The sequence below is a fragment of a genome, unplaced genomic scaffold (genome assembly GCF_019419815.1).
Source record: "Pyrus x bretschneideri cultivar Hongxiangsu unplaced genomic scaffold, Pyrus_bretschneideri_v1 Contig42, whole genome shotgun sequence".
NCBI lineage: Eukaryota > Viridiplantae > Streptophyta > Magnoliopsida > Rosales > Rosaceae > Pyrus > Pyrus x bretschneideri.
The window spans coordinates 3278222-3350310 of record NW_025999746.1 but is presented as its reverse complement, the minus strand read 5'-3'; the positions used below and the strand labels follow the sequence as shown (position 1 = coordinate 3350310).

General features: G+C 35.9%; 3 protein-coding genes and 1 long non-coding RNA gene across 7 annotated transcripts; 3 read left to right on the top strand and 1 right to left on the bottom strand.

Moving 5' to 3' along the window:
* The first annotated feature begins 2990 nt into the window (after window positions 1-2990).
* Window positions 2991-7063, top strand: LOC125469385 (NAC domain-containing protein 14-like). The gene is made up of 8 exons (XM_048566659.1): window positions 2991-3333; window positions 3783-4084; window positions 4233-4538; window positions 4653-5033; window positions 5224-5685; window positions 5766-6080; window positions 6165-6479; window positions 6574-7063. Exons 1-8 carry the CDS (start codon window positions 3168-3170, stop codon window positions 6904-6906), a joined length of 2580 nt encoding a protein of 859 aa, XP_048422616.1. The 5' UTR covers window positions 2991-3167; the 3' UTR covers window positions 6907-7063.
* Window positions 7064-36948: 29885 nt separating this feature from the next.
* LOC125469395 (heavy metal-associated isoprenylated plant protein 30-like) lies at window positions 36949-38759 on the top strand. Of its 2 annotated transcripts, none has more exons than XM_048566705.1 (3): window positions 36949-37416; window positions 38021-38096; window positions 38226-38759. In XM_048566705.1, the coding sequence occupies exons 1-3, from the start codon at window positions 37249-37251 to the stop codon at window positions 38525-38527; spliced, it is 546 nt and encodes a 181-aa protein (XP_048422662.1). In that variant the 5' UTR covers window positions 36949-37248; the 3' UTR covers window positions 38528-38759. The 2 variants fall into 2 exon arrangements, with proteins under 2 accessions (XP_048422662.1, XP_048422661.1); XM_048566704.1 differs by having other exon boundaries at window positions 36955-37416; window positions 38205-38759.
* Window positions 38760-40400: 1641 nt separating this feature from the next.
* LOC125469359 lies at window positions 40401-44383 on the top strand. Of its 3 annotated transcripts, none has more exons than XR_007251685.1 (5): window positions 40401-41305; window positions 41601-43110; window positions 43316-43465; window positions 43559-43719; window positions 43750-44383. It is a non-coding gene; the product is annotated as an uncharacterized LOC125469359 (long non-coding RNA). The 3 variants fall into 3 exon arrangements; XR_007251684.1 differs by having other exon boundaries at window positions 40402-41305; window positions 41601-41740; window positions 41923-43465; XR_007251683.1 differs by having other exon boundaries at window positions 41601-43465.
* Window positions 44384-61541: 17158 nt separating this feature from the next.
* On the bottom strand, window positions 61542-63933 carry LOC125467799 (B3 domain-containing protein Os03g0120900-like). Its single transcript, XM_048566754.1, has one exon. It carries the CDS (start codon window positions 63476-63478, stop codon window positions 62060-62062), a length of 1419 nt encoding a protein of 472 aa, XP_048422711.1. The 5' UTR covers window positions 63479-63933; the 3' UTR covers window positions 61542-62059.
* Window positions 63934-72089: the final 8156 nt, after the last annotated feature.

Below are 72089 nucleotides of genomic sequence, written 5' to 3'. Positions count from 1 at the left end.
AATTAATAACTTAAAAAATAAAAATTTCCATTACTTTTATAAAAACACGTAATGTATCATTCGTATTCTGATCAGAATAAAAAAAAATTTGTACAAACCCTACTAACACATAAGGTATAATTATGTGGCGCAGTGCGGAGAATATAGCTTTTCATTAAAGGCGGTAACAAGTGCCTGCATTTTTATTTGGGACCAGGATTTTTTTTTCGGGCTTTTCTGCAAATGTCGCAAGCGTTGGCGTTAGAGTTCGTAATTTTATTTTGGGATGTGATATTCACCCACCTCATTTTATTTCTCACACATCTTTTTAATTTTCAGTCGTCGAATCGGATGAATTGAAGAATATCAACGGATAGAAATTATCAAGAAGTATGTAAAAAGTAAAATGAGGTGTATGAATAGCACATCTTTTTTATTTTTATTTTTTACCGAAGACTGCGGTAAAATAATTGGCAAACCGAAGTCTGTTTTTTCTATCAATAATTTATATAGGCTAATATAACGGAAATTGATTGTAACAGTCAGTTAATTGACAGAATAGCTCCTAGAAAGGAAGTATTTTTCGTCTACGTTTGGCCTATTTTAGCTTGTAATGCTATAAGAATGATGTACTAGAGTTCATAAGATGGTTCTCCCGCTCAGGCCCAAGGGGAAAAACGTTCACACTTATGTAAGATGGAAAAATAATCTCTGGGAGTTTTATTTTTAAACAATGATATTTACGGTGGGAATACCACAAGCTACACAATAATTATTCATAATTAGTTATCGAACTTGTCATTCATGAGAGCCAAACTTGAGACCTTTTGATTACAAACGAAGAAGAATGATACCATATTGTAGTGCTAGTAACAATAATCTATGACATCTAAGCCCTAGTTTGATACTAAGATGCTTCTGAAAAAAAAAAAAATGGATAGGGAGCTTTTTTATGTTTGGTAAACATTCAACTTCAATTTTTTTTTTCTTCACAGTTTTGGGTGAAAAAAGCCAAAAACACAAAACTGCAAAACCCAGCTTTGAAAAATCAACTTTTTTTGCTTGCCCAACTTTTGCGCAAACCGATTTCGCAAGAGGTGCTGAGGCAATTAATGAAATTTCCAATACCCAAAATGACCTTTAGCAATTAAATAAATTATACATTATACCCATTGACTTCGTCGCCGACCCTACCGCGTCTCTCTTCCATCCTCTCTGACTTTGAGCTTTTTCGAATTTCTGGGACAAGAATGGCGAGAGGTTCACCGAATTTCTGGGTTTTGTCGAAATTCAGGGCATTTTCGTCGGATTTCTGGGCTTTGTCAAAATTTGGGTTGCACAAAGAACGCTAGATTTGTACCCTTTTGCTTGACACCCAAAATCTCAACGGGGAAAGCCTCGACGCCTTCGTCGCTAACACCGACGGTGAGTCCTGAAATCGAAGTTCATCCATCTTCCATGAATTGGTTGATGCAACCCAACCTTCCCTTCCCCATGACCTAGCCTTCCTTAGGATCAGGCAAGGAGTGACAGAGAGAGAAGGGGGAGAGAGGGAGTTAGCGACGGAAGATAGAATATACAAAGGTTCTGCAAAAATAAAATAGGAAAAAGGTAAAGAAGAAACGACTCTTAGAGAAAAGAATAGAAGAAAAAAAGCGAAATGTTATTGCACTTCAAAAATCTCATTTTACGCTCTTAACAAGTATTTTTTTGTTTCCTAATATAGAAACTTTGGAGTATGGAATGAGATTTTTGGAGTGCTAATAACAATTCCCTAAAAAAATTATAAATATCTTCATAAAAAAAGGTAAAAGTACATTCTTCGAAGCTCACAACTGTTTATAAATAGTTTATATAAATCTTATAAATGTCATAATAAAAGAAAAGATAAAAAAATTATTATATAATATTCAACATCATATCTGTTTTTAATCATTTTACACAGTCGCAGCGGTTTTACATAAAAATTTACCAAACACTTTAACATTGCTTTATTTGCTAAAAACACTTTTACAAAAAAATTTACCAAACACAGACTACTTTATTTCACAGCTTTTTTTCTTGTAGCAAAAACAGTTTTTTTTTTAAAGTACAGCAATATCAAACCAGCCCTAATTCAAATGGTAATAATTTGACTTCTCGGAACAATTTTAAAAACTCTAGCCTGTAAGACAAAATGGAGAAGGAAGCCATGTGACATGTCTTACTTGCCATTCTTGCTTGCTTTTTTTGGTGATCACTTCAAGTACTTATTTTAGTTTGCTTTTAAGTACACAAAACATGTTCATAGTACAACGCCAAAGTAATCAGTTTACATAAGGACTCGTTTAGAAAGTACTTTTTGATAACTAAAAGCAATTTTAGGTTCTAAAAGTACTTAAAGTGCTTCTTTCAAGAAACATCAATTATGTGATTCTTGAAGGAAGCACTTTAAGTGCTTTTTGAAGATTAATTTGCATTTTCACTTACAATTGATTTCAAAAATATTACTATTTTAGGTACAATTTTTACTGCAGAATAAAAAAGGGTAAAAACTCAAAAGTCAAAAGTAAAAAAACAGTACGGAATAATTCGTAGAGTAATGCTATTCATAACACGTTTTTATACCATATTTCTATACCACCTTAGATGGCATCTGATGTGGACAACCATATCATTTAAAAAATTTGCAAAACCCAAGGAAATGAAGGAGGAAGACTCCATGTATATCACAATTATCATTTAATTAACTAATTTTTCTTAATTATTAGTTTATTAAATAATGAACTAAATTTAAAAATATGATTAATTTAAATGATGTGGCTATCCACATCAAATGCCACGTAATGTAGTATAAAAATATGATACAAAAGTATAATATGAATAGCAAGGGACGAGCCGACACATGGCGCCTCCTTTCTCTGCCACTTAAGCAGCGGGGTCAAACAACAAAGATCCTCTACGACGCATGCACGTACAAACCGCTCTCAGTCAGAACCCGGAGGCGCGTGGTAAACTCAGTCCACGAATCCGGAGCTTAGTAAATCGACATAAAAGCGAGTGACAGAGGAGAAAGCACAAAATTTCCGAACATAATTTATTCGACTTTACTCTAAACAAACAGCAGGGTTCGGGAGTAATTTAATTTTTCTGCGAGCTAGGGTTTTGAAAAGTTGGGAAAGTTGAGGAAGATCAGTGATAGGAGATATATGGCGGAGCTGTCGACGGAATCGCTGCCGTTGGGGTTTCGGTTCAGGCCGACGGACGAGGAGCTCATCAACCACTTCCTCCGGCTGAAGATCAACGGCCGTGATTCCGAGGTCCAAGTCATCCCGGAAATCGATGTCTGCAGATGGGAGCCCTGGGATTTGCCAAGTAATTGTTTTTTTTTTCTGTCTCCCTCTGTCTCCCTCTCTCTCTTCCCCTCTCTCCATTTTGGGGTTTGAATTTATAGTCGTTGTTTGTTTATTTCTGAATAAGAATATTTGGTTGGCTGGATTGAGAATTTTTCCTTTATTCCATACATCACCAATGAATAAATCCTCCTTATTTTTATGTGGATTCCTTGCGTAATTCCACTGTAATTGTGATAATTATAAATAATAATTCAATCTTTTAATTACCCACCTCGGATATTGTTGTAAGGTTGAAGCTTTTAGCTGTAAGTAGTGCATATTTAATCTGCCTGAGCTGAGCTATGAATGGTAATTTTAAACAATATTACGAAATTTGGATTACCCAACTCGAATATAGTAGTAAAGCTTGAAGCTTGAAGCTTGTAGCCTGTAGCTGTCCATAATGTCAATTGCGTTGTGCTTGCGCAGAACTATCGGTGATAAAGTCAGATGATCAAGAGTGGTTCTTCTTCTGCCCCCGCGATAGGAAGTACCCAAATGGCCATCGGTCCAATAGAGCAACTGATGCTGGATACTGGAAGGCTACGGGGAAGGACCGGACCATCAAGTCCCGCCAGTGCAAGTTTGCCACTAACAGCAATGGCCAAGTTGGGATGAAGAAGACCTTGGTTTTCCACAGAGGCCGTGCCCCCAAGGGCGAGCGTACCAGCTGGATCATGCACGAGTATCGTGCCACTCAGAAGGAACTCGATGGCACTGCTCCCGGCCAGGTACTCCCTCAGCTTAATGCTTTGCCGTATTCACCCCTTCTCATATATATACTTCGAGATGATGCACATTTTGAAACTTACCTGTCCTGGAACTGGTAAATAAATCCGTACTTGTTCTGAATAATGTTTAAATGACTCTCTGATACAGGGTGCCTTTGTTCTCTGTCGCTTGTTCCATAAACCAGAAGAGAAGGCTGATGAACCAAAGTATGACGAAGTTGAACAAACTGGTCTATCTCCTACCACAACTAAGTCTTCTCCTGATGAGTCCTCAGATATAGTTCAGGAAACAGCTACATCAGAGATGCAAGGTGAAAAGCAGTCGGAAGGTATCATGAGGTGGTTGACTGATAAGTCTGACAAAGTGACCCCTGATGCTTTTTGTCAGCTACCTGTTAACAGTTTTATGGCCTCTGATATGGAAGATCATGGAGCAGTAGAAACAGGAATCCAGGTAAGATGTCCATGATATGTTTTGTTTTTGTCACGTTCAGTATTGTACTCCTAAATTTATACAAAAGTTTACAAATATTAACAACTAGTGACGAAACATGGTTCTCAACTGTAGGGCCATCTGACAATGGAAGAAAATCCGGCGTTCTATGAGTCTTTGGGCGGCCCGGTTGATTGCAAAGTCTTCTCGCTGTCGCATTCGCAGATTAATGCAGAGCTGGAACATTATGTGGGTTCACCTTTTACCAGTGACTTTGGCAATTATGATAATGTATTGCATTTTCAGGACGGCACATGTGAACGGGATGTATCCCTCAAGGAGTTATTTGATGAGTTCAGCAATAGCCATTATGAGAGCTCCTATGAGGAGTCAACTAGTCAGAAGAACTTGGTCGTTGGAAATGAGACTTATCTATCTGGTCATGCATGCACCACGCCACCAGGAAACTCATGTTTCAATGGTGTATGGGGTAACACAGACGCCAAAATCGCCCAGGTATGGGTAAAATAAATAATTTCTTGCTTCTTGTAACCCCAATTTTGGTACTTCTTGGTTGTTTTCCTGTCTAGCATGCTTAGTGTACTTCATGAAATTGAAATTCTAGAATTAATCTTTTGAAAATAATTCGTAGTATATTTAGAAATGAGGTCTAACTGTAACCTTTTGCTTTGTCCTTGTGCACCAGAATGATTTGCAAAGGAGAGCATCTGGCTTGTACAATGAGCAATTTGGCTCCGAGGTTCTGCAGAACACCTCATTTGGTTATTGGCAAGCTAAAGCTCAAGCATCATTTGATGACCGAAAACCTAGAATGGGAAATATGACAGACATTTATTTATCTCAATGCTCATTTGCTGAGCAGTTTCCTGTGATTTCAGTCAATGATGTGTCCAATAGTTTGGATGGATCTACCAGTTGGAAGAATCTTGATAACCACAGTGGTGATGATGTTGGTGGAACTGGAATCAAGATTAGGGATCGACATCCTCAACTACAACCAAATATAGATAACTTTGTAGATCAGGGCTCTGCTGCAAGAAGACTTCATTTATTAGTTGACCGTTCAGTTGGGTCAATTACCAATGGCAATGAGAGCGATGAAAACTACAGCAGGGAAGAAGATGAAGTCCAATCAATTATTACAGAGGTAAGGGTGTCCTTGTGAAGCTAACTTAATAATTCTTGTCGAATGCATTTATCTAATTTTACACCGACTGTTTCATGCAGACTAGAGAGGATATACAGCAGAGTCCTACTTCAGATGAACAGGAGGAAGAGCATGCGATATTCAGCAACAAAGAAGAATGGTCCAGTACGAATAATTCTATTAACCATGGCTTTGATCCTGATGGTAGAAGTAGAATCAAGATTAGGCCTCACCAGCCTCAACAACAACCAAATTCAGACAGTTCTGTAACTCAGGACACTGCTCATAGAAGAATCCGTTTGCAGATGAATTTTTCATCTGGGCCCATTGCAAATAGTAACGTGAGAGAGATAGATTACGGAGGAGAAGATGAAGTAGAATCTGCTAATACTGAGGTAAGGGTCCTTGGGACACTACCTTAATATCTCTGTTGTTGCTTCTTATGCATTTTCAAACTTAACTCTATTTGTTCCATACAGGCTAGAGAAGCTATACAGCAGAGTCTGACCTCTGATGAACATGAGAAAGAGCATGCGGAAATCAACGATAAGGAAGACTTGGCCACTATGAAGAATTCCGTCAACTATGATTCCAATGTTGTAGGTAGATCCGGAATCAAGATGAAGGCCCCCAAGCCTCAACAACCATTAAGTTCAGGTGATTCTGCAACTCAGGCCCCTGGTTCTAGAAGAATCCGTTTGCAGATGAGTACTTCACCTCGGTCAGTTGTTGATAGCAATGTGAGAGCTACAACCCCTGCTGAAGAAGATAATGTGCAGTCAACTATTTATGAGGTAAGGATGATTAACGAAGCCAACATAAGCATTGTATATACATCTGTTTTGTGTTCCCATAAAATTCTAAACGAGCAATATTGTCTCCTTACAGGTCAAAGAAGCCACGAAGAAGATTTCTAATTTCGATGAGCAGGAAGCAGAGTCCCGTCTTTTGAAGTCAGACATGGGCAGGAAAATTAGCGATGGCTCACCAACAGAACTGGTTGATGAGAAGAGGGCTGCTGAAGAAGCCCCAAGAAAGTTGAGGTTAAGGACGGGAAGGGACGGTGCATCACCCAGCAGCCATATGGGGCTGTCAGTGTCTTCGAAGGAACTGCCCAAACACCACGGCCTGAGTCCTACGTTTGTTATTTTGGTTGGTATTCCTTTAGCCGTAACCCTGGTCATAGCATTTAGTGGGATTTGGATGACATTTAGATCTTGACGTTGCACGGTGGAAGCCATAGATGATAGGCATAGGCGCTTCATTCCACGATGTGTTTCAGTTGAAACGGGTTTTAGGCTTGTAAATTGCGTTCTCATATGAGCGTGCGGATGTAACCTTAGATGAGATAAATAATGACAGTTTGTAGTTTGATTTAGTCTGTGTTTCCGTACAACTCTGTTTTTCTAGAGTTTAGTTGTCTTTGTTTTCAATGGGAACATAACGTATGGGAAAATTAGGGTCCTCCTCTTGCAAGTAGCCGCTCCTACTTACCCGCCAATATCAGTTTGACAGTGGCAGAAATTTTTTCATGTTTTTAATATGTTATGTTTGCACATGTCTAATTGTGATTTACATAAAGTAGAAAATACTATTCGTTTCCGAGAAACGTGCCAAGCTGTGACCTAACTTATATTAGTGAAGATGTACGGTGTTGTTCGTTACTTACTTCACAAACACGGTAAAGTGCTTGGGACAATCGTCTACATGAGCTTTTTGTTGTCAGTCAAACTATATTACGTACATATTATCAATTAGCAACATTTGCCGAAGCACTTTGATAAGTTATGTCAAGAGCCTTTGTCAAGTGATGCCTAAATATACATAGTAGACTAATCAATCACTTAATCGACACAAAAGAAATTTGTAACAAACATTCAAATGTTCCTGAAGAACATTCACATTTATTTCTCAACTTTCAATTGATTCTAATACCACCTTAGTCTCAACGTACATTAGTTCATAATTGCTTACAGGTGCCATGTAAGTGACTTATTAAAGCAATGTCTGTAAATGACATAACATTCAGTTATTGTGACCTTTTGTTTAGTAATATAATGATATAAAATTCTATCTGCATAACATTATATTATTAACTTTGCACAATATAACAGTGAATTCATGTGTGCAAATTGCAGGGCGTGGCAAGGAGGACACGTAAGAGCAACTCTAGCGTATCAAAGGCCCCTTAAGGCAACTTACTATTAAATCCCCCCAGTGAACAGTAACTGCCTTTTGCATCTCCACTTCTAAATTGAATAGTCATGGCAATAGGCAATAATATATTAGTATTTTTTATTTTATAAAATAATAAAAAATAATTATATTTGTAATTTCGGATAAGATTTTTAATCGGTCTCATTGTACCACGTATCATTAAATAAGAAATTACAACCCAAAGTATTTGAGAAAATATAAAATTGTGGTGTAAGTTGAAAGATAATGATAATACATTTATAGAAAAATTAAATCAATTTTTTTTTTAATTTTTAATTTTTTTTCTGATTTTTTATTAATTTTTTACATTTTTATTAATTTTTTACTTTTTTTTTTAATAATATTTTATATATTTTATTAATTTTATAACGTGGTTGATGTCACCATGACGTCAGCTTTGCATCAGCTAGCCTTCAAGCTCTCGGGCTGTGGATCCCCGCCTAACCTGTCCACCGAGCCTTCCCCGAGCCCTATCACCCGCATGGGCTGGAAGAAGGGGAAGATGGCTATTGGGTTTTTGGGGTTGCCTGTCCATCGGCCTATAGCTTTCGGTGGAGTTACTCTAACAAAGGATAAAGAATGAGAAAAGGCAAGGACCAGTGAGTGACCTCCATGTTTTGTTCTCTTCTTTCGTCCTTTTTCTTTAAAAATTGGGTTAAAAAATAGTCCAGATAAATCCGAACCCTGAACCTCCAACGAGTCACCTCGTGTCAACGTCCACGTGGCAGCCAAGCACACTGAGAAAACTAGAAGGTTCTTTGGATATGGATAGATTTTTCAATATGATCAGAATATAAGATAGTACATTACGTGTCATTATATAAATAATGAGATATATGTATTAAAAAGTTAATAATTTAAAAAATAAAATTTCCTACTATTTATATAAAAATAGGTAATGTACTATTTATAATTCCATCTTAATGAAAAATCTCTCAATATAGTGGGGGGACCGTGAGGGGCGCCGTTGTTAATGCTAAATCCCAAAACCCCAAAACCGAACCATATGAGATCACATTTCCTTCCACATAAGTCCACTTCCCACCACCTGCTTTCACGTGGTTATGTATTTCTATAAATATACAAAACCCTAAAATCTAGAGAGAGAAAGAGAAGGGATAAGGTGAGGAATTTCTACTGTCAAAAGCTTGTGTCTTTGATTTGTCTTTGATGCTATAGTTATTGGGTTTTTGGAGTTATTAATTGGGTAAGCGAGAAAATTCCAAAAAGATGATTATGGTGGCAGTGCTGGCGGAGCTGATGGAGGAGTACACGGTGTTGCTGGCGAGGGTTTTGGAGCATTTGTTTCATTCCGCGCCTTTTCCGAGGAGGGTTCGGTTTCTGATCCTCAGGAATCTTCCCTTTGCTTCTTCCTACCCGCATCATCCTCCTCCACCTCTGGTTGGAGCCCCTGCTGCTTAAACCATTCAAGAACAAGGCTTCTTTTTTTCTTGGTTAATTTTCTTTTGCTTTTTCTAATGTTCTTTACGGAAATCTGATTTTGTGTAAATATTTGGAGTTATTTTAACAACGTTGGCGTAAATTTGATTGCTCGTTGATGGATGAATGGCAACTGTACTTTGTTCTGTATTCTTTGAAGTTCATAACTTCGGATTGTTCTGTAAGGTATGCCAACGTATGAGATGCACTGATATTTGAACAGTTGGATTTGAACTGTTAAAATCTTGTTGGGTTTTGAGAAAATTGTGGTTAACCCACTAAATTGATCAGTGATGACTGGTGTGTGGAAAAGAAGTGCGTAGAAGGCCACCTAATTTTTAGGTAGAGAAATGCGAAGTAGAATTTCTCGAAAAATGGGGCTCTCGTTGAATTCTTTATTACCTTAGGTATTTCAGTAAAATTATTTATAATATGAATATAAAAATTGATATTAAATTGTGAAATGAGAGAGTTTATGAAAAAGACTTTTGTTTCATTTTTAGGGGTGCTTCTTCCATTATTATCATTGTCAACCTAGTCACATCACATCATTATAACCCTTGTACTTATCCTATCATATTTTGTTTTAGGGAATTCATGGATAATCATCATAAAAAATTACAAGCCCATTAAGTTATCCTTCAAAAGAGTTCAAGTATTCAACTCAAGTCCACTACTAACTGGGACACAGCCCTTTGACCAAGCAACCACAAGGTAAACTACCTTTCAACTTGGGCCACGAAAATAGTTTAGAGTCCAGTAACCCTAGTCCAGCTGCACACGACTTGGGCACCAAGTTAGGTTTGAACCCTTGTGTTTCTAGTAGGGGTGGTTCGGTATGGGATCCCATACCGAAACCATTGTCCCGATTCCCAAACCGAAATTTTTGGGAATCCCAAATTCAATCCCAATCCCAAACCAAATTTTCGGGAATCCCAATTTTCGGGAATCCCGAAATAATTTCGGGATTTCGGGACAAATCGGGAATCCCAAAATGCTTTTGGGCTTTTGGACTAAAATTTGACATATTATGTTTTTGGGCTAAAATTTGACATATTATAAAGTAATAAATAAAGTAACAAACTCAAAAGTAAAAATAGTAGTTACAAGCCAAGGTTTATAAATAAAGTAACAAACCCAAAATCAAAAAAATTAGTTATGAGCCAAAATTGTGTTGTATTCTCCTCACCTCCCAAATTAGCCGTGTCTAAAACAATAAACCACAAATCATTTACATTGAATTATAATCTAATAGATAATAAATACTAAGAAAATAAAAGAGGAAATTAAATTGTTTACAACTAATAAATAATGAATAATTCAAATACAAACTTTTCATATCACTAACTATTAGTACTAGTTAGAACTTAAACTACATCAAATATTAAGGTGCATCAATTATAACTATCAGTATACCCTTTATTAACCTCCCTATAGTGAATTACACCACATCAGTTATATTAATTAGTTTTATTAATGTACTAGTTTATCAATTAACAATATGCTTGCACAATATTAAGGTACTAGTATAATATATGTATACTGATATATATAATCAAACTTTTCTGATGAACTTAAACTAATATCCAAAGATTAATCACATTAGTTGAGACAACTGGAATATAGAAACAAACAAAAGATTAATCATATTTATTTCAATTCGGTATGGGAATACCGAAAAAATGGAGATGGAATACCGAATCCCATACCGAAAATTTCAGTTTGGTTCGGGATTACATACCGAAAATTTCGGGAATTTTGGTTTGGGATTTTTTTGGTTTGGGATCGGGATTTTTTCGGTTTGGTTTGGGATTTTTGGGATTTTTTTCCAGCCCTAGTTTCTAGTGAGGTTTTCACTTTTCTGTATTAACAGTTGACCTCAGAGCATGCATAATTTTGCTAGGGAGCGGTTTTCTCTTTTCTGTATTAATAGTTTGGAAAACAGTAGTTAGTGTTTTTTTTTTTCTTGAACAAAGGATATTAAGGAGAGGGGGTGGGCTTAACTTCGGCTAATAATAATGTGGTTCAAATTCGTCTTTAGTGAGAATCGAACTTAAGACCTCTCACTTACAAGTGAAGACGAATACCACTAGATTGTAGTACTAAGTGGCAAAATAGTAGTTAGTGTTAAAACAAAACATTTCCTTCCCATTTAGTGAATTTCAGAAGGTACAATGTCCTATATTTTCGGCAAATGTTTTTTTTTTTTGTTAACTGATAGATCTTGTCAAATTAGATGTTAAATATTCTTGGCAATGTTAGAGATACTGTTTTTTTAGACTACAATTATAAATCATCTTATGTTGTTAAACTTTGAGTCGGTGCAATGGCACTAATCAAAATTGACACTCTCTCTAAATTTTTTTTTAACCAAACAATCTTCTATATTATATATATTATTAAGAAAACACACCTTGTCAACCTTTTTGCCCACTTTTTCTTTAGCCCCTCGCTTTTGAATACACAATGTTGAGATGAGGATGGCAAAATATTAATTTTTTTGTACCTTTTTTTCTATTTTGTCCTCACTTTTGATACATAATATTTACATAAGAAGGGAAAAATAGTAATTTTGTATCAAAATATTTAATAAGATAAAAATATGTACTTATTAAGAAAAATTGTCCCACCATCATTTTTTCATACAGGTAAGTGAAATCATGATGTTTTTTGGATTGTTTGAATGAACTGAAGCGGTTGCACTTGAGGAGAACATGGGAAGAGATAGACGGTTGTTCACACACACAAAGTGTGTGCTCTCTGGTAGTGTTATCTATACTGAGAGGGTGGTGGTATTGGTTAAGCCTCACAATGAGCTCATAATAATATGGTCTAACTTCATCTTTGACGAGAATTGAACATAAATCATCTCACTTACAAGTAAAAAGAAATGCTACTAAGCCATAGGTACATGTCTAATTCAATAAATGATCGTTTGAGGTTTTATCGTAAAACGCATTGATACTTAACTTTTGATCTAACAAACATCATCATGATCTTACTTCTTAAAGTAACATAGTTTCCTTCAACAAATCCAAAATATTCCAATGTAAATTGCCTGTCAATAATAGATCAAGCTCGGTCTACATCAGCATACCTCAACGAACAAACATCGTCTCATAGAGGAATATGTTTTGAAAACATCAGTCTTTCTCCATACAAGAGTTCAAGGTTTAAATGTGATAGGAAGTCAATAAAAAAATGTGTTTGGAAATAATACACAACAAAGATTAAGGTGCCAATGAAGACTTGACATATGTATGCATAATTGTTGACTAATTAAATTGATTCTTAACAGTCGGCGCAGAAGATCTTGGTATAGTTAATTGGATTTGGATCCTCGCCTAAGCAAAGGAGACGGAGTCTCTTGACCCAAATACATAGGCCATTGGATTTTGATCTAACGGTTACAATTATTATAACTTTTAGAGAAGCTTTTTGTTTATAGTCGTTGGATCAAAATCCAACGGTCCGTATGTTTGGATCAGGAGGATTGATAGGAGCATATTTATGCGCCTTAGTTAGCTAGTTCTTATGCATTTTTGTTATGTTTTCTTCGTTAAAGTAGTCTTTTAAGCTACGTTCATGTGTTTTCAGGTTTAAAGGACATATTACATGAAATGATGCAATTTGGAGCAAAACTGAGCTGGAATGTGGTGTATGCAAATAGAGCACGAGGAATAGACGTCCAAAACAATGCATCACACAATCTTCCTCCTAAGCCGTGCATCCCACCATGCCTATCTATCATCCATGAACCCTAATATATAATCAGCCCATTATCTCATTCTTTGGCCTTTAGCCGTGGCATCCATTCTTTCCCATTATTAAAACCCTAATAATCCATTTCATCCGTAGCTTCCCATTCCATTTTTTTTTACTTCCATATCCCATATTTTCCAATCTGTTCGCAGAAATTCCTCCAACCTTTCCTACCATACCAACCTTCCTCCATCACCTTACACACCTTCCTACACCACTAATCCTCCCTAAATCCATCCCCAACCCAAAATAACATCCAAATCATCCATTTAACCAATCTGCCACAGAAGGAGAAGAGGAAAGAGGAGCTTCGACGCGCACCAATTCACGTGAATTCGTTGGGCGTTCTAGGTGTAATCAATCCTTTGTGCTTTATGTTTAAATTCATTTGTAATTCTCTTTTTGTGAACATGAGAGGCTAAATCCCCCTAGTTAGCTAGGGGGTGATTCGAAACCATGGTTATACTTGCAATATGAATTGATTACTTTTGGTTGGGATTTCATGAATGTTGGATTCAATTTGTTTAACCGTTTGATTGATAACTTATTTATGAATGTTATTAAGAATGCGCGCTTAATTTTCATGCATAAATATGACGCTAGAATATAAGTGAATTTCACCTAATTGTTATAAACTTATATTCACAAGTAGTGGAGGTTGCTTATAAACAATCGCGTTAAATGAATTCTTGGCACGAGTATCATGCTTTTCATAGTTACAAATGCCTTGTCGATGCTTATAATTTCCAAAGAACGTAATGATTCTAACTTGTATCTTTATCATGTTGTTCATATAGAGAACTTGTTAGGAATAATTTGTTTGCGATGCATATTCATCCAATTCAATGATTCTAGGGAAATTTGAAGGTTAATTTAAGCGGACCTAATTAACTTGGAGTGTCGAGTTCCATAATTCATCGAAAGACCAACTGAAAATCAAAGTGTATGCAAGTATAACATGTGTGGAGATGAACCCCTTGGCTATTCCATCATCCATATTTTCATCTCATTCATATTTACGTTTTGCCTTTAATTACAATTTGTCCATTTAATTTAATATCGTCCAAACACAATCCCCCCTTTACTTTATTGTCAAATTAGTTAGAAATCAATTTAGTTTGTGTTTTTATAGAATTTTGAGTCTTTTGGTTTGTCTTAATGATTTAACGTTTAGTTTTGCATTCTTTGAGTCTAGTTTAGTGTTTTATATTGTTTTTACGTTTTTGAGTCAAAAATCCAAGTGATTAACAATCCCTCCTAATCCCCGGTCCAGAACGATCCCTACTTATACTTACTACAATTGTCAAAAAGAGGGTTTAATTTGAGTGTCAAGTAAATCTCGCACCAAATTTTGGCGCCGTTGCCGGGGATTAGCAACTTTGCTAATCCCTTGGATTGTTTTATTTTCGTTTGTTTTTATTTTTCCAGATTCTTAAATTTGTTTTGTTTCTTGTTTTAGGTACTAGTTCATGACTCGGAGTTCTCATCCGATTCGTGAACATATCATGGAGTGATTGGGTTCATCGTCCGGCTGTACGACGTAAAAGAAAGCGCTACTTGGGAGGCAACCCAATACAGTGAATAAAGCTTGTTTATTGATTTCCGAGTGATGAAAAAAAAAAAAAAAAAAAAAAAAAAAAGGCAGAAAGATGGAGCCTTTACAAAGGTTGTGTACGTGAGGCCCCACTACGTGGCAACACTCTCGGAGCAGGAGGCATCGGAACAGGAGGTCTCGGAGCAGAAGGCATTGGAGCAAGAGGCATCGGAGCGGAAGGCATAGGAGCGGGAGGTACCAAAGATAGATCATTCAAGGCCTCAAACCTTGGTGGAACGCTGGATGACCCAGGAAAGAGGTGCCTCTGGAAGAAAGCTGCAAACCGTTGACGGTCATCAAGCTCATCAAGCTTCCTCTTCATGCCTGTTGAATAATTGTTGGCAAGCACGTGCAAACTTCGGTTCTCGTACTTAAGCTGTTTGATCTCCTGCTTAAGACTCTCCACCTCCGCCATCAAGGATTCAACCTGACGGGAGCGAGCAAGAAGGCGTTGGCCCATGTTGGACACAGAGCTAGCGCACTGAACACTCAGAGCCAGGGATTCTTGAACGGCCAACTCATCGGACCGTCCTGAAAGCAGCTGACTGTCTTTGGGAGTGAGGAGGTTCCGAGCCACTATCGTAGCCGTTGTGGGATCCGTCATCACAGAGTCCTCATCTGTAAGAGGGCCATGGGAAGATAAGAAAGACGGGCACCATACCTTACCCTGACGAGACGCGACCGGATCACTGCTTAGACTCAAATCTAAGCAAAGGTTCGATGGGTTGGATGAGCTAGCCATTGTTCACGAAGTTAAAAGAGAAGGGGTGGACGGAGTAGATTTTCAAAAGGGCCGGAGACGAGTTTCAAGAATGGAAAATCTTCAGAGTGTGTAAGTTGACGGTGATCGATAGCTCTATAAAAAGCCAAGGCAACGTGTCCACCAATTCAAAAAGCCTCGGCTTTTCAGAAATCGCGTTCAACACGTGGAGGCCATCATCGCAACTACACGTCTTTAGCCGACAAGCGCAAAGTTCGGCGACGCTTTATCTGCTTTTCAGAAAACGCGTGCAGCTTTATCGAAGAGGCGTCTTCAAAGATCGAAGAGTCGTCACTATTCCAAAAAGCCGGATTTGCGGGATCAAAGTGTTTGTCGACAACGGTAAAAGAACAGTATCACCACTTGCTATTGAATTCCCTATATATGTCGACCTTCATTTTTTTTGGCAAGACAGAACTGAAGAAAATGCCCAACTCTTTTTCACCTCTGAGGGTGCACTCCCAGCAAAGCCTTACAAAATACTCCATTCTTTCTTCTTCCCCAAAGATGATACCAGATGCCTGGAGTACAGATGACCCAGGAGGAAACAGCACCACAAATACATGTGCTGATTCATTCACCGCTTCTTCAAAAGCAAAGGTATCTCATATCATCAAGGGCAAAAGCAAAGGTATATCATATCATGCTCTTTCCCTGTCTTTTCCTTTGTCCTTGATATTACTTGCATGGCAAAGTGAAAGAAGCAATCAGCCGGCACTTGGAGTCTATCTGGACTCTATTCCCTGGTTGCTTACCTAGCTTTGCTGAGCTATCCTCTAACCCTCTTCAATACGAATTGGAGAGATTGAACAAAGAAACAGATAAAAGGAGGAAGCTCAGACCCTCGGGGGAGACCAAAGGAAGCCTACTACCCAGTTCAAGAGTAGCACAAAGGAAAATCAACGATGGGAGTAGCGCAGTTCAAGAGTAAGCCAGTGGAATTATTCAAGATGAAGCCTCACTGCAATCACCAAGGAGAAGATGGAATTTACACTCCATAACCAGATTTGCATCTCTAAAACTCTTCTCTTTGATAGATACATTCTGCCATGTTTAGTATGTTTAGTTGTTGTTTTTATATGTTTTCTTTTGTTTGGTGTGTTTTAAGTTTAAAACATTGAGGACAATGTTTGATTTAAGTGTGGGGGGGGGGGGGGGTAACTAAGTATGTTGATGCAAATTTGTTGGATTTTATCACCCATAACTTCAAGTGTTGTTCCTTGCTGTTTTAAAATGTTTTTAAACTGTTTTAGTGTGTTTTGACTTAAAAATTCGAAAATCTCATAAAAATTTGAAAAATTGTTTTGAAAAACCCAAAAAAAAAAAAAAAAGTTGTTTTAAAGTTGTTTTTGTGTGTTTGTGTCGTAGGTCACCTTCCAACGCAATGATGAGGATTTGGTTTTTAATTGCATGATGGTTAAAGAAAGTTACAAACATGGATGGACGTTTGATATACTCTTTGGTTTATGCTTGGTTGTCGTTATAGTTTACGAATTCACATGTAATCACAAATAATAAAAATTAGTTTTTGTAACATGCTTGAAGGAATGAACTTAAACAAACGCTACATCCCTGTGAGACTTGAGCTTAAACGTTTATTTGGAGAGTTAAAATCTGTGCATTCTTTGTTTTCTAAAGTCGTTGCATGATTTCATTATTCTTTGCTTGGTTGCTACTTAGAAGGCGTTTTATCACTTAGTTCCAAATGCTAGAACTCATACCCATTTCATTCAAAGCATGTCATTGATTTGCATACCACATATTCAAGATAAAGTTGTGTAGTGACCACCACCATAGCCAAATTGCCATATTTCCCTTTTTCATTTGTTTTGTAGGATTTAACCCTGTTGAGCCTTGTTTAGCCTACTTTCTTTGTTAACCCGCATTATCCTCACCTAGCCTAGATTAGGACCATCCTTACCCTTGTTCTTGAAGCATAGTAAGCAAGGAATTCCTTTTGATTAATGTGTTGCAGGAAATAAGTGTGGGGGGATTTTTATTAATGTGAGTTGATGTGCCATAGGCACGGCTAGAAAAAAAAAAAAAAAATTTGAAAAAGAGTTCCAAAGTATTGTTTGTTGAAGTAAGGGCCCAAAACAATGAATTAGGCCCTACGAGTTGTTTGAATCTCCCCTAATTGTTTAAAAGTTGATTTCTGCATTCTAAGGGAATTATAGGTCTTAATTTCATTACTTTACTTATTATTGCTGAAAGAACTTTTGTTTATCCCTATCTTTCCTTGTTAGCCAACATCCCAAGCCCCGTTACAACCCTCTACTTCTATCTTGAGTGTTGTGCATTTCAATTGTGGAGTTTGAATTTGGTATGAGCATATGGTGTCACTGGTTCTCGCATCTAAGTAGTAGCATTCCATTCATGAGATCATATCCAAACACGTTTAATTACTCTAGAAATTGCTTTCTTTGTTATAACATATGTGAGTACTAGTCTTTCATGTTACATCAATCTGCTCACATATAACTAGTGTAGGGTGTGTAGTCAGAAAATTTGAGTGAAAATTGAGTGCATAACGAGTGAGGAATTGAGGGAATTCTCTAAGGCATGTTATTACATTCAAAATATGTTTTAATTGATTAAATGCGAACTAGTGAATGGTGACTATGATTAAGTATGTGCTTGAGGGAAAGGAAGACTAAAAGCCATGTGAGTAATGAATTTTGACATGTCATGTTTCATTGGAAATCCCTGAGGCGAACGTTGGAAGGTTTAGTTTTTGGTTTTGGTTAGTTTGTTTCGTTTTGTTTTCTTTCTTTTGTTTGTTTTGCTCGAGGACTAGCAAAAGCTAAGTGTGGGGGAATTTGATAGGAGCATATTTATGCGCCTTAGTTAGCTAGTTCTTATGCATTTTTGTTATGTTTTCTTCGTTAAAGTAGTCTTTTAAGCTACGTTCATGTGTTTTCAGGTTTAAAGGACATATTACATGAAATGATGCAATTTGGAGCAAAACTGAGCTGGAATGTGGTGTATGCAAATAGAGCACGAGGAATAGACGTCCAAAACAATGCATCACACAATCTTCCTCCTAAGCCGTGCATCCCACCATGCCTATCTATCATCCATGAACCCTAATATATAATCAGCCCATTATCTCATTCTTTGGCCTTTAGCCGTGGCATCCATTCTTTCCCATTATTAAAACCCTAATAATCCATTTCATCCGTAGCTTCCCATTCCATTTTTTTTTACTTCCATATCCCATATTTTCCAATCTGTCCGCAGAAATTCCTCCAACCTTTCCTACCATACCAACCTTCCTCCATCACCTTACACACCTTCCTACACCACTAATCCTCCCTAAATCCATCCCCAACCCAAAATAACATCCAAATCATCCATTTAACCAATCTGCCGCAGAAGGAGAAGAGGAAAGAGGAGCTTCGACGCGCACCAATTCACGTGAATTCGTTGGGCGTTCTAGGTGTAATCAATCCTTTGTGCTTTATGTTTAAATTCATTTGTAATTCTCTTTTTGTGAACATGAGAGGCTAAATCCCCCTAGTTAGCTAGGGGGTGATTCGAAACCATGGTTATACTTGCAATATGAATTGATTACTTTTGGTTGGGATTTCATGAATGTTGGATTCAATTTGTTTAACCGTTTGATTGATAACTTATTTATGAATGTTTATTAAGAATGCGCGGTTAACATTCATGCATAAATCTGACGCTAGAATATAAGTGAATTTCACCTAATCGTTATGAACTTATATTCACAAGTAGTGGAGGTTGCTTATAAACAATCGCGTTAAATGAATTCTTGGCACGAGTATCATGCTTTTCATAGTTACAAATGCCTTGTCGATGCTTATAATTTCCAAAGAACGTAATGATTCTAACTTGTATCTTTATCATGCTGTTCATATAGAGAACTTGTTAGGAATAATTTGTTTGCGATGCATATTCATCCAATTCAATGATTCTAGGGAAATTTGAAGGTTAATTTAAGCGTACCTAATTAACTTGGAGTATCGAGTTCCATAATTCATCGAAAGACCAACTGAAAATCAAAGTGTATGCAAGTATAACATGTGTGGAGATGAACCCCTTGGCTATTCCATCATCCATATTTTCATCTCATTCATATTTACGTTTTGCCTTTAATTACAATTTGTCCATTTAATTTAATATCGTCCAAACACAATCCCCCCTTTACTTTATTGTCAAATTAGTTAGAAATCAATTTAGTTTGTGTTTTTATAGAATTTTGAGTCTTTTGGTTTGTCTTAATGATTTAACGTTTAGTTTTGCATTCTTTGAGTCTAGTTTAGTGTTTTATATTGTTTTTACGTTTTTGAGTCAAAAATCCAAGTGATTAACAATCCCTCCTAATCCCCGGTCCAGAACGATCCCTACTTATACTTACTACAATTGTCAAAAAGAGGGTTTAATTTGAGTGTCAAGTAAATCTCGCACCAAATTTTGGCGCCGTTGCCGGGGATTAGCAACTTTGCCTCTGGAAGAAAGCTGCAAACCGTTGACGGTCATCAAGCTCATCAAGCTTCCTCTTCATGCCTGACGAATAATTGTTGGCAAGCACGTGCAAACTTCGGTTCTCGTACTTAAGCTGTTTGATCTCCTGCTTAAGACTCTCCACCTCCGCCATCAAGGATTCAACCTGACGGGAGCGAGCAAGAAGGCGTTGGCCCATGTTGGACACAGAGCCAGCGCACTGAACGCTAAGAGCCAAGGACTCTTGAACGGCCAACTCATCGGACCGTCCAGAAAGCAGCTGACTGTCTTTGGGAGTGAGGAGGTTCCGAGCCACTATCGTAGCCGTTGTGGGATCCGTCATCACAGAGTCCTCATCTGTAAGAGGGCCATGGGAAGATAAGAAAGACGGGCACCATACCTTACCCTGACGAGACGCGACCGGATCACTGCTTAGACTCAAATCTAAGCAAATGTTCGATGGGTTGGATGAGCTAGCCATTGTTCACGAAGTTAAAAGAGAAGGGGTGGACGGAGTAGATTTTCAAACGGGCCGGAGAAGATTTCTGGGCAATTTTCAAGTGTGCATGTTAGAAGGTGATCAATCACCTCTATTAAAGGAGAGGCGTTCACCAATTCAGAATGAAGAGACACCACTCTTCTCGTCAGACGCAATCCCAGCTTTTCAGAAGACGCGTGGAAGGCGAGAAATCAGCTGCACACTTTAGCTGACAAATGTGGGAGACAAAGCCGAAAGCTCCCGGCTTTCCAGAAAGCGTGTGCATATTTGTCGAAAACTCCCGGCTTTGCAGAAAACGCGTGCCACTTGTCAAAAGATCTCAGACAGAGCCGCATCCGCGCTGCTACGTGTCGTTCAGAAAACGAAGGGCATCGTTCAGAAATCGAAGGGGCGACTGCTCAGAAATCGAAGAGGCAAATTCAAAGATCGAAGAGTCATCACTATTTCAAAAAGCCGGATTTGCGGGATCAAAACGTTTGTTGACAACGGTAAAAGAACAGTACCACCACTTGCTATTGAATTTCCTATATATGTCGACCTTCATTTTTTGGCAAAGCAGAACTGAAGAAAATGCCCAACTCTTTCTCACCTCTGAGGGTGCACTCCCAGCAAAGCCTTACAAAATACTCCATTCTTTCTTCTTCCCCAAAGATGATACCAGATGCCTGGAGTACAGATGACCCAGGAGGAAACAGCACCACAAATACATGTGCTGATTCATTCACCGCTTCTTCAAAAGCAAAGGTATCTCATATCATCAAGGGCAAAAGCAAAGGTATATCATATCATGCTCTTTCCCTGTCTTTTCCTTTGTCCTTGATATTACTTGCATGGCAAAGTGAAAGAAGCAATCAGCCGGCACTTGGAGTCTATCTGGACTCTATTCCCTGGTTGCTTACCTAGCTTTGCTGAGCTATCCTCTAACCCTCTTCAATATGAATTGGAGAGATTGAACAAAGAAACAGATAAAAGGAGGAAGCTCAGACCCTCGGGGGAGACCAAAGGAAGCCTACTACCCAGTTCAAGAGTAGCACAAAGGAAAATCAACGATGGGAGTAGCGCAGTTCAAGAGTAAGCCAGTGGAATTATTCAAGATGAAGCCTCACTGCAATCACCAAGGAGAAGATGGAATTTACACTCCATAACCAGATTTGCATCTCTAAAACTCTTCTCTTTGATAGATACATTCTGCCATGTTTAGTATGTTTAGTTGTTGTTTTTATATGTTTTCTTTTGTTTGGTGTGTTTTAAGTTTAAAACATTGAGGACAATGTTTGATTTAAGTGTGGGGGGGGTAACTAAGTATGTTGATGCAAATTTGTTGGATTTTATCACCCATAACTTCAAGTGTTGTTCCTTGTTGACTAATTAAATTGATTCTTAACAGTCGGCACAGAAGATCTTGGTATAGTTAATTGGATTTGGATCCTCGCCTAAGCAAAGGAGACGGAGTCTCTTGACCCAAATACATAGGCCATTGGATTTTGATCTAACGGTTACAATTATTATAACTTTTAGAGAAGCTTTTTGTTTATAGTCGTTGGATCAAAATCCAACGGTCCGTATGTTTGGATCAGGAGGATCCGTCTCCCTTGCTCAGGAGAGGATCCAAATCCTAGTTAACCTAGTCTACATATTGTTTGCTCATACATAAAACTCAAGATATTGTTTCACATTGTGGTTAGGTTTTTTTTTTTTTTTTTTTTTTTGGGTCAAACAATAGATTTGTTAGATTATATATTAGATTAGGGAGCCGACGGGATATGAAGATACCATGTGATGCAAGAGCAACACTCTTATCCGCTACTGTGGTAGAGAGCCACTTACCACATTGTGGTTAGTTGGTCCTATCACCTTTATATTAATTAATTTTATAAATATGGTGATATTACGACTTCATCTAGGGGTTTGGGAAAGTTTATTCTCTGGATGAATCCGATGCTGTTTTGCCAATAAATTACAATATGATAGAAAAGAAAAAGAAGGGACTGAGGGATTGATGGTCTTACAAATGGCACAGATTAATTCCAATATGGGAGAATGGAAGGAAAAGCATGTCGAAACCACAAAAGGAAAACATGGAGTGAACAAAATTTTCTGTGGGCAGGAGGAACTTAAGTGGTTGCTGCAGAATATGTTCCAACTTTTATTTTATGGACCACGCAAGCCCGGGCAAGCTTTCTGAGTTCCCATGTGTTTGGAAGTACAATATGGCCCAGCGAAGCACAAAAGTTGCATGATTTTGTGTGAATTTCCCACTAGATTGTCAGGGACAAATCTAGTTTTTGTATGATTTTATGCGAAATTTAAACAGCAATCGACCACGTATTGGAACTTCAAGGGCTTTCTCTTTAGCGATTTAAAATTGTTACATTATCATCTAAGGGAAAATATCTTTCTGGTGAAGCTAACCAAGAAGCAGGTGGTGGATTCACTTCAGCAAGTAGCTAGAATCAATTTGTTAATAGATATCGAGGAGCAAAAACTTATCCGGTATGTTAGTGTAACAGTATCTCTATGATTGTGCATTATTACTTCCGAGTACTGCTTCAGATGGACATCATAGTGTATGCAAGTCTTTCTCTCGCATAGGCTCAAAGACATCATTGAATTGGCCTTTGGGATCAGCTCAATTGGTAAGATTGGGTGGGGAAATGACCATCTTAGGGCTGCTCTCCTATACAGACGTTTGGCATGACGTGATAAGTAAATCTGGTAATTTCTTATACGACCTGTTAACACGACATGAAAATAACAGGTTTCGGATCAACATGATAACTAATCGGGTTGTTATTGGGTCACACGATAAGAACCTGTTAATAACGGGTCATTAACAGATTCACACAAAGGTGACACGCGGGTAACTTGTTTTAACACGTTAAGAAAAAAATTATTTTGATGATTTTAATTTTTTAAACTGCTAAAAAAACTTACTATAAAATACAATACCCATTTTGTATATGTATATATTGTATCTATATAAATTTTGAAAATTTAAGTTTTATTTATTTATTTATTTTTATAGTTTACTATAGGCAAAGAGAGATTAAAAAATTATAAAACACATTAAAAATAAAAGTATCAAGTAATTTAAAAATACCAAACACATTAAGAAAAATTATAATAATTAATTTACAAGTGCGAAAAATGTGAAAAAAAAAATGCAAAGGCTTGTGATCGCACCCTCTAAGCTTTGAGTATGGGTATATTATCGTTTGAATTTTTAAAACCATACAATACGTCATGAATAATATTTTTAAGGGAGTTCAAAATAAATAAAATTCATAATCATTAATGTACAAGTCTAAAAAATGTGAAAGCATATATAAATGTCCAAGGTTCATCAACCTTGAAATGCAACTCCCTTCATTTTGCATATCCTTGAATATTTGGTATTTTATAGTAATGTACTAATACTTTTTCATTAGGCTCTTATTTTGGAGTATGTAATATTTGAAAGACAAATGTTTTTTATTTTATTTTTTATTTATTTATTTTTATTTTTATGTTTTGAAGTAATATTTATGTGACAATGTGGTATGCATATACTAATTTAGTATTATGTTTTTTTATTTTTTTATGTCAATTATGTTTTTCATTTTCATTATTTATTGATTTAAAATATATTTTCTTTAACGGGTAATGGGTTGGGTCATATTACCTGATAATTTTAATGGGTTGATTTTAGGTCGGGTCATATTGTCGGTTTACTTTAATAGGTGTTACACGACACAACCCGTTAAGATATCAGGTATGACATGAACACGAAAAATGACACACCCCAACCGAGAATGTCCATCTGGACTCTGAAATGAGTTGTGATGGCCGACACTTGAAAGGTGACGAAGCTATAAAGTGTAGTGAGATGGAAAATGTGAATAAATTTAAACCTAAAAGTGACTAAATGGAAGAGTGCGCATGTGAATGGGATTGAACCCAATTCACACGTGATGTCAGAGCATAAGTAAAGTACAATAAATTTGATATCTCGACCCCAAAATTAGTATTTTATTTTATTTTTGGCGTATTTTGAAGATTTAATTGAAACTAGCTCGTTAAATTCTCCGGTTTCGAGAAAGTGAAGTGAAGGGTATTTTTGTCATTTTGAATCTCGACCTTTTCGATCAACTCTTAAGTTGTTTAGGTAGAGCTTAATTCCACGAGTGCGTAGGCGCAAACAGATTTCAAGTTAGAACGAAGAACTTAGAGATGTTTGAAGTTTGAGGGCATTTTGGTAATTTGGCCAAAATGCTATAAATGGAGGGGCAGCTCCTAAAATGTTCTACAAGGTTTCCAAAAATTGGGCGCCAGATTGCTTTTGCGTGTGATCAGGTTGCTGACCCGCCAACTTGACTTGCTTGTTTCTCCTCCGTCTAACCTCCGTTTTAGGTGATCTTGGTGTCCATGGAAAGCTCTTGATGAGCCCTACATCTATGTAGTGTTAGATTTCCCATTTTCTTTTCCATTTTCCCATTAGAGGCAGCAAAGTCCCATGGGTTTCGTGATTCTGGCAACCATTTCCTTCGAGTGAGGTATGAAACTTCATTTACTCTTTATAATCTTCAAGTTAGTATGCTTGGTTATTGCTTTTGTAGTCGTTTTAGTGTTCGATGTTTAGAACCCTAGAAATCCAGTTTTCTCTGGTGAAATTGGATAATTTATGGCTTGAATTTGTCATTGGCTTAGTTGTGAAAAGTGTTTCCCTTGTTAAGCTCTAGCTACCTTGTAAATTTGAGCCTTTTTGGTTAAGGTTGAAAATTCGGGTTTACAAACCCTCCACCTTGGCTACCATCGTCTGTGGCGATGCATAGGACCCATCCATAAGTGTTATCTAAGTACCAAATACCTTTTAATGACCTTGTGAACCTATGTCTAGCTCGGTTTCTCGAAATTCAATTGTTTGGTGTTGTAATCAAATTGGACTACCACTCGCTTGTATGATTGGTAGACATCTAGCTGTTGTATTTTTGTCAATTTGTAGATTTTTGTTGGGCTTGATGGAGCTTAGTTGACTCATCACGATGACGTGTCGTTCTCGATTAATGTGCGCCTCGATTTATGTACAAATGGCACTTGGCCTTGGTTTGTGTGCTGGTTTTGTTAAGTTTCCTAAGTGGGGTATTGTGTGGCGTATTAGGTTCCTTGGAAGTGGAGTTGGTGAATCTAGAAGCGTAAATAATGTTAAATCCCACATCGCCCAGGGGAGTGATCCTTATATATATTCCCATCCTTACCTAGCACGAGGCCTTTTGGGAGATCACTGGCTTCGGGTTCCATGGGAACTCGGAAGTTAAGTGAGTAGCGCGCTAGAGTACTCCCATGATGGGTGACCTACTAGGAAGTTCTTGTGAGAGTTCCCAGAAACAAAACCGTGAGGGCGTGGTCGGGGCCCAAAAAGGACAATATCGTGCTACGGTGGAGTCGAGCCCAGGATGTGGTCGGGGCCCGGGCCAGGGTGTGACGAATAACCTAGGTGAGTGACATGAATATTTTGTAATATGATTATTACCCATTAAATTTCTTGTTATATACTATGTGGATATAACATGGATTTACAAATAATTTTATGGGAATGTGTGCTACTATGCTATGTTTACTAGACGATGCCTCAAAACTATATTTATGATGTGCTTGGTTAATCTGCACCATGTAGCAGTGGTACATAGATGGTCTTACTTGGTTAATCCGCAATTGGGGACCATACTACTTTGGGATCGTACTTGGGCTATGGGCGATCCTTATTATTTGGTATGGCCATACGTACTTGGGGGTGATCATGCTTGGTTAATCTACGTTGAGTGATCACTACCTATAGTATTCATATGAGTGACTTTGCTTGGTTAATCTGTTGTGGGGGTCACTACCTACATGATATTCTCAGGAGTGGTTCTGCTTGGTTAATCTGCAATGGGGGACCATATCCTGATCGGTTGCTTAGTGTAGGCTTCGGCTGAATTGTGTCTCTCTATAGCCCTAGATTATTGTTTATTACATATATGAAAGATGAGATTGAAGCCCTGTGTAGCTCAATCTAGAAAATGGTGATTGAATCAAATAGTTTACATGAAGATATTGCCTAAAAGTGAATGATTTTGGTAGTGACTCATTCTTACTCGTAACAAAGAGAGGCAATGAGGAAAAAGATACCAATCTCATTCCTACACATGATTATATTATTGATGGTGTGTCATTCCTACACAACTTCGAGTTGTATGATGACTGAATGTTATCTCGATAGACGTGTGGTGAGATTCGAAATTGAATAGCCATTCTTATACATATTAATGAGGCGTATGGTGGTTAAATTATAATATATATGGAAATTGGACCCTTGTCATTGTCGGAAAATGATGAAAGGCGAGTGATGTGTCACAATCCGAAGAGAATGACAGAATAATATTGACGGTGATCATATTGAATGTTGATACGGTATACAAAAGAAGTGTCATGTGTGGGCGTATCACTACTTTGACATATAATCATTTGCTATTATTTATATTCACATATGTTATATTATTGTCACTCACACAAGCTTTGCAAATTATTCGAGTTTTGCTTTGCCCGGTTCGTCATTCCATTGGCGTACGGTTATTTTGCAGGGTAATGGGTAGTGGTTAAAGAAGAAGATTGCATGTTATGTAGTTGTGTGGGTATCGCACTAGAGAGTAGGTATTGCCACCCTTTGTTGTGAGTTATTCCGTTGATGCTCTGATGTATATTATATGTATGAGTAAGTGACTATATATTATATTGTACCACTACAGTCCTCCATCACGTGACGATTTCGGGGTGTATCTCGGGATCGGGGCGCGTGATAGTAAAGGTAGGATAAGAATTATACCATTGAAGGTAATCACCTATACCAAGATTTGCCAAGAATCCTCGTCAGCACGAAAGCTCTGTTACTAAAACTTGGAAGGGTGAAAAACAAAGGTGAGTGGGCCTAAAAATAAATTTTTGTAAAAACCTTTTCGAAAACATAATAACCCCACACCATAAAACAAGTATAGTTTCCACATATAACATACTACGTGTGGTATGAAAATACTTACCGTAACCAGCAATATCTTAATAATGCAATATGTCACGACATTTCGTAAATAAACACGTGGTAATCACATCATTTCGCATAAACAAACATATCATATCAAGTGCTTATTGACATATGTTAACACCTCAGTTAATGCAGAGATATTCTAACATAAACAAGACGAGGTGTAACAATGATATACACTATAGTACTACAATCACGTGAAGACTGGCTCTATGTGCATCACATACGAGTCCTAATTGCCTATAGCAATCTAGGATATGATTGTCACCTATAATGGATCCAAAGTGAGTGTATGGTGCGATGTGAACATACACATGAAAGATTGGCCTTGGCCCCAAACGAGTACTAACACAAGTGCAACACACAATGAGCAGATAATGTAAATATGATCATGCAACAGTAAATCGATAATTCTAGTCAACATAACACTATTCACGTCCGCAAATATAATTAAGGCATCCCACAGTAGTACGCATATATGTGCATCTTGCAGGATTCATAATTCTCAACCTTACGATCTTTCTTATAAACGTTAATTTAATTATGGCAATCACGTAGAAACTTATTATTAAATATATGTGAAAACTAAACAAATATATATACTATATAAAAGAAAAGACTCATTCACAGATACTTGCGAGGTCGCAGTCGCTCGAACTAAGAAAGACGGAGTCTACGATAATAATCGCACCTAAGCATAATACTGAGACTCGTTAGTAAAACTCAACTAGAACGATTCAATTTGAAAAAAAACGAAGTGCGGATTTAGAATCAGGGAATCGAAATGCACTAAGAATGGTCCCGGACAATTTTCATAAAAAGTTAACAGTTGGTCAACCTCGAAAAGTCAATTGAGCAGCCCTTATGGTCAACTATGTTAAAACTTTAGAATTTCACTAAATGGATGCCAAAAATGGACTAAGGATGTCGAAATTAGCCTTGGAAGGTTTTCGAGAAAATTTCGAAAAAGTCAACTAACAGTTAACTAGGAGTTAATGAACTATTTCAAGGAATATTCCCTCTAAATTCTAAATGGATTTGGGTTGGATCTTTTTTTTTTTTTTTTTCGGGTTGGGCCAACTTGATTGCCGGTTTTTGGAAAATTTGGGCGGATAACAAAATGAGGTCCGATTAGCTTGGTTTCTCAACTATTCTTCACATTCTACCTACCAAAACGAAGCTTAAGAGGAGAGGAAGGAAAATATACCATAACTAGGTCCTGCCATCACCAGAAAAACCTGCAAAACTTAGGTTCCTTGTTGGAAAACTTAGGAAAAACATCTCCCTCGTTGTTTCTGCATTCAAACATTATCATTCTTCTCAAAACTACTCCAAAGGTACACCAAAACACGATCTACTAGGTTATAAAGGGTTTTCAAACGTTACCTTCACTGAAATCGATGAGATCTTCATCAGGAAACCACCGCTCCTAGCTGGAGCTCCTTGGCTCGACGATAGTAGCTGGGTTCTCGGGATGGTTACCCATACAAGGTGTTTGCAAGGGTTTACCCTCGTGGTGGGTTGACGATGAGGAAGGATGGTGGTCTGGGTCGTTCACCGGAGGAAGAACGGCAATGGTGTGGTCGTTGTTGTCGAGGAGAGATATGGGAGAGGTGAGGGAGAGAAAGTAGAGAGTTGAGTGAGATGAGAGTTAAAGATAGAAAGTGAGAAGGAAGAGGACACAAGGACAAAAGGGAGAGGACACAAGGGCCCCACGGACACAAATATCCCAGAAAAAATAATAAAATAATAAGGATGAATATCTAGAATATTGAATTTACTAAAATACCTTTCTACTTTGCAGTTTCGTAAAATCTTCATCGTGGTTCCAAATTCGATTCCGCTTGTACCCACGCGTTTATAGTGATGAGTACTATGGGAGTACGAGAAAATAATAGTTCATACGTGTCACAAAATGACGGTCAATAAAAGTGAACGTTCTCGCCTCTAAGGGCATTTTCGTAAATTCACTCTTTTAAAATTAAATTTGAATTTAAATTTTGTATTTTTCACTTTCATTTATTAGTTTGTTTTAGAAGTGTTTGATTCTATTTCAAACTCTCACTTGTAAACTCAATATAAAGTGAAGGGTAATGTTAGAGACATTAAATTTGTAGGCAAAATTTGTCACTAATAGGAAATGAGCATGTTTATCAACGCTTAAGTAATAATCCAATAATCAACTTCCGTGTCATTTAGTTTACAAATTTAGTTTTCCTAACATTACCCTAATGTGAAATATACAGAAGGCTAAATTATCTAGCCTAATTACTCTCAAAGTAAATTTCATCTTGGTAAACCGCCCTTCCCAATTCTATCACTTCTGCAATTAGATTTTTGGGATTCTCAGCTTACACGTTTGTTTCATCTTCTTAATGTATGGCTTTTTCTTAATCATTTGTTTTTGGTATTTTGCAACTTGTTTTGTAGATTCTTACCTATAAGTTAGAGCATCACCAGTGGAATCCCTAAATAAGGGCAACCACCTTATAAAATGTGTATAAAACAAATAATCAGAAAGTAAGTCCCTAAAGTATAGGGACTCACTGGATGCATAGTGCATATCCTCACATATAAGAACTATATAGAAACAACCTTGAGTGGAAAATGGGGCCTGCAATCTTGATTGAAGCTTTTAATGCTTTTAATTGATTAAAAAAATGTTAACATACACAAAAAAAACGTGCACCTTGAGTGGAAAACGGGCCCACAATCTTGATTGAAGATTTTAATGCTTTTAATTAGTTAAAAAAAAAGTTAACATAAACAAAAAAATATGCACCTAATCAAATTATCAGACAAAGTCATAAAAACTTCAAATTTAGGGATTCTACTATAAGAACTCTCATATCGGGGGCAATATTCCTTTAGGGGCACAAAAATTCCCTTTAAGTCCTTAAATGAGTACTCAAAAGTGGTGATGGGAGTTCCTAAATAGGGATTTCCATTGGAGATGCTCTTAGGCTTTTTTAAGAGGGGTTAGGTCTCTTATTCCCCCTCTTTTCTTTGTATTTTTATTGTTGTTTTTTTTTTTCAAGTGTGATTACGTTTATACCCCTACTCTTTGCTTGTTAGTTTTTCGTTCTTTAATGAGGCGTAAGGTTAGAGCAACTTCAACCCTCCTTTATAGGCTGGCCCAAAGTCCCCTAAAATAGGTTGGCCTCCCAAAAACGCACTCCACCCCACAAAATAGGCTAGCCCAAAGTCCACCCCAACTTCTAGGCCGGCCCAAAATGGATTGAGTGAAGAACCAACCTATATGACATCATGCTAACGTTAGCCGCAGGTTGAGTCCTTTTTTGTGGCTGACGGGTGGGATCACAGGGGCGTGGGCACACGTTCCAGCCTTAAAAAAAAATTGGCAGAATCTCACTATGGACCATGTGTCCACTTTTGGGCTGTTGGATTTCAACCTTTTTGAAATCCAACGGTCCAGATTAATTGACTTAATAAAAAATTATAAAAATTGTTTAAAAATACAGAAAAAAATTAAATGTATTTTTTTTATTTAAATACCTAACCATCTTCTACACTTTCGGAAAATAACACGTAGCGTGACAAAATTGGTTAAAAATTATATCCGAAATTTAAAATAAAATTATTTTATTAAAAATTTAATAATATTTTAATAAGAATTGACTAGACTATGGGCCATCTCATTTTTTAGGGGTGGAGATTCACTTGACCAAATACTGTTTATTGCAGTCAATTACTATTTATTTAGGTGGATTAAATGGACTTTGGGCCAACTCATTTTTTAGGGGTGGAATTGCTCTTATGTCCCCTCACTAGGTATAACTTCTTTTTTTTTTTTTTTTTTTTTTTTCAATAAAACCTCTCTGGTAATGTCAAGGTTCTAAAATGCGCTAGTCGGGTAGCGGGCTGAGTATAGCATCTAGGTGTCTAGGCGGGCAGGAAGGAATTTTTTTTTAATTTTAATTAAATTCAATATATATCATAGAATAACATATAAATAAATGCTTACTTATACTTTAAAAAATACATAATTATATTGGGATACATAAATTGCAAAAGAGGACATATATATTACAAAAATGTTACTCTTACCATTTATTTGTACCATCTTTTGACCATCTCTCTAATAGGGATGAGACTCATATGTGATTGTGGACTCTACCTTTATTAGAGAGATGATACAAATAGATAGTAAGAGTATCATCACTTTATAGATTACTAGCCTCTCCGCACGCGCTCACACACATGCGAGAGACATTTTTTCTAATCATGGGCGCTACACACCCCTAAAGATATACTGTATTAGTTGTTTACCATTCGTGTTCACTAGGTATAGACATTAATACTTTCACTATAGTTTTAACTTAAGTTACAAACAAACTAAAATCCTAGTTGGTCAAATAGTATTTCTCCAAGTTCAATGAAAATTGATTATTGCGAAAAACACATGCTCTTCTTCTTTTAACCAATCCAAGGTCGAATAAAATTGGCTCACTCTCTGGAGTGTTTTGTACTAGCCCACATAGAACAATAAGCATGGAGATCATTGTTAGCTACAAAAAAAATAGCAATTTCTACCTTGATTAAGGAAAAAACTTAAACTCGTTCAAATGTTGTTATGAGTATAAAATTAACAAATAAATAAGACAAAATGACCTAACAATTCAATCTATATTCATTTCTTGATCCTCCCAAATTTTATTTCCATGGGAGAATGGAGAGATCAATATTATTATTCTTGAACTAATATTGTTTAAACCTCCGTACCTGGAAGAGAAAAACACATAAACAGAGTGAAGCTAAACATGATGTTCCAAATCAGTCTTGCAAGGAAAAAAAATGGAAACTATAAAATAAACCTAGCAACATATATTCAGTATTTCTTCTTCTTTATTTTTTTTGTTTTTGTTTTGAAGGCTAATTTGATATTAAAACTGACCTAATTTGAGCCTCCAAATCATCAAGCTTGGCAGCATAATCTTATCAAACCAACTCCACAGCCTTCATGTGTTCTTCTTCTTTATTCATCCATTCCTCCCTCATTTTCTTCATCTCTTTGTTCAAGCCACGACTTGAGCTGTGGCCATTGCCAACATCCATGCTAATATTGACACTCTTAGAAGGGAACTATGACACATGATTTTACTTATGTTTTTCAACCCACTTTTTAAAATATATATCAAACTTAAAGAATAGAGAAGAAGCTAAATGCAAATATTCTACATGTTTACTCTTCCTCAATTTGGAATGTTGCGTTGAGATTCCAAGTATGATATTGGAAGTGAACACAATAAAGCGATAAGATAAAAATGCAGCAAATTAACCAAGATAGTGAAGAACATGAATAATTAAGATTACAATTGGGAAAAATCGAACATGTATGACCACGCTAGTGTTTGACAAACTCAGATTGTTCCTTCAAACATGCATAGAAGTGTCTTTAGCCTTGAAAGATACATCACAGTAGCATATTATTGCCCAAATTTCTATCCCTAATGAAAAAACTTGTGCCAATAAAATTAATAAACAAAGAAAAAAGGATAAATGAATGAACAATTAATAAGAGAAACCCATCAAATGTCAGCCTCTCCTCTCTTTTTGTGCAAAACCCTATGATTTTAATACTTTATAAGCAATCGTGGCTTATAGTTACAAGAAAATTTGCTGGAAAAGGAAGAAGAACAGAAGAAGAAAAAAATGAGAGAGAAGAAAACCAACCTACACTTGAAGTACCAAATGTTTTTGTTTGCCCATTTAGGTTTCGCGTTACTTTTCCTCAACTCAACCCTACACGTCAACATCCAGTTTCTAGGGTTTTCAATCTCCGATCACCACCAATCACCAGATCCATGGCGATGGCTTCAATGTATTTTTGTTGCTAAAATTAATCACCAACGTCATTAACGTTTGGATGAGAGAGCAAACTCTTTGTGGTACCTAGTGCCCGTAACCTCTAATCTTTAAATATAATGAAACTGCTATGACTTGTTGCACTATACATACATCTTTTTTCTGCTTCTTCAGTACCATAACATTTACCAATGGCCTCCGCTGGGATATCTGCAGTTTGAGATAAATTGATGGAATGGCCTCCGCCTATCCTCCTCGGCAAGGATATCTAACAATTTGAGAAAAACTGATTTGCAAACGTGGTGGAATTTGTCTCTTCCACGTTTGATTTCTAAATGGTACAATATTACTATTTTGTCCCTATTTTGTTGGGCGGTTTTTAATTATTTTCTGTATCAAAGTAAGGACATGATTGGAATATTGAAATCTTCATCTATTTGGGCTTCTCACTTTATATATGTAGATAAAGTATTAGAATATACTGAAAACATGGAAAAAATTCTATAGAGTATAAAGTATTAGACATATTGAAAACATGGGAAACAAACATATAATGAGTGTTTATCCAAGTATTCAATAAGTCTCATATAATTTACTGAAAAAATAAAATGCAAATTAAAAATTATCTATTTTCTATGCAAATGAGAGTTGTGACTTAAGCGGGCCCCTAAGTAGGTCCATATGCTCTTTCTTAATTTTTAAAGGCTTAGGGATTAATATGGGAGGTGGCAGTTGCCTAGTGCCTATGTGGTGCTAAGTGGGAAATTTTAGAACAATGGGTAACATTCAGGTTTTCATGAAAAATATTGAAAAATAAGTTAGAAATAGAATTAGGCTCTTACTAAAATTGAGGTTCTTATTTGATAACTATTTAGTTTTTAATTTTTTTATCTACATTATTTGTGTTTGAAATAGAGGAAAAATACATGAGAGAAATGAAGAAAATAGAATGGAGAAAGAATGTTGGGTATATATAGAATAAACATTCAAGGATGGAGACACAAATCAAAACTAAAAACCCACAACTAAAACTATAGTTATTTTAACTTTCTAGATTTTCTTTTCACTTATTCTTCTGTAATTCTTCTCTCTCTCTCTCCCTCTCTAGATCTCATTGTCTTTTACGTCCCTCATTTCTTCCATATATTTTCTTCATATCTTAAACACAAAAATTTAAATAATTACCAAAGGGGGTCTAAATCTTGAAGAAGCACACGATGCTCTTCATGTCGACTACGCCTCAACTTCGAAATTTTCTGATTTGAAGCAGAAAAAATTCTGGTTGCAGCTGTAAGTCTCCAGCTAATTCTTTAATCTCACTCAAAGTTTTATTAAAGTTATATGTCGAAAACCAGGCATCTGTGAGCACATTGTATGGCGGAAAGTGATCACTGAAACTACATCGCCATATTCTCTAGCTAGGACAGAATGTCTCATCTCCTTGCTGCATAATATATATTATTGGGATGTTGGGATTAATTGTTAAAGAGCCTCTAAGATTTTACGTGTGAATTGCGCCCTGCCTTTCCAGCTGTCTCAGTGCATTTTCAACACCAACAGTACTAGGAAAACAATACAAAGTGTTTGATTTCGAAGAACTAGTATATTACAGTTTGGTAGAAATGTCTCAAGTTTGATTTATATGAACGTAAAAACTTTTTGTATTTGTGTTGAGCTCAATATCTAATTATGACTTGGCCAATTATGTGCTCAACACAAACTCCCTCTTGTTAGAGGAGAATATCGTTGTATAACTAGGAAAAAAAATAAATTAAAAGAAAACTTGATGATGCATGGCATCGTAAATTATTTATTCAGATGAGTTTTTTTTTTTTTTTCTACTATTTGTCTCCTAAAGTTTTATTTGCCATGCACAACGAATAGTTTGTCCGAAATTTAAACAATAATGCATAAATATTCAGGAAAGGCAGAAGAACAATATTGAAGCATCAAAACCTTACCATTAAACCAGAATTATTCCGAAATTCCTGTAATAAGAGGTAAGAACGCATACGCAGGATTACGTGGATAGCATTCTTCCATTTATTTTCTAAATTCTAAGAATTAAAGGATAATACTAAAAAAATAGAATCTTTAGGTTTTATGTACTTTTTAATTTAAAATATCGGCTCGAAGTTCTATCAATAAACTAAATAGCTACAAAATTATAAACAGTCCCCAAAGTGCTAAACAAAATGATGGCAATTTAATTTTGAGAACTTTAACGAAAAGTTCCGGATCCTGTTCACTTTAACGAAAAACCATATTTTTACACTAAAAAGTCAATCCTGGTACTATTCACTTTACCCTTTATTTTATCTTTATCGTTAAAACTTAAAGTTTTCAAACCCTTTTCATAAACCAGGATTAACTTTATAGTGTAAACATGTTTATAATTTTGTAGCTATTTTGTTTAGCACTTTGGTGACTGTTTATAATTTTGTAGCTATTTAGTTTATTGATAGAACTTCGAGCTGATATTTTAAATTAAAAAGTACATAAAACCTAAAGATTCTATTTTTTATAATATTTTAAACTACTATGATTCGATCAGTGTAAGAGACATGACACACTTCTCTGTCTAATTGACTAACTCATATATTCTCCGAAAAAATCCATTTATAATAGGTGTCACATTCCGGCCTAGACCCCCATCACATCTTGGGCTCGATTCCACTGTAGCACGATATTGTCCGCCTTGGGTCTCGACCTTCTCTGTCTAATTGACTAACTCATATATTCTCTGAAAAAATCCATCTATAATAGGTGTCACATTCCGGCCCAGACCCCCATCACATCTTGGGCTCGATTCCACTGTAGCATGATATTGTCCGTCTTGGGTCTCGACCACGCCCTCACGGTATTGTTTCTGAGAACTCACACTAGAACTTCCCAGTCGGTCACCCTGAGTCACCCATCCTGGATTGTTCTCATGCGAACTCGCTTAACTTCAGAGTTCTGATGGAACCTGAAGCCAATGAGCTCCCAAAAGGCCTTGTGCTAGGTAGAGATGAGAATATACATATAAAGCTTACAGGATCCACTCCCTTAGGCGATGTGGGACGTAATCGGAACTCCGAAGTTAAGCAAGTTCACGCGAGAGGCCTCATGCTAAGTAGAGATAGGAATATATATATATAAGACTTACATGATCTACTCTCTGGGCAATGTGGGATGTAACAATAGGCTTGTGAAAATGTAAAACCCCTATAGGCAAATAGCTTAATGTGGGAATAGGGAAGATATCCTCTTTGGATCTCTCCCACCAAAACTCACCAATCAATTAATCTGGGCTCTTAAAATTTGATTTAATGGCTACAAATAGGGGGTCCCTTAAAAAGATAATAATTTTAACCGTTTGATCAAATTTCAAAGGCCTAAATTAATTGATTGGTGAGATTTGGTGGAAAAAATCATGAGAGGTTGTCTTTCCGTGGGAATATACCTTGTTATTAGACTTTCTAGATAGATGGTGCTTACTGTGCAGAAGTTTTTTTTTACAATGATGGTTAAAAAACATATATTTAGAATATATTTTTCCCTTTGCATCAAAAACCCAAGCTTCCAATTCGTTTGTAAGTTCATCCATATCCTTATAAGAAAGGATATATTCTCTTCTCAGTGACTGCAGTCATGTTAGCTTGACCCACATTTCAAGCATTAATGTGAGGATTTGGATACCATTCCCTCTCTAAAAGTTCTAATAATATTGGGAGTCCCATTCCCTAAAACCACAAGATTAAACCCGAAGAAAGCCGCTAAGTTGGAATTGTTTTTAGACAGCTTTGGAATATATTACCAAAGGGAGATCAAACCCAAGGGAAAGGGTTGCCAATTGCCAAGTCCAAACAGGAATATCTTCTAGGCCTGGGTTTGTCTTAGAGTTTCCCTATCTATATCTTTCCTTCTTATGTATATATATACACCACTAGATTGTGGTTATGGCAACCCTACTAAAGAGAACATTTGGCTCTTTCATATCTTCCATTGCATACTACTCGTACTTTAACAGCCAAGATCATTACCACCACCATCACCACAACTGCGAAAGCATCATCAACAGGAAAATCAAACACACCATGCCAAGGGGTCGGCCGCTTTCACTAGAGGTTCGCTTTCATCTCCGTTGTTTTTGCTTTCGTTCTTTGAAGGTTTCTCATGTGTGTAGCTTGAAAGTTCATCATGCATGGCTTCTCTTCCTATGTATATACAAACATGCACACACACACACACACACACACACACACACACATATGTATTTGTACAAGCCCTTAAAGTACTATTTGTTTTATTCATATGAGAAACAAAGAACAAAAATCTTTCTCGTCAATTGTGGAGAGAAATCGATTTAAGAAACCTCGTTCCAAAGTGGTTCAAAGAGTAATGAACATCATGTTTTGAGCAAATTAAGTTCCCAACCATGATGGAGACCTCCAACCATCCAATTTTGTTAATCATGTATGTACTAATCTCTTTATTGATCACGTTTCTTGTAACACAAGAATAATCATGATTCATGAGGTATATGGGTTTAATCTGCATCCCAACATGGCTTTTCTTAATTCCTTTTTAGCTTCTAATTAATAACTGCTTAAAGTATAAAGCTTCTTGAAAACAACAAAAAGAATGAAGGAATAAAAAGAAAGGAAGGAAAAACCAAAACATGCTTTTTGCAAGATGAGAACAGGTTCTGAAACCGTGTTTGCTTTACAGACTGTGGAGCTCAAAGTCAGGATGTGCTGCACTGGCTGTGAAAGAGTTGTGAAAAATGCCATTTTCAAGCTCAGAGGTACACTTTCAAAATAATCATTCATTTTCTGTTTTTGAAATTATTATTGATTTTTCCTCTGGGAATAGGGGAATTACAGCGTACAAATTGTATATGTTGTGTATTCAGGGATTGATTCTGTGGATGTAGATCTACCAATGGAAAAGGTGATTGTAATCGGGTACGTTGATCGCAACAAAGTCCTCAAGGCAGTAAGGAGGGCTGGAAAAAGGGCTGAGTTCTGGCCCTACCCCAACCCTCCATTGTACTTCACATCTTCAAGTGACTATTTTAAGGACACAACCAATGAATTCAAAGAGAGCTACAACTACTATAAGCATGGCTACAATGTTGGGGACAAACATGGAAATATTCCAGTGACTCAAAGGGGAGATGACAAAGTTAGCAACATGTTCAATGATGATAATGTCAATGCTTGTTGCCTTATGTAACTCTGCTACGCAAGTAAACAAAGCTTATGCGACGGAAATATATGTGACTAAGAGAAATATATATGTAATTCATATGTAGTAGATATGCATGGTTTAGATGGAGAGAGAAAATAAATAAAGAATTTGTCAATCTCCATCGTAGTGTTGTATAATATGCAGGTTTGGTTTCATGCTGAATATTTGTAGGTGGGGAAACTATCAATGGAACAATTCCAGGACTTGATTGTATGCAGCTTTTGTTCCATGATCATGTTTTGTTTTGTTTTGTTTTTATGTCTTTTCTCCCTCCATATTTCATGATTTGGATTAGATTATGACAGCAGATTATTATGGCATTTTCCATCGAACAAATACAATGGTTTATGGGATGCGACAACGAGAAGAACTTTTATGCAACAAGTATATATGTCATTGTTATGCTGAAAGTCAAAATAGTGTGTATATGCTATAATAAAATTAGGTAAGCCGCTAGTATAATTCCCAATCTACAATTTTTCTATTTATTTAGATATAAATAATTTTAATATATAAACACAATGCCATACCCGTTGTATAAAGGTGCTTCTCAGCATCTCATGCACTACCCCATAAATTGATCTCTCATAAAAAGACATACACTTGCTAGGAATTTTCCACTTTTGTCACCGTCCAACAACCCTACAAGGTCGTTGTTCCTTAGTTGAGAAGGCAAAGTGAAGTCGAGTCGAAATGGTCTGAACTTTTTCGGTCTGCAAAGAATATTAGAGATGTCCACTTTATTCACGGAATACGGAAGACAACAATAAACAACTTTTCCAATGTTTGCTATTCTTGAAATATCTTTGAATTATTGACATAGGGGAACCGAACAGAAGACTGTGTGTACATAAGTGAATACTTTTTATTAATTGAGTTACAAGATTTTTACTATAATAAAATCTTTGAATTCATGTTTTTTTTTAATGATTAATTCTTTAGAAAATTAGATTAATTCGCATCTATACATACTAGTTTATCAATGATTTATATATACTAGTTATGTTATTAAAAAGTGAACCCGTTTATTGTAAAGAAGTAAAAAAGGACTCAAAATCGTTTGGAGCCGCATGATCTTATATTTGACACATGCCAATATGAGATTTAAAAATTAAGTGAATAAAGAGAATAAAGATGAGGAGAGAAGAGAAATCGAACCCATTAAAATAATATCAAATGTTGTATGAATTTCTACCAAATAGAATTTTTTTTTTATTGCTCATTAGTTAAACTTAAATATTTTTACTGTGCAGTCGTGCATTGATTTTCTTTGTCAAGTGTTCTTTAATTTTTTTTCCAATATAACCGTTCAGGAGAAAAAAAAATACAAGAAGAAAAAAAATGAGTGCTTGAAAAATTATGATGGCTAAATTAATGAAACCTAAATTTGATTCAAGGCTTAAATGTTATAATAGTCCATGTGTTTTAGTCATTGAGTCAATTTATTATATGTGTCTTCAATTAGGCCAATTGGGTCCTTGTGTCTATCTCCATTTAGCCATTTAAGAACATTTCCATCTAATTTTTGTAAATTTTTTTTTATAAATTATTATAAACTTATCTATAAAATTATAATTGATTTGATTTAAAATATTAAAAATGAAATAAAACTAAAAATTAAAAGAAAAATTATTCTCCTCCCAACCCCCCCCCCTAAAAATTAAAAGAAAAATTATTCCCCTCCCAACCCACCCCAAACCCCCCCCCCCCCCCCCGCCCCCCGGGCGACTTCCTCTCAAACATTACCCCTTATCTTTCTATGTCACAACCTTTAATCATTTTTCAGATTGGAAGTTTTATCTCTTATGTGTTATTTCTCATTGATTTGCATTTTTTTGTAAAGATAAAGAGTAATTATATCTCATATGATTTTTTTTTTTATGAATTTTTTTTTAAAAGAGATTGGATGAAATGTTCTTAATTAGTTAATAGAGAAAAATACGATGACTAAATTAGCCAAATTGAAAACACGAGGACAAAATTAGTCATATACCTATAATACAGGGATCATTTTGACATTTAAGCCTTGATTCAAACCGATCAAACGTAGACACCTCATATTACCCATCACCTTTTAAATTGTTTATTCAACAATTGAGTTTTGTAGAATCGCTCAGACATCCAATATTCCTTTTTTTTTTTTTTTTTCAAAGATTACGTTTCATTGAACATACATTCGGAATTTGCGTGTGGTACGGTACAGTGGTAGGATTGAACTGCACTTTGACCAAAGAAAAAGTCGATTAACACGAAGAGACATAGTTGAGGTCCATGTCCTTGAGGAGCCAAAAGTGTACAAAATACAAAGATAAAAAGAAAAATCGACCGACCTTCCTCCTCCTCCTCCTCCTCCTCTGCTCTGCAAGTCTCTGCCTTCTCTGAAGTAGCTATGTTCTGAATTTACACTCTTTTCCAAGCTTAAAATTTCTTTAGCTTATTAATGTGCAAACAAATGGGTAGCTCAAAAGTGTTCAAATTTTCACTTCCCACGAACAAAAAAAGCACAAAAGATTACTTCTTTTAGCTTAACAATTAGCACCATTGTAGGCCATGGATTCTTGCTTCGATCTGACCATTGGATTTTTGGGTTTTTGTTTGGCAAGAGGTTTTGAGCAGGTTTGACTAAAACTTGATTTCCATATAAATGGAGGGGGGTGATCATGGATGAGGAGCTTCATCTTCTGCAAAACCATCCCGTTTGTCCCCTTTAGCTGAACCCTTTTCGTCGAACCGCTCGAATACACCCTTCCGGACACAGTCGTGGTTAGTATGTGCCTGTGGCGGCAATGTTCTTGTTTAATGTTTATGATTGACCAAGGATAACAATGGCTTTTGGTGACATCTTTTGTTTTTTGGGCTCGAATAACTCAGAAATTTTTAGCTATTACTATGCATGTTTCCTACGCGAGTTACTTAAGGTGTGTGGTCCTCTGCATCTCGTATGGAAGAAAAAAAATGATCAATAGAGTGTATTAACGAATGAAAGTTTCTTTTTGAGGCCACTGTTGTTGTGAAATCAATACTGTAAGAGCCTCATACATAACATGCTTCTGCACAGGAAATGCTGCTGTTAAGGGATCGAAGCTCTCTATGTTGACAATTCTGAAATTGTTCGAGGAGAGTGTGGCGATTTGACAATAGGAAGAGAAAATCAAGCAGATGCTGAATTATTCTCTTTTTTTTCAGGGGTTAATTCAGGTACTTCATCTACACCAATGGTTGAAAATTTTCTCAAACTCAGCTACCATATACTGCACTGGCAATGACTTGGAGCGGTTGTAGTTACAAATTTGCTTTTTGCGAGAGTGGCTTAACAAAATTTGATCCTTAAACAGCTAAATCTCTGGCTTTCCATTCACCTAAACATAATGCTTTTCCAGTTTCTCCCTTGAATCCCGTATTGTCAAAGAATGTGGATTTTAAAGGCAATTGTTCTGTGAACGATTATGTGGATCTTCATCACCTGCTCTCTGGTGAAGGCAAAGGGATTCACCGTGATGAAAGTCCCAATGATATAGGAAATGAAGGCTGGCAAAGCTCTTTCTAGTGAGGGTATAGGTCCATTACTACTGGCAAAATCTGAGCCACTAATTATTTTAACCAGTATATCTGATGATTTCAGCTCGAAACATCTTGGCCTTAAAAGAGATGTTTCTCTTGCGTGAATGACTCTGACTTGGATTCACCTTGTAGGAAAGGAACCTTGGCTTCTTGGCAATCCTCATTTGGGTTTTCAAGTTCTTTGAGTTCAGACTGTTGAAAATGAACAAGAAACGCGTAATAGTTTGAATCCACTGACACAACAATTTTTTCCTTGCCATGCTAAAACGATTGTACATTATCATGCGAGTGTGTGGGAGATGGTTTCTCATCCTTCCAAAAGAGTGAACCTTCAGCTGTTGTTTCATTCTCCAAGGGGCATGGACCTTTTGATGCAGAAGGATCAAATTCTTCCATATCAATTTATGCCGATCAGTCTTCCAATGACAACCATGAAGTGGAAAGAGCTTACGGTCATAAGCATGACAACCATGAAGTGGATTGATTTGTGCCAATCAGTCTTCCAATACTTAATGTGATGCATGAAATGTCAGAATTGCTTGTCCAAAATTGTCCAAATGATTTAGATTCACTGGATGAACATAAGCATGACACGATCCAGCATATAATCACAAATCTTTCTATGTGCATCCAACAGAGGCCTGGAGGAAAGACTCCAATCTCTGACATAACTCTTACAGGCACTCCACACTACCCTAATAAATCAACAGAGCTCCAAATGGTAGGGTTATGTGCACGTGTCCATAAATTTTGCGAATCTGGTGTGAATATGATACTGAACTTTGTTTTCCTGTTTTACATTTTGAATCTGATTCGTACTGAACACTGTCAAATTTCTAGGCAGATATTTGTGCAATTTACTCGTGTGCTAAAATATAAATTTTGCACTCCTTGTCATATCAATTTCTACATGTACTTACATTTGAATTCATACTTCTGTTGTGTTGATTACTTGATTTTCATTCTGTGAGAGCATTAACCTTCATATACATACCTTTATTTATCAGGTTAGTTTATTTAATGTTATTGCTTACCGTAATACTAATCGTTATAGTTTGATCTGTATCCGCCCTGGAGCTGGTTGACGGTAATAACATCATCACATAATTTTATTATAACTAACGTTTTCTGGTTGCTAATGGTTATTGTGCTCGAGACTGCATGCATGTGTGTATGGTATGTTGGTCTCAGAGTCTAAATGATGTATTTCAGTGCTCAAACACGGGATTTCAAGTAACAAGGACAAAGGCTTTGGCTGTTCCACATGAGCTTGATTACCAGAATTGCTATACACTGAGAGTGTTGGATTCCTTTTCTTCACATAGTGGTGTAGACACTGAGGAAAGCAATGAGATCATTCAGGTATAATTTGTGACCAAATGCTATAAATTATCATATCAGTGCTTAAATGTTGTTTCTACTTGGAAACTGAAAGTTCACAGTTGTAATGATTAGATGCGGAGTATGGGCAACGCGTTGAGAGGCAATCGTCTGACCACTGAAGAGTTAGACCCACAAGCTCTAGTGTATAAAACGTTGTGGCTAGATGCTGAAGCAGAATTACGTTCCATGAAGTACAAACTTGTGTCTAAGGCTGTGGATTAGACAAATATAAGGTTTGAGTTTGTTATTTTCTGCTCTTTTAGGTGGCAGGCAAGATTAGCAAGAGATATACACTAGCTCTAGATGTTTTATTTTGATACTACCAGGAGGGGCTGCTGGTGTTGGAAGCTAGAGACTCTTCACCTCCATGTATGTACAAAACTTAGTCGAGATGCAGTATAGAGTAGTACTACGTACTTGACTTGTTATAGAGTGACTTACATTTCATGTTCACGCCGTTAAAACGTAAGGTTGATGATTCTAAGTATTTGAATGAGGGGAAACAACTTTTGCTGGTACATAATGGTTCAAGCATTACCTGGAAAATCTGTTTCTTCTGGACCATAGGGATGTGTTATCCTACGGACAATTTCGCAAGGAAAGAGGCAACATCCGTGTAATTAGGACATGACAGGGATTTTTTGAAATCAATCACTTGAACAGGGGAGAGTGACCTCAAAGAGGCACTAAATGTACAGCCGTGCTCATGTGACCAAGTCATGTGATAAGAGAGGGCATTGGTGTATACACCTGGTGATAAGGTAAAACGTTCTCTCAAAAAGGGGTATTTTGTGATGTTTTTATGTTTGCTATCGAAGAGATTTAATGTGGGTCATGTAACCTATGAATCTTAATACAGATTGTTTTGTTCTATAAATATTTGATTTTATCAGTCTTTCAATTGGTACCACCCTGTAAAAGTAATTAAAAAAATGATGTAAAAACTTACACTTTAGAGCAACTTGTCTGAACTGGGACATTATAGTGAACCTGTTTTATGTAATTCGTTTCTCTTTAGTTAGAAACACGCATGCTTGCGTTGTCCAATTTTGTTAAGATAGAAAGTTTTACATCAATAATAGCTTAGTTTAGTTGAGTTAACTTCATCATTAAATGGTTACATAGTACAATGGTTAGGTGAAATTTTTTTATAAGTGAAAAATTTTAGGTTCAAATATCATGAATGACGAGCTCGATGCTAATACATATATTAAATAAAAGACTGGAGGGTGTGGCAGTAGATGTCATTTAAGCATTTGATTGTAGAAGTTACTGTCGGGGCATGTGGTACCACATGAAAACATTGTGAAACATTACTGCTGGCTTTTAGCCCAGTGGGAACTGGGAAATGGGATGAGCGAGGGCAATGTACTAGGCCATTCGCCCACCAAGCTTAAAGTGACAGGTCATAGCATTGGCCCAGTGGGGACTGGGAACTTCCCTCCAAACCCAACCTTCCTATTTTGTATCCATTATTTACCATAGGCCCCTGCAAGTAATTAAATCACCATCACCATCATCATCATCTTTCTTAACCTAGACATCAACCTTTATAATTAATTTAGGTACAATTTTTTTTTTTTTAAAGAAAAGCTGTAAAGCTCAGTATATTTAGATTATTATTATTATTTTATTCACTTCAAGCTAAGTTTTAGAATACTTCTTGTTAGTTAAGCCCTATATAACCTACTACCATCTTTTAAGATTTTTATTTAGCCTTTTAGTTGCCGGCATCATATCATTCTATACTATACCAATCCATAGTATAGAACCATGCTTAAGTTTACGGCCATATTTGGATTGTTGTGTTAAAAATAAAAAATAAAAACGAAAAAAAAAAAAAAAAAAAACTGTTTTTATTGTGCTGTAAGAATAATCAAATGTAAAATAAAGTAGATGAGCGTATGATAAACTACATATTTAAAAATGTAGTGATTATGAAAAACAGTGCAAAATTGTTTGGTGAATTTAAAGTGAAAATAATATAATTTTTTATAATGACAAAATGAATATGGTAGTGGGGTGGTGGTGACGACAACAACGGCGATGGCAATGGTGGTGATGGTCGTGGCATTGGTGGAAGTATGGTGGTGGCAGCGGCAATAGTGGGATGTGGTGGTTGGGGTGCAAATATAACAATAGTGGTCGGGGAGATGGTAGAGGCCATGGGGACGGGTTGAAGTTATGCTGGTGATGATGGTGGGAGTGTCGACAACGATGGTGGTGGTATCGGTTGCTATTGTGGTGGTGATTGTGGTGACAATTGAGGTAGTGGTGGTGGTGGCAACAATTGTGGTGGTAATGATGGTGGTGGTGTAAGGTTAGTGTATATAGTGGTGGGTGGTGCAGTCACTTTGTTCTTGAATGGATAAATGTGAGTAAATGAATAAATAATGTCATTTTTAAGAACTAACGAGGGTATTACAAGAATTGAAAATATTCATTAAAGACTCAATTTCACTTTTTATAAAAGGAGCTTTTAAATACAATCTACATGCTGCTTTTAAAAGCTACTATATGGAGGCTAGTATTTGAGGACCTGTATTTTCAAAAATAATTATATATAATTATGTGTTGTATATACTTATTAATTTCAGAAAGTTTTGTATTACTTCTTATTTAATCGTTAATTCCTTTATTTCATTTTTCTATACTCTAATTTACTATTATTTTGAACCAAATAAGTTCAGTACACCATTACGGTAGTATTTGAACTATATATTTATATTATTCATTTTCTTTCCTTTTACATAATCTTATTAAGATGTTTGTTCTATTCTAATTGGACCAAAACCATAGCCAATTAAAGGGCTTTTACATCATTCCTATCGATAGCTTTTAGGCGGTGTAAGTTTGCTTGGTCTGATCTCACCTTCCTCTATGCCGACTTCCCTCTCCTATAAATAGAATGTTATTGCTTCGGTTTTCTTCGCTGGCAAGATGAAACGTTTTCTATCGGGGTCTACTCTCTCTTAGGTTTAAAGAGTTTTCCTTTCTAGGTTTTCGTCTTCCTTATTTGTCTCATATCTCTATATGTTATTAATAAATTATAAATGTTTGTATCTAAACTAAAAAGGGGTTGTTGGGCATCGTTATGCATATGTATTTGAATTCGTTCATACTGCTGATTTAGTTTTATAGAAAAGTCTTTCTATTCATGTTGTTCTTTAGTGATAGCCTCTTATGTTCTGTATTTCGCATGTTACATAACAATACCATGTTGATTATGGAATTATTGGTGAAATGCTATTGGTTGAGAATATACTATGGTATATGTGAATGATAAATGAAAGTATTTGTGAATCATTCATAATTGGTCGTGTGGTTGGAGTTTCAGTGGTGAGAAGGAATTGGAAATGAGGGTAGTTGGAAATGATCTTTTGTGTAGTTGAGCCAAACTCTTAGTAGGTACCAAGTCTCAGGCGAGCCCACAGTGCATAGTTTCTTTGAGGGTAATTCGGGATTGGCGACGAAGAGTTTTGGCAAGATGACTAAGAAAAGGAGAAATTGGGATGATTGAGTTATAGGGGGTTAATTTGTATATTAGAACATTTGAACCACCACTGCAGAGGTAAAATGCATGGTATGGGACATGCAAGTCTGCGTGTTTTATTATATAAATTAACGAGGGTAATTGAAGAGGTTGCATTGCATTCATGCATTATTAGCAATAATGATTTGATATTTGGCTATATGATTTCATGACACTTAATTTAATATTGTCAATTACTGTGACAAGGTGATGTCCCTACTAAGCTGTTGAAGCTCACCCCTCTATTGTTAGGCAGGTTTATGAACTAAACAATCAAAAAGGGTAGACAGGATGAGATCAAATTAAGTGTGAGGATAGAATTTGTATTTATTTATTTATTTAGTCTTGTAAGGAATCATGAATTATTTTTATAAGAGAAGTTTATTTTTCCAACCTGTGTCAATTTCCTTTAAATTATTTTAGTCTTGTAAAGAATTATCAATTCTTGTTGTAAGAGGAATTTCATATTTTTCTACCTAGTTTCAATTTCCTTTTATTCGCGTTCCAAGCACGGGGTCTTATATATTTTTCCACCAACCCCGAGTTTGGGGTGTGACATGTTACTTTTAAACAAGATTCTAAAACCGCTAGGCGCTAGTCGGGTGGTGGGTAAGGGCCTAACATCTAGGCGGCCTAAGCGGCTAGGCGGGTGTCTAGGCAGATTTATGTAAATTTATTGTATATCTTGTAAATAAGTGTCTATTTACATTTAAAAAAAAATAGTAATTATACTTGTATGGATTATAAAAGAATGACAAAATGCAAAAATAGAAGTAGAAGAATACACAAAGTACATCGATCCAATAAGTTCAATATTTAGAAAACAGTAAGCATATAATCCTAATGAGGAGTATTCTTGGATTGGATATAGACTAAATTATTTAACCTTGTTGTATCTAGTTTATTTCTTTTCTTTGTATGTATCCACTCAAAAGCGCTACAATTCACTTCACAATTGGATGGACTTGTAGTCAATCCATCCTTTGCAAATTAGGTATACCATTTCCATAAGTATACCGCCATAAAACTAAAAGAAGAAAAAGCACACAATTAATAAAAAAAATATATATAGAAAACCGCTTAGGGCCACCTAGGTGCCGCCTAGCTCTAGACTGATTTTTCGAAACAATTTGCACTAAATCGAGGCGGGCCTTCACCGCCTAGCGCTTGGGTAGCCTTGACCGCCTAGTGGCTAGGCCAATTTTTAGAACAATGCTTTTAAAATAAGCAGAATATTTATTTTTACCGAATTTTTTTTATTACTTAATTTTAAAGTGAAGGAGCTTAATTTTGATGGAAAAAAAAATTAATAACAAATGGAGCCTTACGAACGTGGGGGGCTTAGAATGAGTTGTTATCTTCCATCATTTCTCAGGTGCTTGTAAGCGCCATATTGAGCTGGATGCGTGTTTCCCGATTCAAATCTTTCAACACATCTTACTCGCCACCATTCAACCAATAATAGACTAATTACTTAGTTAGATGTCATCTCCTCTCCTCAATATACAGTTCCATGCCCTTAATTTGACACATGCCAGTGGTGACTCATTATCCATATATTTTATAAGGAAAACTAATGAAAATGGTTTAAAAACTTTGAGTTTTAATGATAAGGACAAAATAAAGGGTAAAGTGAATAGTACTAGGATTGACTTTTTAGTGTATAAATGTGGTTTTTCGTTAAAGTGAACAATACCGTGAGTTTTTCGTTAGAGTGAACAGTACCGTGGATTTTTCGTTAAAGTGAATAGTACTGTGGGTTTTTCGTTAAAATTCCCTTATATTATATATGTAGCAGCCCTTTATTTCCTTAGCAAGTCTTGGAACCGCCTCATGCTAGTTTTCAAAATAGGGACCTTCCTCACACAGTTTTCAAACAAGCACGTCGATTGGTATAGGAAATTAACTTAGGAACCAAGGAATGGTTTTGCATTCAGAGTGTTAGTTCATAGAGGCATATTTTATATATATTATCTATGTAGTTTGGGAGAAAAGAAAGTGAGGCCCCTTTGTGAAGAGCGGTAGGTGAGTTGTCCTGCTGAGGTTTTAGTTATCGGTCGAGGTAGTGATTTATATAATAGTTTAAAAGCTTTTTTATTTTTAGATAAACGAAACCATGAATTATTATGAGATTTAATCTATTTCCAAATATCTATTTATTTTCAAATCAAGTATGTTTGAGTTCATTTAAATATTTATGATGGGATATATACACAATCTATTTGGAATTACTTGAAATCGTCATGGAGTATGAGAACTTTAGTGTTGTGTTATATGAGCAATAAATGTATGGCAGACCAGGACACTATGAAGGATGAACAACACGTGAAGGGCCGTTGTGATATGAAATTATGAAGTTCTTTTACATAATTATGATATTTTCTAGCTTGTGTAAAACAACATCGATTGACTAGCACATTATATGTTCTACTTACTTGGAGAGCTGGCAGTTGCTCATCCCTCCTGCTTTCATTTTCAAAAGAAATATTTGACAAGACAGAGGCCACTAGACGAGCTAAGATTGTGTTCTATTGACGTAGAGAGCGGGGGTGACAAAAGCTAACCTTAATAATCAATATGTTTTCAACCTTTTCATTTGAAAATGGTCCATAAACTTTTGAAAGCGTTTTATAAGGACAAAGTGACTCTATAACACAAGTAATTTTTGAAAGGCATTTTGATAACCTTAACCAAAAATGCTTTCTCTATAGGCATGTGACAACTTATGTCTAGGATTATGTACTTATGTTGAAACATAGACAAAACCCACCAAATTGAACTGTACACGTGCATAAGCTGTGACATTTTGGTTTCTACTTGACAAAGTCTACAATCGGAAAATTAGTTATTTACTTAATTGTTTGGATTTGTGATTACCTTGTTAGAATTAGGATTTTGTTTCTTTGTCTAATACGGTAAGGTTAGTTCTCTATATATATGATGCTTTGCAACTCGTAGACACAAGTCCTTCACAATGTAGCCTCTTGAGTTATGTAGCCGTCATGGCAATCTTTCGTTCACTTAATAAAATTATATTAATTTATAATTAGTTTGGTCATTTGTCAGTCATGCACTCTAATGTTCAATTATCATGCTCAATTCCATGAAATTAGCTGATTTAATTAACTACTAAATCTATCAACTTTTGTAAACGACATTGCTGACAAAAAAAAAGACATTATTGTTGTTCTCATTAATTTAACACATTTTCTAAAAGTTGAGGACATAACTAAACTTGAAACCAAAAGCAATTGAGGACCAAAGTTGAATAGCCAGTAACTTCAGAAGACAATTTATAATTAACTCTTTTGTCATTTATGCGGATGTAAATCAGACAAGATTAATTCCAAGCTCTTTCTCTCTCTCTGCCCCACATGGTTCACATGGTCCTATATTTATGGTCCACACCGCATCTCTATAATTTTATGAAATCAAAATTTTGATGTTATATGAATATATATTGATACCAGTAAAAAAAAAATGAAAATATACTTGAGAAAAAAGTAAACCATTGTAAAAGGAGATAAAAGCAGGCAGTTGGTAATACTAGGGAGCTTAAATTTGTAAACAAAATTTACAAACTAAATAATGTGTCACCAATAGGAATGAGCATGTTTACCAATGCTTAAGTAATAATCTAATTATCAACTTCCATGTCGTTTAATTTACAAAATTTTCTACAAATTTAGTTGCCTTAGCATTACCCTAAACAAAGTTGTAGGGCAGTGTCTACTTGATAATCACATTTTCCATCCAAACAAAAAGCAAATCTAAACCCAATTTCCCTTTGGCCACCCAGAAAAATCCCACTACGCACTACCCAAACAAAAACACACACACACACACACTCACATATGATCAGTTGCGTAAATTATATGTTAAATTTGCTAACTAAGTGTTATTTCTCCTTACTTTCTGTTGATTAACGCGAACTTATAACTAAGTAAGACATTAAAATGATAGAGTTTTATAATTGAGGCTAAACTTCAAACACTTACCCTAGTAGCTGGGGCAAAACCCCCATCCACCATGAGTGGGAAGCAAATCAACTCAGTGTGCTTTTTGAACCAGAAAATTCAACTCAGTCTGCTTTGAGATAGTCTCAGCTCATTAATATCTAACCAAACATAAACAGGGAAATCAAAAATTAGAAATCAAAAGAACTTGGTTACTGGTTACCGAGTAGCCAGCGGAGCGTGTAAAGGAAGGAAGGAATAGACGAAAAAGCAAAGGACTAGAGTGGGAGATAGGGTTTGGCCAACTGGCCTCTGCCACCATGCATGGGTGCAGTTTTGATACCTTAGCATGAGATTGCCTACTCAGCATTAAAGGAGGGAGAGCTATTGATCACTAGCACAAATAATCTCATCCCAATCCCAATCTCAAACCCATCCAGGTGGGTCAGAATTCATCAGAAAAAATTAACAGAAATATGTATTATTTTTTTATATTTGCAGGTCTACATTGTTTCTCATACCCACATAAGGCGCGGCCTATAGCTTTTTTCTCTTCTTGTTTACAAAGATGGTGAGTTTTCTATGCACATCTTTACGGCTGCTTTGGAGCTTATATAGAGGTGAGTGCGCACCCCATGACCCGTTACTATCAAACCCCTAAATAATATTTACACTCATAATTGTGGTTTTTTTTTTGGGATCGGCTGCCCTCTCTTTGCACTGTCCTTGTTAATGCTGCAGCTGCTGCTCTGCCACCACCAATTTTTGAAAGCCGTTGCAGAAGAAAGAAGAGCTGTTCAGAACACTGGATAAAACAACTCCCACCAGCTTTTTTGTTTCTTCTTCTTCTTCTTCTCTTTTTTTTTTTTTTTTGGTCCTTTTTTCTCCTGTTCTTTTTTATTTTTTAACTTATGTTTTATTATCCCTCCTTCTTCTCCGGCTTTCCGCATGACAGTATAGATAGTGGTCAGATAATAGCGGAATTGACCAAAAGTGAAAACCCTAGTTGATCACAGCCGTTGATGGTTTAGCATCTTTGATAAAACTCTAAACGTGAGCAGAACTAGACGGGCGTATGGTCCATTCAACCTTTAGGAAACATGGAATGTTGAGTGGGAGAAATAAGGAAACAAACAAAAAGCTAGCATGCCATCTTGGGTGGTATGGGATACCGAACCAAAACCTTAGTCCCGATTCCCAAACCGAAATTTTCGGTATTCTCAATTTCAAGACCGATCCCAAACCAAATTTTCGGAAATTCCGAAATAGTTTCGGTATTTCGGGACAATCGGGAATCCCGAAATATTTTTGGGCTTTTAACCTTTTGGGCTATAATATTTGGTTGTGCAGTGTGCATAATAGCCAATCTGCACTGCATATCGTGGCTGTGCACAGTGTGCAGTGATCAAAATTTGGCTGGGCTATAAAGTGATCATCAAATCATTATGTGTAGAAATAAAATCAAACCAAAATCCTTGCGTTGCATATATCCAAAACAGGTAAGGAAAAATGGACTCATTCACTCAATCCTTGAACTGGTCAGACATGCAGTAATTGCATTTAGTGAGATATAATAAAGAACTTCACTTAAGAAAGCAATTCAACTAAATAAGTTGAAGAACGAAGGCTTCAAAAGAAAGAAACAGTTTGCATCGAGAGAGTATTAAACCAGATAATAAACCACAGCCTATTACAAAGGTCAACCAATGACTAATGTAAATATACCAAAGTTCCAAAAGCTTAGATTCCTTAAAGACTAAATACTTCCAAGACTTGAATACAAATATGTCCCACATTACACTCTTAAAAGCAACAACAAATAAATCAAAGGAGCATACAATTCAAGAGAGCATACAATTAAATAGAATTCATCTGAGATATTTACCTGTTGGTAAATAAAACTCCAGCACAGAAGTTGCAGTAGCAAAGCAAAAGAGCCCAGTTCCTTTGGACCTTCAACAATATGCAAAAGCCCAAGAACCTGAACCATTAGATCAATTAAATAGAATCTAATTTGTGAAACCAAACAAACCCTAATCTAGAATTCGAAAATTAAATTTCAAAAACCGTAAAATTACAAACCCTAATCTATAATTCGTAAGTTAAATTTCACAAACCCTAAATTAATTCCCATATTTATTTTACCTATGTCTGAATCTGAGAGAGAGAATCGCATGAGAGAGTCAAAGACTCCTAAGAGAGAGAATCGCGAAAGAGAGTCGTGATAGAGAGAATCACGAGAGAGAGACCGGTGGTGGCTGTGGCTCTGTGTTATGAAGGAAGGATCCACCGTCGGAGAGAGACAGCGGTGGATGATCCGTGTGGTGGTGGGCCGGTGAATGGCTGGTTGGAGTTAGATTTGAGTGAGATTGAGCTGAGAGACTGAGTCTGAGTGAGTGAGAACTGAGAAATGAAATGAAAATTCGAAACTAGAGTGGAGTCCTCGACGGGGAGAAAGCTGAAGGCCTAACAAAGAATGGATGGACGACATAGATTAATTCGAAACAATCCAACGGTTCAAATTAACTCTAACTATAATTAAAAAAATAATATATATTATTATCTGTGTAAATATATATATATATATAGGGGGAACTTGATATAGATCCAATTTTTTAAGCCAATAGTAGGAATAGTCTAATTTATTAAAATAAGTCCAATTCCTAAAATCTTTTTATTTTATTATCAATAATTATCTCTTCAATGATAAGATTTATTATAAAAATCAAATTTCTTCCTAATTATCTCTTTGATTAATTTTGTTTTTTTGTTCTTTCTTGTTCTTTATCCCGTTTTTAACCTCATTTATAGATTTTATTTTTTATTTTTATAATCAACTTATATCACAGGTTAATTATATTTATCTACCTATATGACATATTCTTTTTTATAATCAAGTAAGATTCATGTGTCTTACTTGTAGATATATTATGTTTTTTTATACCTTTTAGTTAGGTTTCATATCTTACTTATAGGTATGATATACATTCATATTTTTGTTACTTGAGTTAGGGTAGAATGATTTGCAGATAGATTTATGACAATATATATATATTTTTTTGTTATATGATATTAATTATATTTTTTGGGATTGAAAATGCATAATATTAGAAGATTTTAATTGATTTTTAATATTTTTAGAAAATATAAAATGAGCATTAAAAAAATAAATGCATATAATTAGGTAATTGGACTCACTCCTAAAAATCATCTAAGTTTTTGGACCTGGATCTAAAAGTCCCATATATATATATATACATAATAATAATTAAAAATATATATTTTCGGTTCGGTATGGGAATACCGAAATGTTGGGAAGACAATCCCGATTTCCATACCAAAATTGTGGGAAAATCGGTTTGGGACATTTTTGGTTTGGGATCGGTATTTTTTTTGGTTTGGTTCGGGATTTTTGGAAAATTTTTCCACCCCTTGATCCCGATATTGTCATTTTCCCCATTTTTTCCATACGGCATGGCATGCCACGTCACCCTATATTTCTTGAAAATTCTTTTATATTTTATATATCTTTGATTGGGAATTGTTTGGGTTTCATTTACCATGACAAAAACCTACCACATGCATAGAACCAAACTACTGGTTGGACTTGGACATTGTGTACGGGAGAGAGAAAGAGTATCACATTCACGTTCATATATCACGGGAATGTGGTGCATATAAACTAACAAAAGAAATATCAACGTGGGCCATGCAGAGAAGAAGTCTTGCAGGGAGTAGATTGCACGTGTTGTTTGTTGGAAAAAGACTTACATAACATGTATGTATACATTAATATTATATTATTTTATGTTAATTATACAATATCATGTGTAAATTTATTGATCGACAAGATTGTGATATGAAAATTGTTTTGGCCAAATTCACAAAAGAGAAGGAGAGAGGAGAGGGACAACGACCGACTGAAAACCAAGAATACAATTCCTAGTTCTACTACTTCTACTACTTTTCTTGTCTTTCCTTTTGTTGGCGTCATTGATTACGCCTATTAAACCCGCTCTTTCCATAGAGTGGGGACGGCACTGCACTCTTCCTTCTGCTTCAGGCTTTGGGAGAGAAGGCTTTGAACAATGCATAGGAATCTTGTTTGCCTCTCACCTCCTTTTTCATCATCCTTAATTTCCTGCCTTCTTTATTAGTTTCCGATGTCGCGTGCTTACAATACTCCAAGCCTATATATTCCAATTTTGGTTAGGCTGATATTCAACCGGCTTATTTTGGTTTCTTATGCATGTTGGAAGAAGGAAAGTTGGTTTTGGCTACCTACTCTTACTCACCGCCCTACTCACACTCCCAAGACTAAGCTGATGACTTTTGACCGGATATGTTAAAAGAGACTCTCTCAAAAATAGGACTTTCAATTGACTTTCTTCTACCTTTTAATTTTTGGCACAATGTATTATATTGTTGGAACAAAAATTAACGTTAAATTGTGAGGTGACAAAGAGTTCATGGAAAGTCTGACATTGAGAGATTCTTCCTAGTATTTCTCTAGATATAATTATTTCTTCATATGTAACGTGTGCTTTGGGTTTAGTTTTGGATCAATTGCACCAATTGCATGTTGGATAAGGGTTTAGGTAGCGTTGGAGCTTGCTAGCTTCGACAGGGGCACTCCTAAATCCTAACAGCAATGGGATAAAGCAAGTTAGCTATCAGAATAAAACCCAACCCGATGTACGTGATCGTTGTCGAGTGGACAATACTTGTATTTGGTGTGTATTTTTTAGAGAGGGATGAGAGTGGGGAGAGGGGAACAGTAGTTGATAGTTGTAAATGCAATCGGGACTTGTCCAACACTTTTCGTTATGCTTGTCAGGTCTGCTAGCTGCAGCAATGCTAATGCTGCTGCGTACCCTATATCTATATATTCTGATATCACTGAAACGCTACAGCTCATTTAATTAAGGGTAAATTACATTTTACTTTTTTATGTTTGTGTTCTACTACAACTTCATATAACATTTTAAAAATAGTTCAATTTCATATATGATACATTTACTTATTATTTCATTTCAATTAATTTCATACATTTGTTAAAAAATCTATTAAGTTAACCGTTAAGTGATAACGTGACAAATGTAAAGCCTATTAGAAAGCTGCTAATTCTCTCTTCCTCTCTGCCTACATGATCTACATGCACTTCTATTCTCTAGACGCCTCCCAGTTGCCGGGACCTAGCTAGGGCTCTCATTTAATGCATATGTATATTAACATTACATATATTATCTATAGAGACGGATCCCCTAGTATATAGCACTTTTACGCAAATTTTTTACAATATGGTTCACTTCGTAATATATTTAAGGAAACTTTAACGAAAAGCTTCCCGTACTGTTTTCTTTAACGAAAAAATCACATTTTTACTCTAAAAAATCAATCTTGGTACTATTCACTTTACCCTTTATTTTGTCATTTTCGTTAAAATTCAAAGTTTTTAAGCCATTTTCATTAGTTTTCTTTATATTTAAACGATTTGAACTATTTATCTTTTAAGCCTTCTTTAAAAGAGACCATGTCTCCAAAAAATCATCCAAATATGAAACTATATAACCTTTGGATTAAGAGTTTAGGGTTTCTTTGTATATTCATCTATTTTCTTCACTACAATTCAATATCTTAATGATTTTGGATTTGTCTAATTTTGCAAAGATAATTTATGAATGATATTGTAAAAGATAAACAATTCAAATTATTAAAATACATTACGAAGGCCACAAAAAAATGTGTATAAAAATGGTGTCACAGATTTGCACATTATATATATATATATATATATATATATGGACTATAATATAATTGAAAGAAAAAAAGTGGTCCGGTAAATTAATTAGAAACTTATCAGTGGGTATGTCATTGTAAAGCATGACAACCCTCAAACACGAGTACAGGAGTTATGCTTACTATACAGTAAAAGAAACCCTAAAAGGGACACAGTACTACGTACAGCGTACTCAAATCTTACAAGTTACAATAATTTTCTGCTTTCTGTTTTATTTTACTGATTATATATAAAGAATATATAAGATTATTAATCAAATGGGGTCTTTTCTACTTTGAATTTTGTTTAAAGAAAATCTACATTGTTGTCTCTTGACTCATTAGTTGTTAATTTCCATTGAATGTGCTTGTCATGTCATATATATATATATATATATATATATATGAATCGAGCATTTGAAAGTCACACCAGGATATGGATTGTGGAGGGTAGCAAATATATTTGACATTTTAACAGATTAATTTCTTGAAAGAAGTTGGGATTCGCTGTAATATATATGAAATTAGTACTCTAACTCATTATCGCACATATACAATTTTATAAATTTTTGATGCGAGACATTTCTTCACATCTTCATTCATGTTTCTTTCTTTTATGTTAAGAGACTTTCCATAAGTATAATAAACCCTACACATATCCTATAGTGTCCTTGTTTTACATTTTATGGGACACCAACAATCACAACTTTGAAAAATCTAACAAGCAAATACTAAAAGGAAGGCTTTTTAGTCAAAATGGTCTTTGTGACTGTCATTACTCCTCATTTTGGTCCTTAAGATTTAAAATCAATATAAGTGATCTCTACGATTGTCCACTGTCAATCATTTTGGTCATTTTGTAAAAAATCTCTGTTAAATTGAAGAAATCATCAGTTTAAGTGAGGGGTTGACGTGACATAATACCCTCAATTTAACAACGATTTTTCACGGAATAATCAAAATGATTGACGGTGGACAATCTCAGGTACCACTTCTATCGATTTTAAATCTCAGGAATCAAAGTGAGAAATTATGTCAATCTTAGAGGTCATTTTGACTAAAAAGCTCAAAAAGAAATTATCTATCTCCCTGCTCCTCGCCATCCCGAGCCCGTAGTTTCCTCTATCCAGTTGGTCACTTCCTCGGTCATCACCCCAACCCATCTCGATTGCTATATATGGCCGGACTTGGCCATGAGCTTTACTTAATTTTTATTTTTTTTTTAAATTCTTTTGGAATTTATTAGAAATTTTTTAAGAACAAAATATGAGAGCAAAATAGTAAATTTTCTTTTGGAGTGCTTATAATAAAAGGGTAGTGCTTTTCACTCAATTTTTCACCTTATACGAGCCCTTCTACTTTCATAGCCGTTCGATTGAATAATTAAATTAAATCAAATCAGGCCAAAATTAATAGGGCATTTGCACAAAATAAAAATGTGCGCATTGTAATCACTGCCCTAGGGTAACAGTTCAGCAACACATCAAAAGAGAACCTGAAGTTCAAATACTCTGAGGGTGCGTGTAACCGTTCAACCCTAAACCCTAACATCACTTTATTTTCTCACGAACTTTTTAACACTATCTTACAAGGTGAGCAACAACAATTATTTTCAGTATAGTGGCAATCAAAATCCTAATGCATTCCAGCAACTACGATTTTACTGTAACGTTTTGTTCTTGTGTCTCGAGTTGAAGTATGTTCCTGTAAACTTGATTTTCATGAGTCAAATGTGTATGTGTGTAGTGTATTGTAAAAGCCTGATATTTTTTTTTTCCGGTTGACAATGGGGCATAAAGCCTGATAGAAAGATAAATTACATTAAAATGTCACGAGGCCAATTGACTCCATCTATATCAGCGACAAGAAGACAGTCAAAAAAATGGTGGAGGCTTCCTTAAAATACTGCAGTACGTTTAGGGTTAAATAGTACCTAAGCAAAATTTACCTAACAAATGTGTATAAAGATAAATTACTTCCAATACTTTGCAACTTTATTCTGCATTCAAATTTGAATCTCCCTCTTCGTAGTTTATATTAATTTAGAGTAAACTAATGTTTAAATAAATTAAACAACACTTGTGAAGAAGATAAAAGCTCAAAATTCTATTGGGAGTTTCTGTTTTTTTTTTTGGGGGGGGGGGGGGGGGGGGGGGGGGGGGAGGGGGGGGGGGGGGGGGCGGTGGGGGAGGGTGGGTGCAACTGTTGTCAAAACAATGAAAGCCAGCCATTAACCCCTGACTGAAAGGAATATATCAGCTTCGATCTAAATACACATACTTGATAGAAAATCCAAAACCGAAACACAACATACGATAAGGATCTGGGAAGGAAACAACTAAATATATATGTTACTATATATGATGTTCTCATCATGTTCCAGAATATTGTTAATGCATCCAAATGGTGTTGCTGCATTAATGTAAAATGCAATTCCTTTTGCAGGAAATCCAATTACAACTTTTACTAGAAATGCTTCATTAGTTAAAATAGGCAAACGAATAAAATAACTTAAACTGGAAACAAAAATTTAGCTGTACAGACCATACATTTACATTGCTAATATACTCTGGTTTTACAAGTTAATTAGTTTCTGGATTTTGTACATATCAAAGCAATTTTTTAATTTTTATAAATGCAATACACTCATCAACTTCTAGAATTCGCATATATGGAGATTTAGGGTAAAATGATTACTCATAAATATCGATAATGTGAGATTAAGGTATGTACGTAACCCTGGAAAATGCAAAACAAATGTTGTATAGTATTACATATCGGTATTGCTTAAACGTATTATACATGCATACAAAATTCAATCAATTTGTACCAAAAATCATATCAACAAGAAAAACAGCAAACAATATACTAATATCATCATCGAATGAGTTTTAGTAATACTGACCATGGCAACAATATAAGTACTATAAGGATTTCAAAAACTCCTAATTAATATCTTACCATGTAACATTAGTAATGAAAGAATTTAGGAGTAAAGATTAAGCAAATGAACAACATTAGTATATGAGCAATTAATTATTAACTACAAACCAAATATTTCTAATCCTTTTAATTTGTGCTCTTCTTCAAAGAAAAAAAAGGGTGAAAGGATTTTACCAATTATATATATCTGCTAAAATTAACTGATCAGTAGCCGATATGGGATGTTTCATTATAATGTTAAAAAATTTAAATTGCAACTAATTAATGGGAAGAATAACAATAGATATGTACCTTGAAAAGAAAACCTACTACATACGTACTCCAATCCGTTAGAGTATTTTCGTATATATTTACCATGTCACTTTGTTAAAATTCTGTATGAAATACTATTTCATTTGTGCCTCTCAAACTGAGAAAAATTTATGTCTCAAGCATGAACCCTTCGAAAGCAGCTGATTCTTTTGCTTTGATAAAAATAATTAAATTACATAAAATCAAGGAAAAAAAAGAGAAGGTCCAAAGTGTGTAACCCTAGGCTTTGATGAGAATGTATAATGCTCATGATTTCAATATGCAACTAGTGAAATCCTAAGATGAATGAAAAATTTGTATACTTCAGGCCTTAGCAATAAGTTAAGTATTAGGCTCACCGATCCTTAATTTTATTACTCATTTTACTTTGTGAATGCAACTAATGCATTCAAATACAACAAATACATATGCCATACTAGCCCAAGTATGTATGCTATATATTTCAGGCCTTGGCAAGGTTCTTATCCACATTACAACTAAATGATGAAAAAAAACATGATCTTTAATGGTGGCAAAAGAACCTGATCATGAATCTGGTAAGTTGGTATCGATATTTATGTGTATCATCCATATCCTCGAACTCATTATACAATCATCACGAAATATCAACCATGTTCATCAAAACATTAAAAATTATAGAGACAACGCTGAAATATATATTGTTTTCATCTTTAAAACAGTATGATTTATAAAATCCACATTACAATAGGGGATGCATCAGTCTAGCTACATACACTATTATTGTCATGTAGTAGTTGTTACAAGTTAAAATTGTGGTCCACAAAAAAAGTTAAAACCATGAAAAAGTACCGTTTAATCCTTACATTAGTTAGGTTTAGTACTATCACATATACATTTTCCTTGCAAGTAAAAGCCAAATAGCTAAGGAACATGCAATTGGATGAACAAAAATTATAAGAACAGTATAGTGCAGGTAATTTTATCCAACAGTAGGAGCAGTTTACCCGTATTTTGTCGTAATTATTAGCTACATGTTGCAGTGTATACAACACCGACATATAAACAATAATAGTAGCACTAGAGCTGTACCATAATAAATTAGCTATTGATTTGGAGGAGAATTTAATTTTAATTTTGTAGTGAGACGAAATGAAAAGATGGAGAAGGTGGAAAGAAGTAAATCAACAAATTACTATTATTGCAGAAAAGAAGGTGGCAAGAATTAATTAGGTTAAATAGTTAAAGATATATAAAGACAGAAAAGTTTTCAATTAAGGACACTACATATAACAGAGCTAGCTGCTACCTTATTGCTTTTAATCTCTCTGCAAGTCTGTCTGAGAAAACCTGCGGGTGGTGTGCCCAACGAAGCAGCGACAACAACAACAAACCTACCAAAGGTAAAATACAAAACCACAATTACATCAGGTAGCTCTGGCAGCACTTGTGTTCTGATCATCAACTGTTTCTGAGCAGTCATCAGGAAACGTTGTTTCTTCCATTTACTTGAATGAAAACAACAACAACATTGAAGGGAGGGAGGGAGGGAGGGAGAGAGAGAGAAAGAAGTGGGTAGCCGAAGAGATTAATATATAAATAAATAAAGATTATAAATAGTAACAAATTCATATTTCAGATCATGAGTGATACAAAAGGAGAGCATGAAATCTTGGGGAAATGATGGATCTATGTCTTGATAGAATATACCACTGCGCTGACTATGATCTATATCTATCCATATAGATTGTTGTTATATTAAATAAAAAAAATATTTATACACATGAAAATTAAGGTTAAAAAAACTAATAAAGATAAAGACATGATCAGTTGGATAACATTTGTTGGCATTTCTATCACTTAGATCATCATCAGTTCATTCTCTTCTAAAAAAAAAACCCCAAACCTTGTACCGTTTCTGTACCAATGACTATCACCAATCGAGCTGAAAAATCTGTTCATCTTCCAAATTAATTCTTCTTATTCAATTGCCAATCTGCCACATCATCGTTTTCTCCTTCTTCATTCCTTGTTTTTTGTCTTAATTTCGCCACCGTTAGATGATTATCGGCATTTGTGTGATGGATTAGCGAATTAGACCTCAAAGTCCAAGGACATGGAAGATGATGAGGCCTTCCCACTTATGTTGAGAAAGTCGGTGGTGGTACTAGTAGTGGTGGTAGAGGGCATAGCTTGGTGGCGGAGAGGCATGCCGTCATATAGCCTTAATTGGAGTGGTGGGGGTTGCGACGGAGAGAGTTGTTGGAGAGCATGATGATGATGATACTGGGATGACGATGAGGATGATGATAATGTGGCTGAAGGCAATAAGTCACATTCATGATCCGACTCCGATATGGGACACTCCATGTTAACTCCAAATAGCCTCATCCGCTTGGCTGCCGCCTTCCCATGGACCAGCGGCACCGACTCCAAAACCATACTCGACTCATTATGAACTCGACCCAGCTGTACTTGTTGATGTTGTTGCTGTTGTTGTAATTCTATTAGTCCACTGCCCTCTTGCTCGTAAAACTGTGGCGGGCCGGCAGCAGACGAAGCTGATCTCATATAATAAATCGGGCCAGAAGAGTTAACCACATTTCCGTAACCATAAGAACCCGAGCCACCACCACCGCTGGTCCCAGTATTCCGATAGGGGTGATGCACGCCGGAATTAATCTGCGGCTGCGACAAGTGCAAGTGTTCCCGAGTCATTACTGCCCCAGGCGGTCTCATCAGCAACGGGCTCCATGGAACCGACCGGTGGGGATTCCAGGAGTATTGATGCTGATGAGGAATTGCAAAATTGGGCTGATAATGTGGATGATGAGAATGAAGCGGGTAGTGGTGGTGGGGATGATGATTTGGATCAGGCGCATCCGGGCGGCGCCGCCAATCAATAAAAAGATGGTCTTTCCCCACCTCACCAAGCCCTCGCTGGAATGAGACTATGTCGCCAGCATCAAGCTTTTTCTCCTTCACAAACCTGCTCCACCCTTTGGTCATCACGTAGCTCTGGCTGCTGTTCCAGTAGGAGTACCTAAACCGCCATGACTTCCCGTTCCGGTCCTCGAAATTCAGCAGAAGCCCTTTCTCGTTGCTGGAAGAATCCAACGGGAAGTACTTCTCCGCGTGCTGTTTCGGGATGACGAGGCGGTTGAGTTTCCCCACGTCGCTCGGCGTCACGACTTTGTCGAACATGTGCTCCCTCTCTATGGGGATTGGGTTTTCTTCTCTTTGAGCACCACCACCTTCATTGTTTTCTCGGGGGGACGAGTCCATGAGCTCGAGCTTCATGTCGGAGCGGCTGCCACTGTCGTGCCAGCTGCTGACAGCGGAAGAAGGGACCATAGTAGCTATGCCGGTGGTTTTGTTGTAGTGAGGAGAAGATGAAGATGAAGTGGGAGAGGAGGCATAGGAGAAAGGAAGCTTACCTCTCACCATATTTTGGTCATCCTCAGTAGAAATTCCACCACCTATAGCTCCTCCGGCTGCTGCTCCAAAATTCATGATAAACAAAAAAATAAAATAAAAGTGAAAAATTAGAAGAAAAAAAACTTTTTTACTACCTCAAATTCCTAGATCTTGAAGATCTAAGGGAAGAAGAAAAAAAGCAGGTGGGTTGGGAGCTATATACTCTAAAGCTAACACTTTTCTCTTTCTTGTTTCTTGTTATTATTGTGGATTTTTTTTTTTCTTCCTCAAATTTTTGTGGGTTTTTTTTCCTAGGGTTGAGATTGGTGATGGAAAATTCTAGTGAAGAAGAAGAGGAAAGTAGGAGGCAGCTGCAGGCTGAAAAGAAGCAGAAGCCAGAAGGGTAGCTCTCATTACAATGACGGTCGGTGCATTCTTCTTTGACCAACAAGACTCAGATACCCCATGGACGTTTCAAAGAGTGCAAAGAAGTTCCCCTTGTTGTTGACTTGGGCTTTGAGAGAGAGAGAGAGAGAGAGCGCGTAATGGTGGGAGAGAGAACAAAAGAAATTAAAGAAGAAAAAGAAAGAGATATTTGTAGGAGCAACTTTTTAGTATTTTCGAAACACGGTAAGGTTATTAGTTTTTCGTTTCTTTTCATAAAGGTAGATAATTTGTGTCAAATAATGGTTATACATATTTTTGGGGCTCGGATAAGCTATAGAGAATTTCATCATACTTGTGATCATAATCAAACAGACTTACCAATTCATAACATCAAACATGAAACTCTCACATTAGGAGGCGCAGTCCGCACTTTTATTAGTTTATTCAGATTAAAATATGTTAGATTGTTTTTAATTTTTATATCTTAAAAGTATGACATATCAACTATATTGTTTATTTTTATTATAACACGTAAGGTAGTATGCTATAATAATTGTGTTTGAAAAACAAATCTATTTGAAAGGAGGGCTGGCTAATAAGTATTTGTGCGTATGTGACTATGTTCCATGCGTGTGATTTTCTTCCAAGGAAGGTGCCCGCCAGGAAACTTCTTCAGTCAGGCATGAATTTTTTTTTTTTTTTTTATAAAATATTTTTTCCACGTTATAATTTTAATTGGTTTCTGATGAATAAAATTGTGGGAAATTATATATAAGTAGGGACCTCATGTATTATCTGGTTGGGCTCATGTGAGCCTGTCCCTATCATCATCCTGGGTGGTGTATTCATATTTATTTCAAGTTTTAAATTGTTTTAATATTATCTGCGATGAGGCCCAAAGGGCCAGCTGTTTTGGAGAGCACGAACTCGTAATTTCAATACAGCAAGTAGGATCGGTGGACCATTTTTATTCTTCTTCGACTTTATTTTTGGAATTTTGCTCCCATTGTTGTACCTATTTTAAGCATCTGCGTTGCTAGCAACTTAGCAAGCTGGTGAAAAGAAAGAAATGGTTAATTTTACCTTGTGATTAATTTATGGTAAGTGGGTTTTTTGGGGTTTAATAATTTGACTTGCTTGATTACATTTTTTTTTTCTCAATAGGACCATCCTCTATGTTAGGCAATATAATTGTTTAACTGCCCCTTGCTAAAGCATTCAGTCTTTTTTGTCTTTTTCTTTGTTTTTTATAAAACTTCAACGATATAAGGAGTATTCCACACGGCACGTTTTGGGTTCGATTCCTGGTGCTGGTAAATTACACAACGGTAGTTAGGAGGAGGCTGAAATGCCTCTGTAAGTCTTCTCGGCTCCCAAAATGAGGGATTGCCGTGGTAAAACTACTAGTTGGTTCCCATTTTCAAAAAAAAAAAAAAAAAATGAAAGTTGCACTGAAGAAATCATCAAATTCAATTTAAAAAATTTGTATGCAAGCCTTTTGTTTTCGTAAATATATATTTTGAAGTTAAATTTTTTACTTTCTTATTCCCAATTTTTATCTTGAGTTTGTTTCGAGCTCACACGTGTGTTTGGTGAGCTTTTTACCTTGTGAAAACTATTGATCAAAGTGGTAGTAACTGACTGTGGGTACCTCAGCTTGATTCAAGTAATTTATTTCAATTGTTAATATGTGTTCTTAAGAAATTGGTTCATGACTATAGGTGGCGGAGGCTTTCATTACTATCAATTGGAAGCATGTTTTTAGAGAGGTTAATTTTATGGTTGACGCTATTACTAGCTATGGTTACTCTATTCAAAAAATTTAATCCAACAGTCCCCCCGCGGGGGGAGGGGGGGGGGGGAGGAAGGGTTGTGCCCCCACCCAATTTTTTTTGATGAAAAAATGTATATGCTTGTGACATTAGTAAGATGTATTACTAGTATACTTGCTTGTTACATTAACATTAATTGTTCCAGTTGCTATTGTCAATGTTGCAAGAGTATTTTCGGCCATTAAATTTATGAAGAATCGATTAACAAATCAGATGGTAAATCAATGGATAAATGATAACATGGTTATTTTTATAGAAAGTGAGAAATATTTGATGGTGTCGGTAATAAAGTTGTCATGCAACGCTTTTAAAGCATGAAAACGCATCGAGGGGTATTATAATATCTTGTATGAAAAATTTAGATTAATATATAAGTATTTTGTTTAATTAACTTTTTAGCTTTTTAATTTGTGACTTTGTTGTATGAGGATGCCCTTATCCGTACATATTTCTAGTTTATCCCTGCTTGGAAAACTTTCTATTTTTATTGTACTGGAACAAGTTGTACTCATTGTTTCTCGTTATAAAGTTTTCATTTCCTAGCAAAAATAAAAATAAAAAATAAAATAATAGAAGAGAGTACTCATTAGTTGATTTATGGATATGGTCAAAGTAGGAAAGTTGATAAGGGTTAGTTATATGGTCTAACTTTGTGTTACATGCTTGTTTTAAATGGGGTTTCCACCACTATTTTTTCAAGTAGAGGTACTCCATATAATTAACTCTAGTTATATACAAATAAAATAACTAAAATTGGCATTCGTCAAGCAACTCATAGTGAAATAAATAAGCTAGGGAAGGAAGAGTTGAAGATGATTTTCTAGATGAAACCATAAGAGTTTTATTAGAACATTTTGAAAAAGTACAAACTTCAAGAAGAGAACCTGAGATTAAGTTGAAGAGTTCTCAAACTAAAAATACTCGAAAACAAAATGATATTGATGCATATATATGTGTGTGTGACAAACATAAGAAGTAACAAGGAAATGTAACAACACTCCAAAATTAAAAGAACTTTGATCCTGCCAACTAAAAATTTAAACATTTCATAACCTACCGTGTAGGGGATTCTACAACAAAACTAGTGTCCAGACACTCTGAAGACGAAACGCAAAAGATGCAAATAGTTAATACTAACAGAGATTATGTGCATAAAGAGTGATGCTAAGGAGACTAAATTTATAGATTAAAATTGCAAACTAAATGATGTGTCACCAATAAGAAAGGAGCGCTATCAATGTTTAAAGAATAATACAAACATCAACTTTCATGTCATTTAGTTTACAAATTTAGTCTCCCTAGTATTACTCGTGCATAAAATCACCAACAAAACTACCAATTGCATCGAGATACACACCCCGTTAGCTCCCCATAAGACATTGACAAAAGACACAAAGCTTACAAGAGCAAATCGAACACAGACAATAGTGATAGATAACTAAATATCATGAGTTAATTATATATAGGCTTTTTAGCCAAAATGGTCCATAAGATTTGCATAACACATTGTTTTGGTCCCTGAGATTGAAAATCAATAGAAATGATCCCTGAGATTGTCCACCATCCATTATTTTAGTCATTCTGCTAAAAACTCCGTTAAGTGTCCTGGCTCTCGGCCGGAAGTTTGGGCAATTTTCAAAGTTTCATAACTCAATCATTACTTAACCAAATTCGACTCATAATACATCAAAATGAAGATAGGAAAGTGTAGAACAAGATTATACCAATTTGGAATCTCAATGGTTACCATAGATGGCCGAAAAATAATGATAGGAACATATTTAGGCGACTTAGTTAGCTTGTTTTCGTACATTTATGTTGTTAGTTCATAGTTATTTTAGTAGTTTAAGCTATTTTCGTGTGTTTTTAGGTTCATATGGCTAAGGAAGCAAAAATGTGCATTTTGGAGCAAAATTGAGCTTGGAATGGATAGTATATGCTTGGAGCAAAAGGAATGGACGAAATTGAAGACCTAAAGATGTTAGGATTCCTAATCAAAGTAGGATTCCTAATCAAAGAAGGATTCCTAATCAAAGTAGGATTCCTAATCAAAGTAGGATTCCTAGTCAAAGAAGGATTCCTACTCAAAGTAGGAAAGTTAAGCCAAGGTTTCCATTTTTGGGTTAACCTTTTATAATCCTAAATATCCCTATGTTCTAGCAACTTTGAAGGTACCTTATGTATTTTAGGACACAAACCAAAGATCCCTTGCACTATCCTAGTCCTTGCCGCAGATATCCTTACCATTTTCTTCCAAAATCTGCCATATATTTTCTTTTCCCTTTTATTCTAGTCAATGCCGCAACTTTCCTTCCCTTTTCCATTGGGATTCTGATTTGTTACCCTTTTTCCTTGAGGATTTGGAGCTAAAAACCTTCCCAAATTAATTACTTATTGCCTTAACCTTTCTTCCTCTATATATACATAATATGCCGCACTTATGAGGGACTCTAGACATCCATACACATCCATTCGACTTACTCTCTCATTCTCTACATTCATTCAGCCATCATCCACCCCCTACCACCATCCAACCTATCCATCCATCACCATAATTCATACCCAAACACCCTTGTGCCGCAACAAAGAAGGAGAAAGAAGAGAGAAGAAGCCTTGGACGTTTTGGCCATTCAAACTTGGATTGTTGGAGCGTTTCTAGGTGTATTCAATCTTTGTTTTCAATGTTTGATTTATATTCTCTTTGTTTTGTTGTAAACATGAGGAACTAATTTTGTTTTGGCTAGAGGAGACTTTGAAACCATGATTATATTTGCAATATGAATTGATTAATTTCAGTTGTGATTTCATAAATTGTGAATGCAATTTACTTAACTGTTTGATGGATAACTTATTCTTGTTTGTTGATTAAGGGTGCACACTTAATTTGCATGCTTGAATTTGGTGCTAGAATATAAGGGAGTTTCACATAATCGTTACAAACTTATATTCACAAGTAGTTAAGGTTGTTTTCACAATCATGTTAAGTAAATTCCTGGCATGAGTATCATGATGTCATAGTTACAAGTGCTTTGTCAATGCTTATGATTTTCATTGAACGTAATGATCTTTGATTGTATCTCTATTATGATGTCATGTAGGGAACTTTTGAAGAATGCTTTGGGTTGTCATATGATGTCATCCAATCCAATAACTTAAGAAAAATCTGAGGGTTAATTAGTGATGTCACGGTTAATTTGGAGTGTTGAGGTTCATGGTTTATCGAAAAGCAACTGGAAATCAATTTGTATGCAAGTGTGTCATGTGTGGAGAAGGACCCTCTAGCTAGCTAATCACCTATCCATATACCCAAATTCGTTCATAACTTTGTCTAGTTTAGTTTCTGTTTTGTTTTAATTCAAATTCGTCAAAACCAAAACCTCCCCCCTTTGTTTTAAGTGTCAATTAGGTGGCACAGGACCTTCACCTTCGATCGACCATAAGGCGTATTCTACCCTTACCGAATTCATTCTGAGCTATTGTGTGTTTTTAAGTGTTTTGAGTCAAAACCAATTCTATTTTCGTCCAAATTAAGTCCTAGAATCTAGTTTGAGTCTATTTGATTGTTTTGTGTTGTTTTGAGTCTTTTGAGTTTGTTTTGAGTCATATAAGTTTAGTTAAGAGTCTTTGAGTTTGTTTAAGTGTTTTTAAGCATATTTTTGTGTCTTTGAGTCAGTTTTCATTAGATTAGCAATCCCTCCTAATTCCCGGCCTAGAACGATCCCTACTTATATCTATACTACAATTGTCAAAAAGAGGGTTTAATTTGTGTGCTATTATATATCACATCAAATAACCTAAAAGGTGACTGGTCTGCGAGAAAACCGAAAAACTGGAAAACTCGCCGAAAACTGGGTAAAATTTAAATGTTCATAACTTCTTCAATACTCAACGAAATCGAGTGATTCAAAAACGAAAATCATACTTCTCAATGAGAATAATAGAATGGTACCTTTATAGATGCTAACTCTCTATGGTTTGGCCGGAAAAGGGCTCGAAAGTGGCTAACTAGATGACAAAGACAGCCACTTTCGAGCCATTTTTCGGCCAAACCACAGCGAGTTAGCCTTCAAGAAAGATACCATTATATTTTTCTCATCGAGAAGTTCGTTTTTGAATCACTAATTTCATTGATTATTGAAGGAGTTATGAATGTTTAAAGTTTACCAAGTTTTCGGCGAGTTTTTCAGTTTTTCCACAGACCAGTCACATTTCAGACTATTTTCTGACCATCTCCGGCAACCATTGGGCTTCCAAATGGTATAATATTATTCTACACTTTCCTATCTTCATTTTGATATATTATTAGTCAAATTTGATTAAGAAACGATTGAGTTATGAAGCTTTGAAAATTGCCCAAACTTCCGGCCAAGAGCTCTGGAACACTTAACGGAGTTTTTAACGAAAGACCAAAATAATGGATGGTGGACAATTGCAACGACCATTTTTATTGATTTTCAATCTCAGAGGTCAAAGTGATGTATTATGCAAATCTCAAGGATCATTTTAGATAAAAAGCCTTATATATATATATATTATTTGTCGGTGCACAGGAAGTAGGATGTTAGAATTGGTTTCATTTATTTTGTATATATGGACCATTTCTTAGTGCAGACAACACAGTGGAGTCATTAGGTGCAGCAATGTCTAACTGCCCCATGCATAAGCAATCGGTTGCATGATGCCAATTTATTATTTAGAAATAATCTCTATCTTTCCATTCTCCTTCAAATATCTTCATTTTACCGTCCTGTATATGCTTCAATCTAAACGATGCAACCAATAACATAACATGATTCCATCTTTTTTTTAATACAAACGATACTAAAGAAGGAGAATTTGAACTCAGGAACTCAGGTGTATATTCTTCAGTTTCTCATTCTAATCTCAATATATATTCATTTTTCTAAAAATTTGACTGAAAGGAATTGAAGTACATAACATTCAGAAACAGCCAATTTCGTTCCAATTAGATACTTCAGATATAAAAGAATTATAGTCGATCATGATATTTTGATCCCTACCATCCAATGACTCTGCTAAATTTTAAGACATAGACAGAGGGTTGTTGAAGAGCCAATTCCTCAAAAGGGGCTTGATGAACATCACCTACTCAAAAAATTGCCTGGATGTTGACATTATACTACATATATAATTAAAATGTAAGGTCCTGCATGTACGTGTCCTTTCATGTCTCCATCCTCCAGCTTTTTCTTCCTTTTGCATGCCCTAAATTCTGATATTTTGTTGTTCATTTCGGACTCTTGACACCATCAAAGGATCCCTCTAAGCAGGCACGCAAACACTGCACATAAAATATCAGACCGAAAACATAAACAAATAAGTAATGTATAGGTGGAATTACGTGTCTTGTAACACGTGCAAGGTTAAACACATATCAATCGATCATATAGCATCTCTCGCTCACCAATAACCTTTTTACGGAATATAAATGGAAATTTAGCTCAATATTTGAAGCATTGAGATCACGCTTTACAAAACTTTGCATCCATATTGAATATTTACTAACATGTACATGTCTGACTCATGTGGATGGGTTAATTAATCTTATTGGCCACTTGGAGCCAAAAAATGGCCCACACTAGAGACTGATGAATAAATAGTATAGGATGTAAAATGTAATTATTGTTTATTTTTTATTTTTGAACAAAGTATGATATTCATCAAAGCAGTTGAGAATACGTACAAAATGAGGATAATGTGCATACTGGGCCTTGATAAAAACCTTCTCGAGGATTTCAACCCGGACTAAGAAAAAGAGTGTCCCGCACAACAATAGGCCTATCCTTAAATGAACAATCAAATTAAAATTACATCCCTTCCTCAAATACAATATCCTGAATCAGATCCAAAAGCCCCTCAAACCACACCATCTCCTGAGAAGCACCAAGGCCCATTCGAGCTAGACGATGCGCTGCCGCATTACCCTCCCTCTGTACATGGCTGCACTCCGAATTCACCAAGACCAGGAGAAAAAATCTCAAATCGTTTCTAACAGAACCCTAGATAGAGCAATCATCCCTTTGTCCTTTCATAACAGCCATCACCACACTAGAGTTGCCTTCAAATTTAACATTGACATCCTCCGGAAAGCTATTCTTAATCAGTTCCACCTAACAACGAGCTGTAACCAACTCCGAGTGCATTGCAGACATGGACATATCAACAGGTCCAGCAATAGTTACCATGAATTCACCCATGTGTCCCCGAATGATGACACCATAACCCCTCCCCCCTCCCTGCGCCCCCCGGAACTCCACCATTCCAAGCATCATCAAATTTACATTTGATCCGTCGCTCCTCAGGTTTCCTCCATTCCTAAACCTCCCTGGTAGTCTTTCGATCCTCAGTCTTGTGCCATTTATGAAACTCATGCATCCACCCCTCAATTCTCAACACAATCTCTTGTGGCGGCAGTTGCAACCTATTTCATAGGACATCATTCCTATGTTTCCATAATGCCCATAACA

What these genes read in the sequence shown, in the direction of transcription:
- LOC125469385 (XM_048566659.1), top strand. Translation starts at nt 3,168, where the DNA reads ATGGCGGAGCTGTCGACGGAATCGCTGCCGTTGGGGTTTCGGTTCAGG. An exon ending in CAGACGCCAAAATCGCCCAG is followed by an intron (nt 5,034 to 5,223) that starts GTATGGGTAAAA and finishes CTTGTGCACCAG; the next exon opens with AATGATTTGCAAAGGAGAGC. An exon ending in TCCAATCAATTATTACAGAG is followed by an intron (nt 5,686 to 5,765) that starts GTAAGGGTGTCC and finishes TGTTTCATGCAG; the next exon opens with ACTAGAGAGGATATACAGCA.
- LOC125469395 (XM_048566704.1), top strand. Translation starts at nt 37,249, where the DNA reads ATGGCAACCCTACTAAAGAGAACATTTGGCTCTTTCATATCTTCCATT. An exon ending in GTCGGCCGCTTTCACTAGAG is followed by an intron (nt 37,417 to 38,020) that starts GTTCGCTTTCAT and finishes TTTGCTTTACAG; the next exon opens with ACTGTGGAGCTCAAAGTCAG. An exon ending in TGCCATTTTCAAGCTCAGAG is followed by an intron (nt 38,097 to 38,204) that starts GTACACTTTCAA and finishes TTGTGTATTCAG; the next exon opens with GGATTGATTCTGTGGATGTA.
- LOC125467799 (XM_048566754.1), bottom strand. Translation starts at nt 63,478, where the DNA reads ATGAATTTTGGAGCAGCAGCCGGAGGAGCTATAGGTGGTGGAATTTCT.